The sequence below is a fragment of the Dermacentor silvarum genome, chromosome 5 (genome assembly GCF_013339745.2).
Source record: "Dermacentor silvarum isolate Dsil-2018 chromosome 5, BIME_Dsil_1.4, whole genome shotgun sequence".
Classification (NCBI taxonomy): domain Eukaryota; kingdom Metazoa; phylum Arthropoda; class Arachnida; order Ixodida; family Ixodidae; genus Dermacentor; species Dermacentor silvarum.
The window spans coordinates 106,727,788-106,799,876 of record NC_051158.1 but is presented as its reverse complement, the minus strand read 5'-3'; the positions used below and the strand labels follow the sequence as shown (position 1 = coordinate 106,799,876).

At 46.9% G+C, this 72,089-nt stretch overlaps 1 long non-coding RNA gene across 1 annotated transcript; it reads right to left on the bottom strand.

The window, feature by feature from the left end:
• Nucleotides 1-31,589: 31,589 nt before the first annotated feature.
• LOC119452542 (uncharacterized) lies at nt 31,590-52,347 on the bottom strand. Its single transcript, XR_005192005.2, has 3 exons — nt 52,266-52,347; nt 46,417-46,506; nt 31,590-31,755 (listed from the first exon to the last, which is right to left on the bottom strand). It is a non-coding gene; the product is annotated as an uncharacterized LOC119452542 (long non-coding RNA).
• Between the last annotated feature and the right edge of the window lie 19,742 nt (nt 52,348-72,089).

Below are 72,089 nucleotides of genomic sequence, written 5' to 3'. Positions count from 1 at the left end.
AGACGAGCAGACCCTGGAATGACCGAGCACAAGAAGTTGCGTCACCTGATGCGAGGGGGGAAGGAGCAGCTCTTCGCTGGTCTGGTGCGCAATCCTCCGAAGACTGTCGGCGAATTTATATCCGAGGCGGTCAGTATGGAGAAGATGCTTCAGCAGCGCTCTAACTTTTACGAGCGGCAAGTGAACGCGACTACGGACATGTCCACGGCCATCGGAAGCCACAATGACAACCTTCGAGACCTCATCCGCACCGTTGTGCGCGAAGAGATACTGAAGGTTTACGGCACCCCACAAGACACGGTGAGCTCCATGGCGAGTGTAATAAGAGATGAAGTGAACCAACCGCTCCGGTCCACCGTTCCTTTTCCTAACACCGCGCCTGCACCTTCTGTACACCACCGTGCGACCTACGCAGAAGTCTTGCGACAGCCTGCTTCGTTCCCGCCGCTGTTTGTTCAGGCCGCTCATCCGGTTGCACTCCCACCAGCCCAACCGGTGCCATACATCGAGGAACGACGCACGCCTCCACCGTTTCCCCATGCCGCTTCTCCGGTTGTGCTTCCGCAAGAGCGACCAGTGCATTACGCCGATGATCGACGCATGTCCCCTCGGAAGTCAGACGTTTGGCGCACTCCGGATCGCCGTCCTCTGTGTTTCCCCTGTGGTGAGGCAGATCATTTGTACCGCCAGTGCCCATACCGACGCCTCGGGTTGCGGGGATTTTCCGCCTATTCGCCGCCACCCCGACTGGGCCAACGACCTCGGGACATTGAGGATTATCTGGCTCAGCAACGCATGCCACCGCCTACCGGGCGGCAGTCACGCTCGACGTCGCCAAGGCGATTTTCACCATCGCCCCAGCGGTATTCGAGCGGACGGTCGCCAAGTTCCCGCCGGGAAAACTAACTACAGCGACCTTTGGGGGCGAGGCCGCTGGCAGTCGACGCGCTGAAGACCTCCGATCGACGCGAGTAAACAAGGGTACCGGTCCGCCATCAACTGCAGCTGAACGGAATGACCGGCTTTAGCTCGATATACCGGTGGTGATCGACGGTTACGCGGTTAGCGCTTTAGTGGATACCGGAGCGGACTATTCTATATTAAGCGGGAAGATGGCGACGTTTCTGAAGAAAGTAGTTACCCCTTGGCATGGCTCGCAGATTCGTACGGCTGGCGGTCACGTCATTACTCCGCTAGGATCCTGCACGGCAAGAGTTCGAATTCGAGGATCGACATTCGTGGCGAGTTGCCTTGTCTTACGCGAATGCTCCCGCGACGTCATTCTCGGAGTTGACTTCCTGCAGGAATACGGCGCTGTTATTGACTTACGGGGCGGTGTAATCACCTTCTCAGCCGACCAAGCAATCGACACAAACGACGACAAACGACGCGATGACGCGCTACGTGTTTCCGCCGAAAGTGTTACGCTTCCTCCACGAGCCAGTGTTCTAGTCGAAGTGATGTGCGGTGGAATGCGCGAAGGTGGAGTGGTCGCAGAAAGTAACATAGCGCATCTACTGACACAAGGTGTTTGTGCGGCCAGGAGTGTGCTACAGCTTCGTGATGGCCGATCTAAGTTGCTAGTCACCAACTTTAGTAACGAGCATCGACAACTCTTCCGCGGTACTTCGATAGCGTTTGCCGAAGAAGTGGAACACGTTGCTGAATGTTTTGCCTCTGAACCAGTGAGGCTGGCTGACAAGTCCCTGGGCACCGTCGACATTAATCCCGAGTTATCTAACGACAAACAGGCAGCACTGCACGAGCTCTTGCTTTTATTCAGGGCATGCTTTGCAAGCTCGTCTAAGGTACGCCAGACTTCGGTTACAAGGCACAGGATCATCACATGCGACGACGCACGCCCGATACACCAGCAGCCATACCGCGTGTCGGCAAAGGAACGCGCAGCCATTCGTACGCAAGTACAAGAGATGCTTGAAGACGGCGTGACCGAACCTTCCAACAGCTCATGGTCGTCTCCGGTCGTTCTTGTCAAAAAGAAAGACGGAACGCTACGCTTTTGCGTCGACTACCGGAAGCTCAACAACGTAACTAAAAAAGACGTGTACCCACTGCCACGTATGGACGACTCGTTAGATAGACTGCGGCGTGCCCAGTACTTTTCGTCACTCGATTTGAAAAGTGGTTACTGGCAGATCGAGGTAGACGAACGAGACCGCGAGAAAACTGCCTTTGTGACTCCCGACGGCCTTTACGAATTTCGAGTGCTCCCTTTCAGTTTGTGTTCAGCCCCAGCAACTTTCCAGCGAATGATGGATACTGTCCTCGCTGGATTGAAGTGGCAGACTTGCCTTTTGTATCTTGACTACGTAGTTGTCTTTTCTGAAACATTTGAGCAACATCTTCATCACCTGCGGTATGTGCTAGAAGCGCTCCGATCGGCCGACCTCACGCTTAAACCAGAGAAGTGCCACTTCGGTTATGAAGAGCTCAAGTTTCTCGGACACGTCGTCAGCGCCAAAGGAGTTCGACCCGATCCCGACAAGCTTGCCGCTGTAGCAGCTTTTCCTCTTCCTGCCGACAAGAAGGCCGTCCGACGCTTCCTGGGCTTGTGTGCGTATTATCGCCGCTTCATCGACAACTTCTCGAAGATTGCGGAACCCCTGACTCGCCTTACCAGGGATGACACGCCATTTGCCTGGACGAATGAGCAACAAGCGGCCTTCGCTGAACTACGCCAACGCATGCAGTCAGCACCCGTCCTGGCACATTTCGACGAAGAGGCTGGCACCGAGGTGCATACTCACGCCAGCAACATCGGCCTTGGCGCAGTACTCGTCCAACGTCAAGACGGCATTGAACGAGTAATAGCCTATGCTAGCCGCTCGCTGTCCCGTGCCGAGGCGAACTACACTACTACAGAAAAAGAGTGTCTCGCGGTCGTCTGGGCGATCACGAAGTTTCGCCCTTATCTCTACAGGCCGTCCCTTCAAAGTGGTGACAGACCACCATGCTCTATGTTGGTTGGCGAACATACGCGATCCTTCAGGACGGCTGGCACGGTGGAGCTTGCGGCTACAGGAATTCGACGTCACCATAGTTTATAAGTCTGGCCACAAGCACGAAGACGCCGACACGTCGCGTGCTCCCGCTGAATCTTTCAGTCGACAGTAAGAGGACGACGACGGCTTCCTGGGCGCCCTTACTACGTCGGACTTGGTCAAATCGCAGCGTGACGACGCTGAAATTCGACGTCTCATCGACCACTTAGAGGGCCGTGAAACAACCATACCACGCCATCTACGTCGCGTCTTGACGTCCTTCTGTCTACGAGACAATGTGCTGTACAAGAAGAACGCCCGCCCGAATGATCGAGCCTACCTCCTAGTAGTTCCCAAAGACTTGCGGGACGATATTCTTTTCGCTTGCCACGACGAGCCTACATCTGGCCACCTCGGCTCCTCACGAACGCTTGCTAGAGTGCGCGAGATGTATTACTGGCCCGGACTTTCAGCAAGCGTCAAGCAGTATGTGAAAGGCTGCCGTGAATGTCAGCGACGAAAGTCACCACCCCTGAAGCCCGCCGGGTTATTGCAACCCATTGAACCACCTCATAAGTCATTCGACCAAGTCGGCTTGGACATTCTTGGGCCTTTTCCTCTGTCAACCGACGGCAACAAGTGGGTGATTGTCGCCACTGACTATTTAACCCGCTATGCCGAGACAGAGGCGCTCCCACGAGCCACGGCTTCTGAGGTAGCGCAGTTCTTCATGTGTCACATTGTATTGCGCCATGGTGCCCCAGCCACTGTTATCACAGATAGAGGAACGGCGTTCATGGCACAGCTCACGGACGAATTTTTTCAACTAAGCAACACCAGGCATCGAAAGACGACCGCTTACCATCCGCAGTCCAACGGCCTTACGGAGCGATTGAACAAGACCATCACAGACATGATCTCTATGTATATCGACGTCCAGCACAAAACATGGGATCGTATCCTGCCTTATGTGACCTTCGCGTATAATACCGCCGTACAAGAAACAACGCGCTTCACACCATTTCGCCTTGTCTACGGCCGCGAAGTACAGACGATGCTGGACGCTATGCTTCCGTGCCACGACACCGAGAACCTAACTACTGACGCCGAAGAATTTGCTCAGCGCGCTGAGGAGGCTCGCCAGCTCGCGCAGCGGCACATCGGTGAGCAGCATCTCGCAGATGCACGGCGCTATAACATCCGTCACCGGCAAGTGCGCTACAGTCCCGGCGACAAAGTGTTGGTGTGGACCCCTGTTCGCCGCCGTGGCCTTTGTGAAAAGTTGCTCAGCCGGTATTTTGGCCCGTACAAAGTGCTGCGCCGCATTAGTGACGTGAACTATGAAGTCGTTCCAGTCAGTGCGGCGCCAACACGGCGCCGACAACCACCTAGTTCTGACGTAGTTCACGTCGTACGCATGAAGCCCTACGTTGCGCGTTAGTGATTTTTACGCGCCCATTTGCACCTAATGCACTTACCTCTTCGTTTCTAGAGAGGTAGAGAATTGTTTCTAGCTACGCTGCTGTAGCTCTCGCTGTGTTCTGTGCGCGAGCATCTTCCTTGAGCGTGTGTTGTTTTTTTGCTGTTGTTTTTTTCCCTCTCCCACACCACTTCTTGAGCATCGAGCCGATGCTCTTTCCGAGGAAGGGGGGAAATGTCACCTGTAGTGGTGGGCATAGGGCAAGCGCAGAGGCGCAAGAAGAAAGAAGTGCGCGTGCTAACCGCCCCGCTCGATAGTTGCCTCTCGCCGCCGTTTTCGCCAGAGCCCAGCCGCTCTCAATAAACGTCGTGAGCCCTTTTTGAAGACGCGTGGCAATATATTACAGTCGCGGCTAACAACGTGCACTACAACGCAAGCACGCGGGCGTTTTTGGATATCATTTCGATGGAGGCTAAATGCAAAAACGCCCGTGTGCTTCCGTTGTACTGTACGTTAAAGAACCCCAGGTGATCAAAATTAATCCGGAGCCCTCCACTACGGCGTGCCTCATAATCAGAACTGGTTTTGGCGCGTAAAACCCCAGAAAGAAAAAGAGAGAAAAAATTACTCCATCTCCCGCTAAAGCGTACCATGTGTGGATGCGAAGCAGCGGGGAGATGGTTAGCTTGAGCGGGAGATGGTTTCGCGGCAGCGGCCCGAGCACTCATCGCGGCGCTGCACAGGAGAGAGAATGAGGCGCGCGTGCTCCGTCATTTTCATACCGCGGAACTACCGTGGCGTCCCCAGCGGAGTATGCAGCTGTCGCACCAGCTGTCGTGCGCGCCGCTCCGGATTCCTAGAGGAGAGAGAGGAGGAGGGGACGCGCATGCGCTGTGGGGGTGTGGCGAGCGGGCGCCGCTCCGTACAGGATTCCTAGAGGAGGGAAAGGGGGGAGCGTAGAATAGGAGAGAGAGGGGAGGGGACGCGCATGCACTGTGGGGGTGTAACACGCCGCGGGAGGGATGGACAGAGCCGCCGGCAAGATATGCTTCGCATTTAAAAGACGTCTCTTTCCGATGTTGGAAACAAAACAATGAGGGTACCATTGTAGTCGCGGGTTTATTAAGCACAGTATTTCGCTTAAGGCTTGATACGTAAAAATTCACCGACGATTACGATCCTCCGCTAATGGGAATTTGAGCGCAACTCTATACAAGTTTTCATTTCGCGATATCTTGGCGGGTGCGGACAATCTATTTCGTGCGGCACGTTTCAAACTGGAGCAAAGTTTGGCGCGACTGCCTCCCTAATCTGGAGACTGCAAAAGCCAGCGAGTGGGTGACGCGTGGGCACGATTCACAGCAGCCGCCGCCGACTGACCTCCCCGACGACGCGTGATACCCTGGCGACATCTCGTAGCCATCGTAGCTGCACTACGCTTTTCTTCTCACGCTTTCGCCTTACTCTCCTCCGCTTTCCACCTCTATGTTTCGCTGCACCCTAATATCCGCTTCCCTCCTCGCGTCCCCACTGCGCTCCGCGTTTGCTCAGTTACGCCGAGGCACAACGCCGATGCGCACCGCAGGAACGGGCGAATAAAAGCTGCGCTGTAAAAAGCGCTAGCGACAGAACTAAGATGTCCAAAGTGACATCTTGCGGGCCTCTCTTTGCTGAAACGCAAGCACTAGCGTCATATATAACCTTCCGGACATGTTTTTGTCGTTCAGCGACATGTCATTATGGTCCTTCCAACGAAGTGTCGAAATATTTCGGGGAGTAGGTTTCTCGTGGTTCCTGAGGGGATTTAAATGCACAAAATAAGTTCTTCGCAAGGTGAAAAATAGAACAGCTCGTGACTGTAAGTAACCACAAGGGCAACCAAAGCCATAGTGCAACATAGTGCCACAAATTACCTCTCCAAGCATACAAAGCGCTTTCTTGGATAGCAACCGGGATTGGTTCTTCATAAATAATTTACCGCAATCTCGCGGCCGAGTTCGTGGTATTCCCAGTGGAGCCGGGTCCTTCAAGGAGCTTCATAGCTGTCGTTATACACATTCCGCCTAGCTCTGCAGGTGTTGCATCGAAAATTTCATTTATATATTTGTAAGATTTCGCGCAACCTTAATGTGTAGGAAACTGTCATCAATCATTTAGCAGGTGGCGTGTGCCTTTTATTTGATTATAGTGAATGCTGTCAATGTAAGCGTTTGGTTGTGTCTAAGGGTTGTAAGTTATAAGTTGGAAAATTTTGTGTTACGCGTCGTTTTATTTATAAGTATAATTTCTTCGTTTCTTACATCGTTTTTTTTTCTTTCTCCTCCTCCCCCATAGCGGGGGGGGGGTGGGGGAGGCGCGGAGAGCATGCTAGACGTACCTAATCGTATTGCTAAGGGAAGGAGTTGCTGGGCTGACGAAGCCGATTACCCTTGTGAAAACATTGACTTGGGCGACATGCTTTGATTGTACAACTGGTAATCCCAAGAAGCAGGCCAGAGCGACGAAAGACTTAAATCAGAAGCAGCGTCTCCTCTATTTTATTGCGATAGCAATTATATGGACACTCCAAAGCAGATTTCTGCCGTCGCCGTCGCCGTTGCCGTCGCCGTCGCCGTCGCCGTGAGGTTCCGTATGACGTCAATGGAGATGAAATCGTCGCCGCGCGCCGCCGAACGCTGTATGTGCGAGTGAAAGGGCGCGAGGGACGCGCGCTTTCACGGGGAGTGAACGCACGGCGGAGAACAAACGCGCGTTCTGTGCCGTGCTCCCTTAAGGGCTGAAGAAGTAGGCGTCTCTTTCCTCCTTTACAATCACCATATATGTACAGCAAACGCGCCTTCTTCTGACGCACGAAAGGCCACGGGGGGGGGGGGGGGTGCAGGGAAGGGAGGCGACGTTTAGCTGCGGCACCAAGTGCCTATTTATATCAGAGGCTCCGGCAACAGTCACCAACGCCGCACGCATTTTGTGCGAACGCGGGCAAAAAAACGCCGACGGCGTCGACAACAGTGCTGTGTGTTGCCGGTGCTGCTGCATGTCCAAGTTTGTACAGCGGATAAAACTACTATCCTTACTCCGTATAGCTCTCTACTAAGTTGCTATCGCAATTGATGCTTCGCCTTTCGGGTGAAACTGCGCCAACTTTTTTCAATGCCAGTGCAATCGCTCGCTCCGCAATCGAAGCCGTTAGGACGCCTTAGTTCATTTATTTGCCGAGATGTGACGCTACCAAGATGGTGCGACTAAAGCCCCTTGATAATTTCAAAGTATTGACACTCTCTTCCCCACGGCGCTTTCTTCCTCGATTCTCCTCGCGCACCGGCTGGGTGAGCTGCGCACGGCACGTTTTTAAAGACGATAGTCTTTCTTGGGGAACTTAAACGCTGAAAATTTGGTCTGTCTGTCTGTCTGTCTGTCTGTTTGTCTGTCTGTCACCCGATTCAGCCACCCGGCCAAAATTGGACCACTTGCTTACCGCCCACACTACTTAAACTGGTACGGCTGTTCATACTTGTGAACGTAATCGATCACAAAGTAAATATTACGCATATCTGAGGCGCAACATCACTAGTTAAGTATTAGGAGGTGTGTTCCTTTAATAGAAAATACATAGATACGTAACTCTAAAGACCCTAGTTTCTTAAGCTGCGCTGAAAATGCCATGCTGTGCGCGTTTTATTTGCAGCCCGTCGCTGCAGCCTCACGTGCAAGCTCGCGCGAGCAAACGCCGCTGGCGCGCAGCGAAGCATAGACCGCTGCATAGACGGAACGCGTGGAGTAATACATTTTAATGGCCGTACTTCTTGCGCAGCTTTTACAGCGTTGCACCTGGCTGATGTATGAAACGGAGTATAGGATGGCTAATTTAGCAGTACAGAGTTTTGAGGCACATAACCGTAATCCGTAGCGTTCATTTAATTAGGAATACATATTGTACTGGTTTTTGCGTTAGTAAATGAAAAATCAATGCGTTAGAAATGGCGTCGAATGCGTTAGAAATGGCTGTAGGAAACGCTACGCGTTAAAAGAAGCCGACTGAAGCCGCGGCTCTACAGCCGGTTTTAAGTCAACGGTAATAAAAGGTCCCAACAGATGGCGCGAGAGCAGGGCGAACGCGGTAAATTTTAATTGAATTCAGCAAAATCTCCATTGCATCCATCATGGGAGGAGTGAGAGGGGAGGGGGAGAGCGTGAGGGGAGGGAGGGTGGACAAGAGAGGGTGTTACTTATCAGGGGTGGCAGAAGACTATCGTCTTTCGATGTCATTTGCAGCGAAGCAAGCAGATATGCGGCCAACTTTTTCTCCTTGGCTCCCATGGACGGGCCGCTGCATTAGATGGAGGCGCATGATTTTGGGCCAGTTGCGCGTCCCACTGGTGTAGAAAATTTTGAAAAATTGTGGTAACAGCATTGAGAATGTTGCAAACAACGTTTACGAGGACATTGGTTTCTTTTTAAAGCCGCATGAATGTGGCATAGCGATGTAAAAGGAGCTTTGAGGGGAGTTCAATACTCGATACATTTTTCTGCCACATGATAAGATGCCTTAGTTTGTATGTGTGATCTAGTATTGCTTGTGGCACATCCCTCTCTATTTGGGTTTATTTTCTTACCTATGCGCGCATCGGTCCCGCGACTATTATATTCAGCGTGCCTTTTTATAATGAATTTGTCGCGAGTGTATCGCCCATCCATCTGTTGTCCTCAACGTGAAAGTAGCTTTTGCGCTGTGGTCTCTAAATTGAATAAGACGGTTGCGCAATTTCAGGGCGATCAAGCGGTGCCGCAACCACTCATCGGCCACAATAATACAAGCTGAGGAAAAGGATTTACAGAATACTCTTCATGTGTCGGTGTCAAGGAAGCTTTAAAAATACTAGGAATACCTATCAGAGAGGACATCATTCTACATTTTTAGGTAAGAGAAACACCTCTGGATAAAATATTTTGATAGTTCACACCGATATGCCGAATCGGCTCGTGTCACATCGATGGAAGAAGTTTCCCCACAGAACAAAACCACAGAAATGTGGTTTTAAAGCATTCGCTATTAAAGCGAAGTTTGCCATCCTCCGCAAAAGAGGCGATATCAACAGGAAGTGTGCGCGATCGTATGAATACCCCCTGCACAATGCCTGTATCCGTGAGAAAATCAAATAATAATCGTCGCCCACTCATGCGAGCGGGGCAGCTCAGTTGAAAGCAAATGCAAGAACTAAAGAAAGAAAGGAATGTGGACTAGCTAGCCCTCATCACCAGCAATACCACGGTAATATTTGGCAATAATATTTTCAGGACCTGCATTCATTGTATCTAAGAAACTGACGCCCACATCGAAGTGAGCTGGAAAGAATATCGCCTCTACAGGCCGCTATTTCGAGTTTCAGTAAAATAGGCAACGGCTCCTAATAGTCATGAAAAGTGCGATCGAGAGGCTGTATCTTCACACATCATTATTCACAACCGAAAGCAGGACCTATAGCTCTGCCTTTCAGTCGGTTGATGACATGCGAGGTGATGGAGTCCGAGCAGAATGTTCAGCATGCTGAGGACAATCAGATTTTTATGCAACGTGTCAATTGTCGCAGCAAAAACGCCGATGAGCAGGCCGGAAGGCTTTACAAAATACAGTATTAGGCGATGCTTTGATACGAGCAATAAAGAAGCGCCTTCCCGCAAGCAACACCACTCCTTGTCGGAACAAAGTTCTTTCGACCAATGTTCTGCAGCCACTGCTTCTTGCACAAGCCGTCAGGCTTTCCTTGTGGTATCATAAAAAAACTACATAACGATCTTCAGACTTCTTACTCCAGTTACATGCGGCACAGCGCTAGCACAAAACCGCAGGAAACGCAGCGTGCAACGTTCGCTGCGCGAGCCAGCCGAGCTAAGGATAAACATGGCGCAAAAAAACACACAAGCAAAAGCAAGATCCGCGCGTTTCCAAGGGCAACAGCAGGGAGCCCAATCGTCGTGCAGAAAAAAATTTGGGGCAGCTTCACACTATTCGTGCGAAGACTGGGCGAACAGCGAAGCTGGCGACCCCAACTAGCTTTATGTCGGTTCGACCAAGTTTCTGCGAGGTTATGCTTCGAGACTCGGCCACGTTTTTCGCAAGATCACCCCGGAATCATTGACAGCCCAAGGCGCTACGAACACTCGGTCATTAAAGTATCTCGACGCTTGTGGACGCTCAAACGCTTTTGCTTGGTTTCGCGGGCTCGTAACTCCGGGTCTTCTGCGAATCGCTGACGTTTCGCCGCCGCTTCGGCGGCGAGATACTCGGGATCTGACCGAAGTCGTCTCACTCGCTCTCGAGTAGCGGTGCGGCGGCTTTCGCGCCGCGCTTCCCCATCTGTGGGAGTGATGCTCTTCTTCGGCCGCCCCATCTTCGCGGCGATGTGCTCGACGCGGAGACGGCGGGGCTTTTGTGTCGTCACGGCTTAGCTCCGCCTCTGCGCAGGTGCGGCCATGGTGGTAGAATAGACCTTTTCACAAACCGACGTTTGAGCAGCGCCATTTGCCGACGCGGGCGACGTCTAGCGTCGGAACATGTTATGCCGCCATTTTGGACTGTGCGCCTTGCGAGAGCAGGCCGGCCGCACTTCGGTTGTGTGATCTTTGCCGCGCATTATTTCGATTGTTTTCTTCCGTTTCGCTTGTCTTGTGCGGCTTGACTTGTTACATGTTTCACGGGCTCGCGTGAGCGCTCAGTGTGGTGTGCCATGGCAACAGCAAGCCCAGCCAGTGGATGTGGTGTTTCGTCGTCGGCAGCGGCGGCAGCCGCGTCTGCTTCGTCGAGACCTAGAGTGCTAATCAGTGGTATATTTCATTGTTATTTCGGGACACATGTGACGGTATTGTTCATTGAATCTGATCACCATTAGGTTTCGCGGTTGAGGGTTGCCTCATTTAGCGAAAGCAGGCGCGTACGTAGCTGTCGGGCAATGCTTAGAACTAGGCGTCGGCGGCCCGACGACGCGTGTCAGGGGTTGGTAGATATGCGGTGGTTACTCCATACGCTTCCGACGCAACTGAACAGCTCAATCATGCAAAATTTATTGGATCTGGTGCGGTGCAGTGTGCTTATAACCAAATATCAAAGCATAAGCGTGGCGATCGAGCAGCGCGGTACCTGCAGCGAACCGACGCGCGACAGTGATCACAGATATGCCAGCGCAACTGATGCAGCCCAGGAGCTAGATTTTTATTTTTAGTATTTAGTAGTTACTTATTTATACATACTGTCAATCCCAATAGGGATTATAAGATGACTTGTTATAAAGATATATTTGTTTACCTGGAATGGCTTTTCTTTCGAATGTCTGAATTTGCAACAAGCTTCACTCACGGTGAACCTTAAAGTAGATCGTGCGCGAAGTTTGTATTGAAGATATCGCGTAGGGAAAGAATTGTTCATGTGCGCTATCTCTGAAGCGAAATAAGATAATAATATTGCAGCGTTAGGGCCATCTCTGCTCTTTCTCTAGTTTCTGTGCAATGTTCATAATAAAGTAATGTCGAGTCTTGACAATTGTCGAATAAATACATATGCGTATGACTGTAAACCACTACTGACCGTGAGTGAAAAGCGCTTAGTGGTCAGCGAAGCGGCCACTGCACGCACGTAAGTATTTCACTTGATCGACTGTGCGAATAATTAATTTTTTTCATTCCTGTTATTCTTGAAAGTATGATGCTATTGTCCGCGCGTACCCATGCGAATACCATTTTTTACGTTCTAACTTGCGCGGGCTCATTTAGCGCGTTTCTACGCCATGCAAAGTTAGCGCATTACGGTTCTGGCGCTAGGCCGCGCTGATGAGGTTGACACGTTCGTTTTTTCATTCGCTTGCTGCCCAAGCACATAGACAACGCTCAAAGATGGGTGAGCTCGATGCAGCACCACACTGTTGAAGTTATTAACTTGATGGGCAGGGCCGCGCAGGGTGCGTGTGAACGCAGATACAATGTTTTCGTGGACACAGGGTCTGCGTACATCTTCCATAGGACACGATTTTTCCAGATCAATGCGAAGTGTATTTACCGTCTAGTTCTCTCGCAGAGTGCTTCAATTTGTGTTATACCGGTGTCACATGGCCATTTTGATAGCGATCGAGACCGATCTGGATCAGAATGTTCGACCGCGATTGGCTCCCTTCCGCAGATTGAGCAAAGAAGCCAATCGCGACCACGAAATTCGACCCAGATCGGCCTCGATCACGATCAAAAGTGCGCCGTGTGGCCCCCGTATTAGGCACTGGAATGAAGTCGTGTTTCAAAGAATAACAAATGTAGCATCTGCCACTACATACGAGAAAATATTGCATCGAAGAGCTGACAATTCTCGCAACCTATTGGCAAATGTGCCGAAAAAGGTTTACCAAAATGCGTTATTTTACTGATGTGTGCATTGGTTCACATTAGACTGAAATGCCAAGTCCTCAGGTGATGCAGGAAACCGGCGAAACGTGAACATATCACATCGGCAGTGGTCTCGCGGAGTGCTGTGTTGTGGACACACTTAGTCCCCAAAATCGTTATTTTCCGCTTGTTGTTTGTGCACCCATAAACTGCACAGTGCTGGCCTGTAGCGTTTTGATGAGTATATATGCCATTATTTACGAGCGTAAGTCATTCGTGACAAAAATAAACGGAAACATCGAAGGAAAGCTACCACTCCGCAATGCATGCGCAAGGCAAGCTCACAGTCCAGACCGAACAGGCAACACTGACGCATACTCTCCACGCCAGACCGTCGGAAGCGCCGTCATGAAAACGTCTATAGAAGAGGTGGCCAAACGAGGGCCGCAAGCGCATCGGCAAACCTCACGAGTTTCTACAGCAGTCGCCAGGAGGCGACAGGGGTTTTATGGGCTCAACCCGCGCATCGCAAGCTTTCGCTGTGCTGTAAAACGTCGGTTGTTAACTTGTTATCGTAATTTTTGTGGCTTTAAAACGTTGCTTATGTTTTTAACAGCTTGTAGAGGCTGTCTGCGAGCCTTGTCCACAGAAATTAGGGTATCAGGCTCTATGGAGCTTAAAGATTTGTAATCACCGCGGGTAACCTCGACAAGAGAGACACACAGCGCCGATTGCAAGGGACGCGCGTGTATTTTTCTGGAAGCGTGGAAAATCTTGCCGGCTAGTGTACAACGTAAAAAAATATATTTGGTTTTCACGTCATCGTGGGTAGCATTGGCCTTATGGGCGGAGTTGATTTATGATCGCCTGGCTGTAACTAAGGTTCACTGTTGTGCGGTCGCCAATTATTTAATTATTGTTCAGCTTCCTTCAGGCGCCGCTCAGGCGCCTTCGCCAGTAGAGTCAGATGGCGACTGCAAACGTGCACGCGCCTACAAAATGAGGCAGACTGCAGACGACGGGAGTAGACACCGTTCTATCTAGACAGAGCGGCGCCGCCTCGCCTTCGTGTTCGCAGCTGACCTTGCATGGCCGGCCACTAAGAGCAACAACGAACAGAAACGGCGTGAAACACGCAGTAGGCTTAGCCGCGGTGACCGTTGTAGATGCGGCGCAGTGGACGTCACTTCGGATGCACACTGCAGACTGATCGCGCACGTTGAAGCTTCTACAAGGAGCATCCCAGTGGCGCCGAAAGCGTCGATAAACATTGCTTTTTCAATCAGCCGGTCCTCCTCCCAGTGATTTCGTCTGTCAACGACGTTCTCGGAAACTGACGATTTCTCGACCCAACGTTTTTCAATAATATATATATATATATATATATATATATATATATATATATATATATATATATATATATATATATATATATATATATTGTACTGAAGAAGAAGGGATGCACTTGGCCTCGGGCGCTAGGACACTGGGCGCTAGGGGGCGAACGAGAAGAAGAGGAGGACGAAGCAGATAATAGAACAGCTGGCCCAGTGAACGCGCCTACAAAATGATGCTGACTGCAAACGACTGGAGTAGACACCGTTCTATCTATACACAGAGGCACCGCCTCGCCTTCATGTTCGCAGCCGACCTTGGCCGGCCACTCAGAGCAACAACGAACAGAAACGGCGTCTGCCTGCCTTGCCCACAGCACAGAACAGCGCTAGCACAAAACTGGAGGAAACGCAGCGTGCAACGTTCACTGCGCCGAGCCAGCCGAGCTAAGGATAAACATGGCGCAAAAAAAAAACACAAGCAAGAGCAAGATCCGCGCGTTTCCAAGGGCAACAGCAGGGAGCCCAATCGTCGTGGAGAAAAAAATTAGGGGCAGCTTCACACCAGTGGTGCGAAGACTGGGGAAACAGCGAAGCTGGCGACCCCAACTAGCTTTATCAGTACCTACGTCTATGCTGACGACATTGCCTTTTTTTGGCATGGCTAGTGACATATGCTCCCTTTACGAAATGTTGCAGTCGTATCTAAGGAAACTGGAACGCTGGCTGGATAGCTTACACTTAAACCTGAATGCTAATAAGTCTGCTATCCTTGTTTTCCCCGTTAAAGACCCAGTATACATATCGCTTAACTAACATCTCGAAGATATCCCACAAGTACACTCTAAAAAAAAAAAAGGAGTGACCCTTGCTCCTTTAAAGGAGGAACGGCGATGCCCCCTATGTTCGTCTTTAAATGGAGTCCATTTAAATGGACTCCATTTCAAGTCCATTTCAAGTCCAAATGCTCAAGTCCATTTAAAGGCACTCGTCAAAGTGCACTATCTTCCCGGGGCCCCCGAGTCGAGGTCGCGCCAGCAGCTCGTCCACCGGCCATGACCTCACGCTTGCTACTAGTACAGCTTACTTTTTAAGACAAGGTATGTTGACATAACTTATACGCAACGAAACATGACGGGAAAGTTGCTTATGAAAGAAAAAAGAAATGAATTGCTATGTAAAGAAATATTTGTGTGTGATGTGCTGCTCCTGCGTGTGTTGAAAATTTTACTGAGATGAGGGGCCCCATTATCATGTGCACTGTTGCCACCCTGCACTAGTGCAAACATTGTTTTCGTGACTATTTTTAGGTGCTCCTCGCATGTGTTCACCATGTGACAGCTTTAATGGGCTACTGCTATAAGTTAACACATAAATTATTTTGTAGTGGCGAGGCTGTGACCACATAACGTAGGGAACTCCTTGGCTATGGCTGCCGTGGTACGTGTAATCTGGATGGTCGAGTCAGGTATGTATGAAGTGTACGTGTTCCAAATAGTAAAATCTCGGTATCATTCGTCGATAAGTTAGTCGACGTATTACTCAACACAGCTTACTAAATTGACTAAATATTTATGCAAATTGCCGCTTATTTGTGTTCATAGCTGTTTTGCGCACATTATCATGTTCTATAAGAAAACTAGACCGAACATGTTGTGATGAGTATTTTTTCTTTCAACAATCACTTGGCTGTGATTAACATTTCATTTTTGCTAAGTACAAGGTGTATTCATTACTTTTTATTTTGGTTTCATTGTTCTAAAACTGTTTTTCATGCTGTAGCTTTTATTTCCGATCTTCATCTGTTTATGCTACACGCTCGTGCAGTATCTGCGTATGTAAGAATTCAAAGTGTAGTGGGCCAAATTTCACAGGTCTAAGCGCACGGCGTGCTTAGCATTGTTTAACATATTTATAATTATTTGTCTTGTTCCCAGAATAATAACACTGGCAAATGCACATTTGACTAGCTTGGAACTTCTTGAATTGATACATGAAGGCCAGTATTCACTGTGCTGCAGCTACTACACCAGTGACGTGTTTTCTAGTAAGCTTGTTATTTTATTTTATATTCATGGCAAGCTATTCCAATGCATGGAAGTAGGCATTGTAGCAGTTGCGAGTCTGTGCAGTTACATTGTTTTTCACTTTAAGTCAATACAGCATAGACCACAGAGTTAACTGGTAGATAGTTCAGTGTATTGATACTGTCTCATTAAAGAAGCACACTACTTCGCACATAGTGCGTAAATGTCTGCTTGCTCTTATGGCATTTGCTGGTTATTGCAATGTTGCTCATCAAATGCATTTGATTTCTGCATGACCACAGAGAACATTCTGATTGACACTAGTGTAATTTTAATAGTGATAATCAACCAACCAAGGCTTAATTGTACAGCTCTCAAGAATTATTTCTAATACTTTGGGTTCCTTTCTATGTGTTCTGTTTCATCCTGTGTTTCATCAGCACAGTGGGCAGTCCTTTAAAATCATTCATTCTACTTGGCGCTGTTCAGGTAGAAAATGTTAACCAGCAAGTCCAAATTATGATGCTATCGGTAAAACTTCTATTACTGGGTGGATGAATACAAAGTGCTATATCTAGTTGTAAAATATTTTCGACAAAAATACCGGTGTCTAGAACAAGCATCATACGCACTGCAACTCTTATAGTGTTAAGTTGGGTAGGCAAGTATCTATGCTAAGTACTTGCGCATATACTTTCTACATCTTAACTAGTATTTTAGCTACATGAAAGAGCGTATGTTATGACTGCTGAAGCCAAATTTATGATTGATGTGCCTGCCTGTTTTTGTTGTGCACTTACACTGACTGCTGTGGTGTCTTAAGCATTGTAGCCATGTGACAACTGAAGTATTGCAGCAATGTGTAAGCTGCTTGCACCTACTATTGCTACAGTATGCCAACAGATACCTATCACCATATATGTGCATTTTCTGAGAACCAGCTGTGTTGGCTAGGTGCAATTTGTAGTATCCTTATGAGTTTGCCGGTCAGTTCACGTAACTTTTGATGACATAATTTACATAGAGGGAAGGGAAACTGTACAACATGAATGCTGTACAAGATGAATGCTGAAGGATTCAAAATAACAATAAAACTGTATGTGTGCTTATATCTTGCGCAAGTCCTATCAGAGGGAAAGTGGAAGTTGTAATACAAAGGAATAAAATCACGATAAACAGTATTTTCATTAAGAAAGGTGGATAAGCACAGACTGATTTCGTTCCCTTGTCATCAAGAAAGGGTCCTTTTTCATGCATTGATAACAGGGCTGGCTCACACGTCTCGTTTGTGTGGTATGCCTCACTGATTTCTCTTGGCACTCTTCCCCCGTTTGTGAAAACAGATGAACAATCTTAATCCGACCTGAAGCCCTATCATGACAATGTATGGCCATATCGAGCGAGCATACTGGCCTTTTGAGTGAAATGTGATGATTAACGTGTTCTTCTGGATGCATGTTGAGGCACCAGCCGGCCAGTCTGCCCCATGTACACTTGACCAAATATACAGATGAGAAGAGTCTGTAAAGGAGTATTTTTATCTAGGTCAATTACTCACAGGGGACCCTGATCACGAGAAAGAAATTTACAGAAGAATAGAATTGGGTTGGAGTGCATACGGCAGGCATTGCCAAATCCTAACTGGGAGCTTACCACTGTCGTTGAAAAGAAAAGTGTACAATCATTGCATTCTACCGGTGCTAACATATGGGGCAGAAACTTGGAGGTTAACAAAAAAGCTCGAGAACAAGTTAAGGACCGCACAAGAGCGATGGAACGAATAATCTTAGGACTAACGATAAGAGACAGGAAGAGATCGGTATGGATCACAAAACAAACGGGGATAGCCGAGATTCTAATTGACATTAAGCGGAAGAAATGGAGCTAGCTGGAAAGGCCATGTAATGCTTAGTATGGATACCCGGTGGACCATTAGGGTCACAGAATGGATACCAAGAGAAGGGAAGTGCAGTCGAGGTCGGCAGAAAACCAGATGGGTTCATGAAGTTAGGAAATTTGCAGCCGCAAGTTGGAATACGCTAGCGCAAGACAGGGGTAATTGGAGATCGTAGGGAGAGGCCTTTGTCCTGCAGTGGACATAAAATAGGCTGATGATGATGATGACAGATGATCAAAGGAATAGACCACACTAGCCCTGACGGACACAAGACAAATTTGGTGGTATCTCTAACTCAGCAAGCCTCCCTTGCCTGGGTGCCTTTCTCACTTCGCCTGTGGGTGGCTATGCACTACAGTCCACAAGTGAGTTGAGAAAGGCGAGCAGGCAAGCGAGGTTTGCTTGGTTAAGGATACCACCAAATTTGTCTGGGGTGCGTGACAGTGTGTTGTATTCCTTTCACAGGTGGTCGAATGTATACAGGACAGACTGGCTGTTATCTAAATACGTGCCAAATAAATCATCACATTTCACTCGAAAGGCCAGTATGCTCGCTCAACATGGCCGTGCATTGTCATGATAGGGCTTCAGGTCGGATTAAGATTGTTCATCTGTTTTCACAAACGGAAATCCAAGAGAAATCAGTGAGGCCAAAAGAAATCAGTGAGGCATGCCACATAAATGAGACGTGTGAGCCAGTCCCGTTATCAATGCATGAAAAAGCACCATTTCTTGATGACAAGGGAACAAAATTAGTCTGTGCTTATCCACCTTTTTAATGCAAATACTGTTTATCGTGATTTTATGATTTTGTATTACAACTTCTGCCTTCCCTCTGAGAGGCAAGATATAAGCACACATCCAGTTTTATTGTTATTTTGAATCCTTCCATCAAAATAAAAAGTCCCTTTTTAACAGCATTCATGTTGCGCGGTTTCCCTTCCCTCTGTGTAAGTTCTGTCATCAAAAGTTACGTGAACTGACCGGCAAACTCATAAGGAGTTTGCACCCAGCCAAAACAGCTGGTTCTCAGAAAATGCACATATTTGGTGATAGGTATCTGTTGGCATACTGTAGCAACAGTAGGTGCAAGCAGCTTACACATTGTTGCAATACTTCAGTTCTCACGCGGCTACAATGCTTAAGACATCACAGCAGTCAGTGTAAGTGCACAACAAAAACAGGCAGGCACCTCAATCATAAATTTGACTTCAGCAGTCACATCATACACTCTTTCATGTAGCTAAAATACTAGCTAATTTTGTAGAAAGTATATGCGCAAGTATACTTAGCATAGATACTTGCCTACCCAAGTTAACACTATAAGAGTTGTAGTGCATATGGTGCTTGTTCTAGACACCGGTATTTTTGTAAAAAACACTTTTACAATTACATATAGCACTTTGTATTCATCCACCCTGTAATAGAAATCTTACCGATAGCATTATAATTTGGACTTGCTGGTTAACATTTTCTACCTGAACAGCGCCAAGTAGAATGAGTAATTTTAAAGGACTGCCCACTGTGCTGATGAAACACAGGATGAAACAGAACACATGGAAAGGGACCCAAAGTATTAGAAATAATTCTTTAGAGCTGTAGAATTAAGCCTTGGTTGGTTGATTATCACTATTAAAATTACACTAGTGTCAATCAGAATGTTGTGCGTGGTCATGTAGAAATCAAATGTATTTGATGAGCTACATTGCAATAACCAGCAAATGCCATAAGAGCAAGCAGACATTTAAGTACTATGTGCGAAGTAGTGTGCTTCTTTTATTAGACAGTATCAATACACTGAGCTATCTACCAGCTAACTCTGTGGTCTATGCTGTATTGACTTAAAGTGAAAAACAATGTAACTGGACAGACTCGCAACTGCTACAATGCCTACTTGCATGCATGGGAATAGCTTGCCATGAATATAAAATAACATAGCAAGCTTACTAGAAAACACCTCACTGGTGTAGCAGCTGCAGCACAGTGAATACTGGCCTTCATGTATCATTTCAAGAAGTTCCAAGCTCGTCAAATGTGCATTTGCCAGTGGTATTTATTCTGGGAATAAGACAAATAATTGTAAATATGTTAATCAATGCTAAGCACGCCGTGCGCTTAGACCTGTGACAAATTTGGCCCAATACACTTTGAATTCTTACATACGCAGATACTGCACGAGCGTGTAGCATAAACAGATGAAAATCGGAAATAAAAGCTACACCACGAAAAACAGTTTCAGAACAATGAAACCAAAATAAAAAGTAATGAACACACTGTGTACTTAGCAAAAATGAAATGTTAATCGCAGCCAAGCGATTGTTGAAAAAGAAAATACTCATCACAACATGTTCGGGTCTAGTTTTCTTATAGAACGTGATAATGTGTGCAAAACAGCTATGAACACAAATAAGCGGCAAGTTGCATAAATATTTAGTCAATTTAGTAAGCTGTGTTGAGTAATACGTAGACTAACTTATCGACGAATGATACTGAGATCCTACTATTTGGAACACGTACACTTCATACATACCTGACTCGACCATCCAGATTACACGTTGCACCACGGCGGACATAGCCAAGGAGTCCCCTCCGTTATGTAGGTCACAGCCTACGCCACTACAAAATAATTTATGTGTTAACGTATAGCAGTAGCCCATTAAAGCTGTCACATGGTGAACACATGCGAGGAGCACCTAAAAGTAGTCACTAAAACAATGTTTGCACTAGTGCAGGGTGGCAACAGTGCACATGATAATAGGACCCCTTCATCTCAGTAAAATTTTCAACACACGCAGGAACAGCACATCACAAACAAATGTTTCTTTACATAACAATTCATTTCTTTTTTTCTTTCATAAGCAACTTTCCCGTCATGTTTAGTTACGTATAAGTTATGTCAACACGCCTTGTCTTAAAAAGTAAGCTGTACTAGTAGCAAGCTGTGATTTTTTTGTCATAAACTGCTCGTAAACCGAAAACCTCATAAGCAGAGATTATTTACGACGTCGAAGCATTTATAAGCGAGGAAACGGGATTGCAGTAAGAATCGGTGAAGAAGCACATGGGTCACTATTATGCAACTTCAGCAGAAAAGGGAGAGCTCACGCACGGGCGCACATGATCACGATTATTTCCGAACGTAATATTTCTCATCGGAAGAAGACGCTTATCAAAATTTTAAATTTTGCATTGAGGCAACAAACTTGCATAACTAAATTCTGCGAACCGGCACTCAGCAAGCATCAGCACAGGTATTACTGTTTGCGTGGGAGTACCATTTCCTACGTTCACGCACTCTGTGCACACACGAGGAGCACGCATAGTGCGAGTGTAGTTAGCAAGCACGATTACTTCCCTTTGAATGGTACGACCCGGTTGAAAAGCGCTCTCCTAGTTGTTGGTGCTGCGTCGACGATGTCACTCCCAGCCAGCGCCTCCTCTATTTTTCTAAAAATAAAGGAGGCGCTGTCGCAGGATACATGCTGCTGCGTAGTTGACGAGCTTAGGCACGCTAATAATTCGCATGCTTTCTTTGCGACGTGCGCCCAATTTTCAGCAACCAGACACAAAGGCAACGCACTACCCGGCACATGCTTATAGATGCTGCGAGACAAAAAGAACCATTGAACAATCAATATCGTACATTATAGTTTAGCATAGAAAGAAATTCAATAATGTATTTTCGAGGTTCTTAAACGTGCATCCAATGCACTATACGAGCGTTTTTACTTTCCGCCTAAATGCGGCCGTCACGTCCTCAGTGCGCGCCTGAAGGCGAGAAGCGAAATATCACTGAAGTTGAACGTTTCAGAAGACGTTCCCAGTTGTTAGCCGTATTTCCACGTATTGTGTGGAATATAGAATTGCGCGGCATCATTTCGCCGTTACTTCGCCTACAAGAAGCACGTGTGTCGCTTCACGCAAAGGCCGCTGGCATTAGCGCCGATGAGCGTACACCTGACTTCGGCTGTGGGGAAGCAAGTGGAGAAAATGCATCGGTAACTGATGCCTCAACTTCATCAGATACAAACAGTGATGACACTGCTTCGAACTTGGACTTCATTGCGACAATCAGGGAAGCAGATAGCGATGTTCTACGTCAGAATAATGGAAAAGTTGAAACTACCGTTGAGTACCACAGATGACATTTTCACCGTTGTGAAAACCCTCATTTATGATGTCATGGAAGGGATGTTCAAAAAAAACTGCAAAGCTCCGAGAGGAAAAAATGTGGCACCATGCACAATAGAAAACCTGGCATGCCAAAAGAATACTGCGGATATTGTTGTCAAGATATTTTCCGACTTGACAAGTACTCACGTGAGAAAAAAAAAACATCTCGGAGCACTTTATTTAGACTGAAGCTACTCAGATGCCACTGCAGACCGGCAGTTACAAAGACTTTACATGTTATATTTCTATCTCTAAACTGTTGACAAATTTCCTGAAATGCGAGGACTTGCTAGAATGCATTTCACAGTACGTGTCAAAATTGCAAGATGTGCTCTATGACTTTGCTGATGGCAGTGCATTCAGTCAGTACCGTCAGCTTGCACAGGATGCCAGTCATGGCACTATATTTGTGCTTTTGTACACTGATGAGCTGGAGCTTGTAAACCCTCTTGGTGGTGCTGCTGGACGGCACAAAATTTTACCAGTTAACTTTTCTATTTTGAATCTATATCCTCGGCATCGGTCAAAACTCAGTGTCATTCACTTGCTTCTAGTTGTGGAGTACCATGTCATGCTGCGACATGGCCTGGCCTAAGTGCTACTGCCACTCGTGCAGGACATAAATTTAATACAAAAGAATGGAGGGGGCACTGGCAGTCTGCACTTTAATGTTGTGACTGTGGCATTCTCGGGAGATAACCTCTCAATGCACCGCTTGGCAGGTCTCCAGTGCTGCTTTAGCAGCGGTACAGTCTGCCATTACTCCTTAGCTCAGCACAGACAATTGCGGATGCTGCATAATTTGGATGACTGTATCGAGAGGACAAGTGTAGCACACAAGAGCCACCTTAAAGCATTCACACTGGACCCAGCTATAAATGGGCCCTTGTACGGCATTACAAATGTATCGCTATTGCAAGGCCTTGAAGATATTGATGTCAATGAACAATTACCTCCTGATGCCATGCATCACATACTTGAAGGGGGTATTGACTGCGTTCTTCGCCATGTTTTGGAAGGTTTAGTTGCTGATGGAGTGATCCACAAGCAGGACCTTGGAAAAACATTGTCCTTCAAGTATGGCTTTCATGACAAAAAGGCCATACCTCCTGCCATTAGGGACGCATTTCGTAGTGGCAAAGCCAGCCTTAGGTGATCAGCAAGCCAAAAATGGTGCCTCTTTCGGCTGCTTCCCCAAATATATGCAGAGTACATTCCTGAAGGCAACCCTCATTGGATGGTGTACTTGGCATTCGGGCATCCCAAAGCCACTGAGAAACCAGCACTCTTCGAAGTTCACTTTCATGTAGGCACAAAAAGGCACTTAAAAGCGGATCCTATAACGGCATATACTTCTGTTGGCATTATATGTCACAGGCACCTTCCCTTCAGGATGCTCAATGGCTGGCTTTCGCATCGTTTCTGCACATTGAAAAAATGGCTATTTCGCCCCTGTTTTGATTATTTGTCAAGATATAACTTCTGAACAATGCTTTGATGCACACATGCCGAAACCCATCTTTTCTTATGGCTGCTGGTGACATTGAACCCGGGTTGACGCGGTGGAACGCATAGAAATGCATCTGGTGCGCTGTTGAAGGGTGTGGTTTGTCATGGCCCCTTTATGTGCCTCATGCTTTCTGTTTATGTGCCATATTGCCTGCATCTTCGAGTGTTACAGATGGATAATGGTCACCACGGCCGATTTTATTTGTAAGGCAAATTACAATAAAGAATTACTATGTATCGATTAGCAGACATCAACTGTGCCACTGTACATATTACTAGTTGGCTGTGCATACAATGTTGTAGAAGTGTACTTTTTTGTTTGTTTTTTTCTTGCTTCTGGAAGAACCATAATGTATTTGATCAGACTATTGTGATGCCTTATTGAAACTGTGGCAGACACCTGCTTATTTCTTCCACAGAGTCTTAAAACAGTTTCTTGCTCAGGTAGTGTGCTTTTGTTCATCATAGTATATTTGTTTTTACTTTTGTTATATGTTAATTAGATTACTTTCGCTTTTAATCATTGTAGTGCGATTCTTTAAAAATCATTGGATGGCAGTACTTTTGAATTGTGCAGATTTATTATGTTATTAGCTAGTAAAAGGTGACAGGCTCTTAAATGGCAATTTGGGCTCGTTGATAATTTATTACAAGCAGTAGAAGTATAGCACAACTATGTATAGGCTTTTAAGGACTGGCATGGCAAAGTAAGGCTGATAATTATGTGGACTGGTGGGAAAGAGGGATTTCATGAAGGAGTAGCTAAAAACTAATTTTTGGCGTGGAGTAGAGGTAGAACACCCGACTTCAAATCTGAAGGTCGTAAGTTCGAATCCTGCTCGATCCCACCACATTTTCAGGCATGGAGTGGTGCCTGACACCGGCAAAAAAAAATACATATTGCCGAGAGCTAGTGGGGCTATACTAGTGCAGGTACAACCAAACTAGGCAGGCCCACTAAGCTTCATCAAAGCCACTGCCTCACCAGAACAGGAATTGGCCTCCCTGGTGCAGTATTCGGCCACTACCTCCCTAATGACTCCGACAATTAACCCATGGCCCTCAGTTCCCAGTGGCTGCGGAGCACCTGACCAAGGCGGCGGTCAGACCTGCTACGCGGCAGAGGGTGCTAAGAATCTCTGGGTCAAGACAGGCCGCCAATGGAAACTGAACCTGGCAACGTTCAACACGCGCACCCTCTCGAGTGAGGCTAGCTTAGCAGGACTATTTGAAGAATTATCAGGCATTTCCTGGGATATTATTGGCCTTAGTGAGGTTAGAAGAACTGGTGAGGCTTACACAGTGCTGACTAACGGCCACGTCCTCTGCTACAGAGGTCTTCCAGATAAGAAAGAATCCGGGGTAGGATTTTTAGTGCATAACAACATAGCGGGCAACATTGATGAATTCTACAGCATAAATGAGAGGGTAGCAGTTGTAGTAATAAAGCTGAATAGGAGGTACAAAATGAAGGTAGTACAAGCCTATGCCCCAACCTCTAGTCACGATGATGAAGAAATAGAACAGTTTTATGAAGATGTTGAACTAGCAATGAGAAAGGTGCAAACTCAGTATACTTTAGTCATGGGCGACTTCAATGCAAAAGTGGGGAAAAAGCAGGTTGGTGAGCAAGCAATTGGCAACTACTGCATCGATTCTAGGAATGCAAGAGGAGAGATGTTAGTAGAATTCGCGGAAAGGAATAGGCTCCGAATAATGAATACCTTCTTCAGGAAGCGCAGCAACAGGAAGTGGACCTGGAAAAGCCCTAATGGAGAAACAAGGAATGAAATAGATTTCATACTCTCTGCCGATCCAAGCATAGTGCAGGATGTAGTAGTGTTAGGTAAGGTTAAGTGCAGTGACCATAGGTTAGTGAGGTCTCGGATTTCTCTCAATTTGAAGAGAGAGAGAGTGAAATTAGTCAAGAGGAAACAGGCCAACCTAGAGGCAGTAAGGGTAAAAGCAGACCAATTTAGGCTGGTGCTTGCAAACAAATATGCAGCTTTAGAAAAGGAAGATAAAGACAACATAGAAGTAATGAATGAAACCGTAACTAGGTTGATCTCAGAAGCAGCAATTGAAGTGGGAGGTAGGGCACCAAGGCAACCAGTAGGTAAGCTCTCCCAAGAAACAAAGGACCTAATAAAGAAACGACAGAAGATGAAAATATCCAACTCAAGAGATCAGATAGAATTCTCTGAACTGTCAAAACTAATCAACAAGAAAAAAGTAAGGGATATTCGAAATTATAACGTGGGAAAGATTGAGGAAGCCGTAAAATATGGACGCAGCATTAAATCAGTAAGAAGAAAGCTTGGCATAGGACAAGGCAAGATGTATTCACTGAAAGATAAGCATGGTAATATCATCAGCAATTTCGATGACATAGTAAAAGCAGCGGAAGAATTCTATACTGACCTGTACAGTGCCCAAAACAGCCAAGCTACTTTCATTCAAAATAGTGATGAACCGGATACAGAGGCTCCTTCTATAACTAGCGCTGAAGTTAGAAGGGCCTTGAAAGACATGACCAGGGGAAAAGCTGCTGGAGAAGATGGAATAACAGTAGATTTAATCAAAGATGGAGGAGATATCATGCTTGAAAAGCTTGCAGCCCTTTATACGCAATGCCTCACAACTTCATGTGTACCAGAGAGCTGGAAGAACGCCAACATTATACTAATCCATAAGAAGGGAGACGTTAAAGAACTGAAGAATTATAGACCCATTAGCTTGCTTTCAGTATTGTATAAAATATTCACCAAGATAATTTCCAATAGAATCAGGGCAACACTTGACTTCAGCCAACCAAGAGAACAGGCTGGCTTCAGGAAGGGATATTCTACGATGGATCATATCCATGTCATAAATCAGGTAATCGAGAAATCTGCGGAGTACAATCAACCTCTCTACATGGCTTTCATAGATTATGAAAAGGCATTTGATTCAGTAGAGATACCAGCAGTCATAGAGGCATTGCGTAATCAAGGAGTACAGGAGGCATACGTGAATATCTTAGCAAACATCTACAAGAATTCCACAGCTACCTTGGTTCTCCACAAGAAAAGTAGAAAGATACCTATCAAGAAAGGGGTCAGGCAAGGAGACACAATCTCTCCAATGCTATTCACTGCATGCTTAGAAGAAGTATTCAAGCTGTTAGACTGGGAAGGCTTAGGAGTGAGGATCAACGGCGAATATCTCAGCAACCTTCGGTTTGCAGATGACATTGTCCTATTCAGCAACAACGGAGACGAATTACAACAAATGATTGAGGACCTTAATCGAGAAAGTGTAAGAATTGGGTTAAAGATGAATATGCAGAAGACAAAGATAATGTTCAATAGCCTGGCAAGAGAAAAAGAATTCAGGATAGCCAGTCAGCCTCTAGAATCTGTAAAGGAGTACGTTTATCTAGGTCAATTACTCACAGGGGACCCTGATCACGAGAAAGAAATTTACAGAAGAATAAAATTGGGTTGGAGTGCATACGGCAGGCATTACCAAATCCTGACTGGGAGCTTACCACTGTCGTTGAAAAGAAAAGTGTACAATCATTGCATTCTACCGGTGCTAACATATGGGGCAGAAACTTGGAGGTTAACAAAGAAGCTCGAGAACAAGTTAAGGACCGCACAAAGAGCGATGGAACGAAAAATCTTAGGACTAACGTTAAGAGACAGGAAGAGAGCGGTGTGGATCAGAGAACAAACGGGGATAGCCGATATTCTAGTTGACATTAAGCGGAAGAAATGGAGCTGGGCAGGCCATGTAATGCGTAGGATGGATAACCGGTGGACCATTAGGGTTACAGAATGGATACCAAGAGAAGGGAAGCGCAGTCGAGGTCGGCAGAAAACCAGATGGGATGATGAAGTTAGGAAATTTGCAGGCGCAAGTTGGAATACGCTAGCGCAAGACAGGGGTAATGGGAGATCGCAGGGAGAGGCCTTCGTCCTGCAGTGGACATAAAATATAGGCTGATGATGATGATGATGAATTCAGGACAACAATGATTCGAAAGCATTTTTGATGCATAACACCTAATGCTCGTGGCATCTGAACATGCGACATCTCATCTGTAAAGGTTGCCAGTTTGGCTGACAACACTTTAAGTTTGCTTTCGTTTGAAAGCAGTTTTAAATTAAGGTAGTGAAGGAACAAGCGTAAATAAATGCACTCTTTATTACAGCATCGCAAGATTGCTTTATTGTCACACACCTTTGCCAGCAATCTCGGTAATTTTTAAGCAATCAAGATTGATGGCATTCAACAACATTGATGGAAATTCATGAAACAAGTAATTATTGCAAGACATGACAACAAAGCAGCAAACACAACAAAATCGGCAATTGTGTCGTTTATGGTTGGCTCTGGCGTCTGTATTTCTTTTCATAAGCCGTGCAGGTTATAGAAGCAATTAAGTCGCGTCTTTTGATGTGCTGAACTTCCACTTCGATGATGTACATATAAAGGTCCAGTGCTTGTTCCAGTTAGCCATGTATTCTAAAAGGAATAAAAAATTCAATTGTGAAAATGTCATTCTCAAATGCAGTAACGCATTACACTGAAAAAAGTGGACGAAGTTTTTTTTTAAACCGAATATGATGTAGCATGGTGCATGAAAAACAAATCAGATCACTTGGCCTTGTTTGTTTTGAACCACGTAAACAACATAGTTAAAATAGCTGTAGAATAATATGTTACGATTTGCATAAAAACTTGACAAGAGACTACAGTTGCTTTCAAATTCCGCCCCCACCGCAATCGGCCACAGGAACCGGAGTCGAAGCCGCGACCATAAGGAAATAAAGCATCATAGCCACTGCGGCCATAAATTTCAGTGGCGATCGATTTCGGGATACTATCGGTCACTTTCTGCACCGCTTTGATTACACGTACGCGTTTCCACATATTTGTTTTTTGTTAACGCAACTTAATAGGCACTTTCGCCCTAATAATAATCGCACGAGAGCCGCATGTACCGCGAGAATAAAGAAAAGAAATATCCTTAAGCATTATCCCCTACATGAGCAAGAAGATCTATAGATTACCAATACATTTTAAGGTTTTGTTTGCATCTCGGTGCAGTAAATACTGTCTAAAAGGTCTGCGTCTAAAACGTATAGCCTATTGCTGAGAGCAATTCGTATGCGCATACCAATGATCGAGAATAAAATAACTTGCCTGTTTTGCGATCAACCTTTCTCCACCGACGTTCATGATATCGCCTGCGCATCGTTGCGCGATGAAGTATCCATGCAGCACATTGAAGGCACTCAAACACAGTCAGTGGGTGAAGTGATCGCCTATGGTGCTCGTAGAGATGGAACCGATCGGTCGCAACCGATGAAATCGCAATGCGCTACACGGTGCAACTCATTTTCAGGTCCCGGGGTGCTCGCGCTAAGGGAGGAAAGTTCCTCCATTTACGTTTGCCGCAAGAGGGCGCAGCGCGTGAACCTTGCTCGAAGGAGGAACTCGCTGGCCTGAAGTAGGAACAGAGCCCGTTGCTCCATTCTCACTCCCTTTTTTTAGAGTGTAAGCTTTCACTCGCACATACAGCGTGCGGCGCGCGGCGACGTCGTTAATTTGTTTCGACTTTATACAGGTCCTCACGGCGCCGACCACGGCGACGGCACAAATGCGCTTGGTGTGTCCATATACAGTGAACTCTCGCTTTAGTGAACTTCAAGGGAGCCAAGGGAATTGGCTACTAAGCTGAAAGTTCACTAAGCTGGATATTCACTGGAATATGGAACAGCACAGGGCACAGTAGAAATCGAGTCAAAAGTGTGAAATGCAATTTATGGAGTTATGGCTTATCGAGCGTAAAAGTTACGTTGCTGCCTATGTCATGTTGAAAAAAAAATATGCAATTTTCATTTGCACCGGTGCTCGTAATGCGCAAGAAGTATCAAAGCAGTCCAGAGTGTCTGTGTTAATGTACACTTCCTCTGGCACAGCTTGTTGCTGAGACACGAAGTCTCAACTTTCCAAGGCATCCTACAGCCTCTGCTAGAATTGCAGGATTTGAATCTGCCTCTGCCATTGCATTTTACTCGTCACACTCTTCTTCTTCGGAACAAACACAGGAAGCAATTTCCGGATCAGATAGTTCAGCACAGGTAATGAGCTCACGGTAAGACTGCACAGTCTTCAAACGAAGTGTTGCTGTCAACATCAAGCTGGTGACAGACCTCTGTCACCAGCTGGATGTTGTTCATTCAAATGAAATATTTGCTGATCGCAAATTTGTTTAACTGAAACTTTTTTTGCATACAATGCATAGAAAAACCACCGAGGATAATCTAAAAGCTCGTTAATCTGGAATATTTCTTTAACCAACGTTCGTATTACTGAGAGTTTACTGTAATTGCTATCGCAATAATACACAACTGAATCTATGCGCTCCAGCTATGGTAAGCTTCGCAGTACAATAAATAAATAAATGGAACAATAAATAAACGCAGAAATAAATGCCGATATTGCAAAAAAGATGTTTATTTCACTGCTTTTTCGTTTAAATAACTTGAACACATTACTAAATGGCGACGCAAGAGAAAACCCAAGCTTAAAAAAACTGTACACACATGTACTGTATAACTACCAACATGACTTCTCTAACAAAATGTAATTGCCAGAATAATAATATTTGAAAACTGAACTTCGTGTAAAATACCCGAAGAAGCTTGATGAAAGTGGTCACATTCTATTTTTCTTGCCTATTGTTTTTTGGAAAACTAGTGAGAGAGACACTTTCATAGCTGACTGAAACATTTATTTCGGAATCATGAAAGTGCCAAATGCTGTTGCAAAGCTGCCTATACAAAAGAATTTGGAAACTAGTTAAGCTCTGGTTGCCAACATTTTCTTTACAGTTGCTCAACATTGTTGAGTCCTTATAGAGTGTAGGTAAAGTGAATATCGCAAATAAGGGCCCGAACAGAAACGCCATACCGCACGGAAGGTTTAGCGACGCTCTCATACATCATTACTTCAATTTTACGTAGAGTTGTGCACCTCCATTTTCTCGAAATAAATTTCTGATGCGACGGCTTCTAGCTGGATTTGTGGACTCTATTTTGTCTTGATACACGTGCGCTAACGAACGCAACCTTCGTTGTTACCCACTGCTGAATACACTTCATTAAACTCCCGCCTAAAGATGTGTATGATAGTGACCGCCGGGCTATTGCTTCACCACGCTTACTCAGGTTGCATAAGCGAGGTTTTTGGATGCCTCGAGCGGCCAATTAAACCCATCTTTATAAAAGTATTTTACGGCCCTCGAACTCTGTGCAAGACCGGTAGTTATATGTCTGCAGATGACTACAAATACAGGATATCCCTTTGTAAGAAGCACGTTTTAAACGGTATCTTGTATCTTTATCAAGTAGTTCCCATAAGTAATTGGCTTCTTCCTAATAAAAGGAAAATGGAGAAAGGAGTAGCAAGAGCGACAACGTCCAACGCCGCTTTTAAGCACAATAACTTCTCTACGTAGTCGCTCAAAAATTTCTTCTAACTCAACACCACAAATTAAGAAAAAGCGATCTTGATGAAATACAAAATACAGGTACACTCAAAGAATGTCAGGTAAGAGATTCGTCTAACCATGTGATGAGCCACGGTCTTCCTTAGGTATACCCTAATTTTTGCATTAGAAAGGTTTTGCCCTTTTGAAATAGTATGCACAATCAACTATTTTTACTACAAACACTAATCTTTGTCCTGACTTCAAAGAGTACGCTGGGCTACCACGTAATAAGCTTTACGATTCCTGGTTCCTCTTGTCAGCATAAGGCACTTCACGTAAAATAAGAATAAAAAATTGCATGTTGGCTTTCTCCTTAGTGCCGAAATCTTTATTGTCATCCTGATTCATAAATATTGCAATATGGTCTTTCATACGTATACGCGTTATAAACAGGGATGTGGCACAAAGCCAGCAATATAAAATTGCATTGCTTCAGAGAATTGCCAAGCGCGGATTCTCGCACCCATAACATGCAGCCGGTTCGACCTGAAAACAGGATAATATAGATGTAATCAGCATTAAAGCAGCAACTAGTGGTTACCTTCAGAGCAACACGTGGCATTAACCTCTCCAAGGTGAAATCAAAACAATTAGACACAGTTTGCGCAAATAATAAATTTATTGCTTGTGTTCAAGTGTGTGGCAATTAGGCAAAAAAAATGAAATAAAGTCGGCGGAACCCACGTATATGTGAGAAGCTCTGCTCTGCTTGAAGATAACCAAAATTCCTTAACTTCATCACTTTTTTTCTAGCCAAATGCTCCTCGCTTACTGTGTGCTGTGCTCTCGTCCCATTTTACTCAACCATATTTCCGAAATTGCCAACATCTTCACTGCTCTCTAACCTTTATGTTCCAGGCTCAGTGCGCGTTTTGTTAGCATTTTGTTCTCTTCACGCCTTTCTCCAAAGTTCTCTAACTTAAGTCATATAGTGTGTCACTGCATCGCTTGAATGCTAACCGCATTACCGAGGAATGTCATCGCGAGAGGGGTTCTGCCGTTATTTTTGCCTGGATGGCTGAAGTCACAATCATTTAAAAGCTGCAACGGTATTCTGAGACTTCCGTTGCTTCGTCTATATGCGACGAACACTGTCTCCGGTATCGGACCAAGCCGCTATGGCACTGACTTCCCAAGATAACACAAGAGCATAACGGTATGGCTATGACTGTATGACGAGTACGCAGTGACGATAATAGAATAACGAAGGATTCTCATCGATTAAACGAGAAAGGAAATATGACTTCGACGCATGACCACAATGAGATCGAGTTTCTAAAAGGATAATGGTAAAACGACAACAGCGTAGCCTTGACCGAGTAAGCACAAATGCATGCAGGCGAGTGGGCGAAGGCGATGACGTGACGTCGATTGCATGATGGTGAGATTATGACAAAGGATGCCTAACAGCGACTGTCTGACGGCAATACAATGAAGATAATGGCATACCAGTGGTGTTATAATCACAGTTCAATGACGACAGTATGATTACGATAACAAGAGGCAGAAGAAATAACGTCCGAAGAGGTGAGGTTTCTGAAGTGATGACGACGGTAAAAAAGCAGCGTGCCGGCGACAATAGTATGGCGACGAACGGATGACGAACTTCGAATGACGACGATGGAAGGACAACGATGGCATCACGACGATGGTATGAGGACGAATGCATGACGACAGTGTGACAGCAAAACCATGACCACTGTATGACCAGGCCGGTGTGATGACGACCGTTTGATGAGTCAGAATACAAGGCTTGAGCGACGACGATACAACCACGATGGCATCACGACCACAAGAAATCCGGAACCACCAGAAGAAGAAAGGTGAGAGGGACCCAGGGATACCATTTTGGAATGCCTCGGACATATTTTGGCACCGGTATAGTTTCAAGAAGACAGTTTGGTTGCCAATAGGGAACACGATTTTAGAATAATGATAAATACCATACAGTTTCGACCGACCGACCGACCGACCGACCGACCGACCGACCGACCGACCGACCGACCGACCGACCGACCGACCGACCGACCGACCGACCGACCGACCGACCGACCGACCGACCGACCGACCGACCGACAGACAGACAGACAGACAGACAGACAGACAGACAGACAGACAGACAGACAGACAGACGCAAAATGGCTGAAGAAGGCAAGCAATGCTTTTCGCAATAAAAAGCAGTCCCCTGTTTCTTATTCCATGGTTTTTTCACGTTAACTTGTCATTGTAAATTCAAAATTTGCTGCTGCCATCGATTTTGCAATGAAATGCTTTCTGACCCGCTCCTCGAACGTCAGCTTTTCTCGTTACGGAAGAATTGTAAATGTACTTGTTGCGGCGACATTAACGAGGAATGCGAATGTAGATATTCACTGTGTGTATTTTGTGGGCCCTCATTCTTCGATAACATCCAATACAAATCGCATTCTTTCAGAGTCCATCTTCTGGGAGATCATGCTCCAACAGCTCTCGGAAAGAAAATTATTTCCGTGCCGTGTTCATTCTACTTCTGCAATTCAACGACATTTCACTTGCTCAAGTAAGGAATTACTATGCTTCGCCTGAGCATTATACATTGTACATGTGTACGTCATTTCTAACATCACTGTCTCTTATTCATTTGTATATTGAAAACTGCACGCAATAGCTGTAAGATTTACGCCTACAGTTAGTACGGCTTACACGTGCATAAGTACTAGCCGCTAAACAAATGCCGCTGCGTTACGTAACAGCGGTGCAGTTTCCCAACAAATTATGACTGTGCAACTTAGTGCTTGGTTAACTTTTGTTTGTCTTTAGGTGATATTGACATCGTGTTTTAATACGTGGCATTTGCTGCTGCTGCCGCCCATTGAACAGGTTTAAAGTCATGGTCAAATATGCGTAGCTTTATTACCTATATTGTTGTCTAATTGATGGGCTTGGTCGTTACCTCTTTAACAAATCTTGCTTCACAAACGCACCTTGGGCGGAATTCCCTCCCTGTAGGTAAATAACCGTCGCAAATGTTTCAAAAGTGGGAATTCTCTTGAATGTTTCAAAATTAAGCGTGCAGCAAGAAAGTAGGTTTCTGACTCGAAACTCTTTGAATTGTGTTCATGAGAATAAATTGTGAACTGATAAAGTTTGGTGATCAATGGTGAACACGATTTTAGAATATATAATAACAAATACCATACAGTTTGGGACTCGTTATACAGACAGGTGTTTGTAGTTGCGTTCCTTGGTGTAGAATATGCTAGTATTTCGTGAAAGTCCTCTTTATTAGAGATTAAGCCCGTAGTCTGAAGCTCTGGCTCTTATGAAAAAATGACAGCAGATCCACGAGGTGAATGATGATGAGTGGGCGAAGCTCCGGAGGGAATCATCGGATCTCCCGCTTAAGGGGACGCTAGCACAAACGCGTTAGAAACGTGCAGTACTCTCTAGTAAGGGGGAGCGGCCACAGCGTCTTACGCAGCCATTTACACATGCCGGAACGTGCACCGCGTTTGCCGACGCCATCACATGACTGCTGAGAGAGTATACCCCCCGTATTCATAAACGCTCCTCGACTTGAACTTGACTTGCCACCGCTTTGGGCAGCGCATTCGAAACGCGTTGAAGGTGGAGAGGCCACAGCGTCTTACACCAGCTTCTTACACGGGCCGTAACGCGCTAGCACAAACGCGTTAGAAACGCGGCCGTTCGTTAATTTTGGGTATTTATAGCCATCGTGGTGCGTTTGTCCATGTCCGCTTCGTGGCGTAGTGGGCTAACGCCGCGCGCTCGGAAGCGAGGGGTCCCTGGTTCGATTCCGCGCTACGGACACACACTTCGGAATTTTTTAACACGAAAGTGTTTTATGCCGGGGTCCACCAAGACTTCACTGACGTATTTCCGTCACGGAAATACGTCACACGAACATACACGAACATAATACAAAGAAAGAAACCAGAAGAAAAAGTTCCACAAACATGCAAAATTTGGAAATCGAACCCACGACCTCTCGGTCCGCGACGATAGATCGCCGAGCGTTTAACCCATTGCGCCACAAACGCATTTGCAGAGAGCTACACAGACGCGCCTTATATATCTAACACTCCTCCGTGTACCCGCGCTCTTGCTCGGGGCGGTGCCGCCGCCTACGAGCAGAAAAGAGAAGTACTGCATTATGACACTAACGCGCACCGACAGTGAACGCTTCGGTGGTCTCAGCACTACGACGCCTCGATGCCAGCATTCGAAGGGACGCTGGCATCAAGAAGCACTACCAACGCCAGCTAGGTGGCGTTCACCATACTCAGCACAGCGGAGCGTGGCCTCCGCAATTAGCTCTGAAAATGTTTCTGAAGTTGATCGCGGAGGCTGCAATTACGACGCGCTGTACGCGCTGATTTGACTCGGTGACGATTCAGTTACGGGCTTTGTCTTGCGCGTTGTATTAGTGTGTCAGTTACGTGCTTCGTCTTTCGCGTTGTGCTAGCGTGTGCAGCGTAGTGCAGCTTCCATATGCACGACGGTTGCTCATGGTCATCGACGTTGGTAGTCGTGATGGAGGAGACGTGCCACCAGGCGTCAGCGTGGGTGCATCAACGCCTAAGGGCGCTTTAGCCACAAAACACCAATAGACATTATATATCAATGTGCAATAAACATTACACTACTTCTGTGAAGACACGTTTCACTTTCGTGTTCTATACCGATTCCTATATAAGAGGGATCAACCACATTTTTTCTCATTTTTCTCAGACTGGTTACACACTACTACTACTACTACGACGGGGACGGAACGGGTGCCGCTAAAAGGAGCTTCGCCCCTAAAAAATATTTTTAGCGGTCTGTAGTCTTGCAGAGTTGTGAAATATTGCAACATTTTCTAACAACTTCTTTCGCCATCTGAATTGTGTTTCCTAAATAGGTGACTGCTTACGAAAACGAGTACATATTTGTGCCTGTATATTTGTCACAGTGAAAGGTCAGTGGCAGTTCGTTTCGGGTGAATTACCACCACATCAGCATTGTTAAAGCAGTATGCAAATATGATGTGTGCCCTCCGTGCAACGCATTTTAACATAGTGTGCCAAGGAGGTCTAACATTTGCGATCCCCACAATTTCCCGAAACTTCACAAATGTTGCCAATTTTGACGAAGTGGCTTGTCAACGGCAAACAGTAATCATACACCCTATTCATAATCGCAGCATTGCCCATCATGGTTTCTATACAGGGCATGATGTATATCAAGGCGGACATGATGGAATTAATAATGGGTATAGACGTTTTCACGAGGGCGCTTCCGACGGTCTGGCGTGGAGAGAATGAGTCAGTGTTGCCTGTTTGGTCTGGACTGTGAGCTTGCCTTGCGCTTCCATTACGGAGAGGTAGCTTTCCTTCGTTGTTGCCGTTTATTTTTGTCACGAATGACTTACGCTCGTAAATAATGGCATATATACTCATCAAAAGGCTACAGGCCAGCACTGTGCAGTTTATCGGTGCACAAACAACCAGCGGAAAATAACGATTTTGGGGACTAAGTGTGTCCACAACATAGCACTCCACGAGACCACTGCGATGTGGTATGTTCACGCTTTACCGGTTTCCTGCATCACCTGGTGACTTGGCATTTCAGTCTAATGTGAACCAATGCACACATCAGTAAAATAATGCATTTTGTTAAACCCTTTTCGGCGCATTTCCAAATAGGTTGCGAGAATTGTCAGCTCTTCGATGCAATATTTTCTCTCATGTAGTGGCAGAAGCTACATTTCTTATTCTTTCTAACACGACTTCATTCCAGTGCCTAATACGGGGGTCATACGTGGTACTTTTGATCGTGATCAAGCCCGATATGGATCGAATTTCTCGGGCGCGATTGGCTTTTTTGCTCAATCTGCGAAAGGGAGCCGATTGTGGTCGAAAATTTCGATCCAGATTGGGCTCGATCGCGATCAAAAGTGGCCGGGTGACACCGGTATGAGACAAATTGAAGCATTCTGCAAGAGAAAAAAGTCGGTAAATATACTTCACAAAGGTCTGGAAAAATCTTGCCCTATGGAATATGTATGCAGCCCCTGTGTCCGCGAAAACATTGTCTCTGCGTTCACACGCACCCTGCGCGGCCCTGCACATAATGGTAATTTCGAAATGTAGCACCTGGGCTGTATCAGTTCGCCGCAGGTACCGCGCAGCTTGAGCGCTACGCTTCTGCTTTGACAATTGGTTATAAGCACCCTGCGCTGCACCACATTCAATAAGTTTTCCATGACTGAGCTGGTGAGTTGCGTCGGAAGCGTATGGAGTGACCACCGCATATCCACCAACCACTGAGACGCGTCGGCTGGCCGCCGGCGCCTGGTTGTAAGCATTGACGGACAGCTACGTACGCGCCTGCCTTCGCTAAATGAGGTAACCTTCAACCGCGAAACGTACTGGTGATCAGATTCAATCCACGACTAGTCACATGTGCCCACAAATAACAATGAAAAAATATATATTGCATTCGAGAGCAGCAAAGAGCGGGGTAAGAAATGCAGTTCCACTAACGTGAAATGTGGGAAAATTAAATTGAAATTAAATTATTGGGTTTTACGTGCCAAAACCAGTTCTGATTATGTGTTGGGCTGCTGAGCACGAGGTCGCGGGATCGAATCCTGGCCACGGCGGCCGCATTTCGATGGGGGCGAAATGCGAAAACACCCGTGTACTTAGATTTAGGTGCACGTTAAAGAACCCCAGGTGGTCCAAATTTCCGGAGTCCCCCACTACGGCGTGCCTCATAATCAGAACTGGTTTTGGCAAGTAAAACCCCATAATTTCTTTTCAGTTCTGATTATGAGGCACGCCGTAGTTGGGGACTCCGGAAATTTGGACCACCTGGGGTTCTTTAACGTGCACCTAAATCTAAGTACACGGGTGTTTTCGCATTTCGCCCCCATCGAAATGCGGCCTCCGTGGCCGGGTTTCGATCCCGCGACCTCGTGCTCAGCAGCCCAACACCATAGCCACTGAGCAACCACGGCGGGTAAACCTGGGAAAGTGCGAAGCAGTGATGCGCCGGTGCTGGGGTAGCGCTACAGCCAGGACGTGATCACGCGCGACGGATGCCCACAGCCCGGGCCCCTAAAGTGCTTCACACTTAAAATACCGCTGATTAGCACACCAGGTCTCGACGAAGCAGACGCGGCGGCGACCGCTACTAACGACGAAACGCCAGCATACGTAGTAGACTGACTGGGCTTTCTATTGCCATTGCACTTCACACTGAGTGCTCACGCAAGCACGTGAAACATGTAACAAGGCAAGCGGCACAAGACAAGCGAAGCGGATGAAAACAATCGAAATAATGCGCGGCAAAGATCATACAACCCAAGTGCGGCCAGCTTGCTCTCGCAAGACCCACAGTCCAAAATGGCGGCATAGTATGTTCTGACGCTAGACGTCGCCTGTGTCGGGCAATGGCGCTACTCAAATGTCGGTTTGTGAAAAGGTCTACACAGGGCGGATGGTTGCTGCTGTGGTAAATGGTGGGATGCATTGCTGGGATGCCTACTGGGCGACTTGTCTCAATGGTGGGCAGGCCGAGTAAATGTTGGGTAAGCTGGGTGGATGGTCGGATACATACTAAGTGACCTGTGTAAATGGTGGGTGAATGATGGATGTGATGAGTGAACGGTGGGTGTGCTGGGTGGATGATGGGATACTGGGTGACTTGTGTAAATGGTGGGTGACTGGCGTGCGTGCTGGGTGAATGGTGGGTGTACTGGGTGACAGTAAGAACATTTTAGGTGGCGTATCGCAAGAAGTGTCACAGTGATTATATTCTAGTAGCTAGATTTATGTCGAGTATTATTCGTTTTATTCTTGTATTGATTTGAGTATTTCATGTTGGTCATTGTTCACAATAAGATGTCGCTGCTTTGACACCCTTTCTTCTGAACCCAATCTGGTCTGCGCTTAAGTGCTGCTTTTGCTACCACCATTTTTCGTGTACGGTACATTAAAAGAAATATTCAGTTGCATTCAACTTGGAAACACTGATGGTGATGGTACAGCATGCTAGACATGTCTCTGCTACTACATTGCACTGGCTGTGATAGACTGCACGCCCGTCAGCATGTGGGAAGTGCCAGAGGCTTTCTCTCAGTGGGTGTTGGGAGACCAATAACAAGAAGGAAATCCTGATGGCAAACTGAAAATTTTTCTAATATAATTTGTTATGTGTAATGTGTACAAATCACAATCATACATGTGGCACATAAAGAGAATGGAACGATATTGAAAACGTTTCCAGTGTGATAATACAAAACGCCCGACGAAAATTCTAAACTACTGAAGGACAATATCCTTTGAGGCAGACACTAATGTGCACTCTTGCAAAATCGTTCTGCAGGCTGTAGATGATCAGCAAAAATTGAATAAATAAAGTTATTTACAATGCTTTCTTTCAATGCACTGTTTGGGCCTCTACATCTGTCTCCGTAGTTTCAAGATGCCAAGTTGAAAAAGACACCAGACTGGTTTGGTGTATCCCGATGTTTTCTAGTATAAACACCAACACAGTCGTAGGGACACCTGGTGTGCACATCACTCTGTGCGGTGGTCGTCTAGGGTCGATTCCACTGTATTGTAAACTTAGCTTTTGCACACCAGACTAGTGACTTGGTTTATAGAGGATCTTTCTGGCTTGTGTATGATCGCTTTTAATGCCAGATGAGCTGCTTTCAAATCAGCACAGCCATCAGATTAAAATTTCTTTATTTTATTTATTTCAACGTACTGTAGCCCGAAGGGCTGTTGCAAGAATGGGGAGTACAGAAAGAAAGAGAAAAAAAAGAGAGACAGAGAAAAAGAAGGAGAAAGAAAGAACACAAAAACAATACAAATTTTCTTGGCGAGTTGGGATTTGAACCCGGGTACTCACGGTGCGAAGGCTAGCATCATACCAACTGGTCTATAAACGCACTTTTTTTTTCTTTATTGCCTGGCTTTGACACACAACATTTCACAAAAGGAACAGTACAATATACAATTACAATATACAGTAGGGGAAGGCGTATTCAACCACCATCGTGCTGGCTGCGTCTATTTAATATTCGCGCAGATCCACAAGCGGCTCTACTCTTGAGAGCCACTTGGGGCGTTCCGCTAATGCCTTATTGATTTCAACAAACCAGTGCATGCTCTCACGAAAATAAATTCGTGCAGGCCGTGCCTCCTTATCAACGTAGTATCCTGCCATTCTGTACCGCCAAATACAGTGGAGGCCCATAAGCATAATTAAATCAAAAGGCGCCCCATCCTCGTTATCTACGCTTAAGTACCGAATGCCATACGGGTCAAGTGGAAATTCTTTCCGTACTGTTCTCTGTAAGACATCGCAAAAATAAACGCCTTCCCAACAGTGTAAAAAAACATGATCGATTGTCTCTGGCTGCTTTCAAATTAAACAGTGTGTTCCCCAAGGTAAAAACAATTCCTTTCCCTCCAAAAACTTTTTAACTGGTAACGTTCCGGTGTGTAATTTAAAAAAGAAAGCGTTCATTCCTGGCGGCACCTGCATTTTTTTAACTCTCTTTAAAACATCACTGCAATGGGCCTCCGCTGTGCACGGACCTGTACAAGGGCACTGGGAAAACAATGTCACACAAAGCACAATAAAGTTTTTTTTTTCGTTTCACACTGAATAGGTAATCATTCGAAAACCGCGCTGTTAGAAATCTTACACTCGATACGATTTCTTTGTAGAAACCACGAATCCCTCCCGACAGCTCTTCGGTTGAAACAACGTACTCGGGCAGCCGTCGGCTTAGCTTCATTTGGCATACAGTACGCAGAAACGGGTCTGTGGCGTCCCGAAAAAACCGTGCGTTTATAGACCAGAAGCGGTAGACCAGAGGCAGTTGGTAAACCGCTTCTGGTCTATAAACGCACGGTTGCAGAGCTCCGCTCTTTCATCAGATTTCACAAGCGTGGAAGCGGCTTAATTTTTGTTTCGCAACATCTATAGCTAGTTGGCCGTAACAGGGTACAAAACGAGTGTAGCGGCGAATTTTTATATTTTATGTATCACTGAGGCGACAACAGCCTCACAAGGTAACGTTGGCCCAATGTGATGAAAGGCACTATGTGCGATGAGTTGGTGGCGCCACCCACGTCCCATTTTCAAAGGGGTCGCTCATAGCATCCATCCATCCATCCTGATGTTGCTCCGTTTTCAATGTGCTGGTCGGTTATGCGAGCTGCTGCGACGTGTTTGTCTATTCGCGTGTTCTAGTGTTTGCTGTAATGAAATGTGGCTTAGTTCGCGTGCACAAAGGTACGAGATGAGAGCTTATGTCTCGCTGCAAAGACGCCGTATGCGTGGCGCTCCAGGAAAATGTGGACTAGGGAGCCTACATGCAAGCGCTTGCATGTAGGCTCCCTAATGTGGACCAACGATCTTCATGCCGTGGAGAGGGGGATGGTGGGGGGACTAAAACTGTGTTTTCGATGTGTGCCGAGCAGCTGCAGTATGGTGAGAACGCTTGAAGTTTGATAATTATTTGAGCGTGGCACTTAGCTAAAAAAAACCTTGACGCTAGTATAATATACGCGCTCGCCGAACAAGTGAGCACAGGTGTTGCGTGCCCGGAGCACATTGTTGCCAGTGAGGGAGGCGTTATCTGACAGCCATGCTGTGTTATTGATTGTTCGCGTACAATATCTGAAGTGTTTTGTATTTATTTTTTATATTTTTAAGGGAAGCTCTATAGGCTCACAAGTGTCGGTGGTGGTGATGGTGGCGGCGGCGGTGTCACACTGAAAAGTGGGCCGATCCTGGCGATAGTGCAGAAAAGGTCCGAGCTCAAACATACCAGGGACAAAAAAGAGAGAGAGAAAAAGGAGGGAAGAGAGGAAGGAAGAGAGAAAGATATATAAGGACAGAGGGACAGAAAGATAGAGAGAAAGGGAGAAAAAGAAAGCCACCACGTAGGTCAGCGAAAGAAAGAGAGAAAGAAAGAGAGAGAGAAAGAAAGAAATATATAGAGAGAAGGAAAGATAGACAGAGAGACCGAAAGAGAAAGAAAGAGATAAATAAAGAGAGCATGGGAAAGAAGGAGAGAGGGGGTGAAAGAAAAAAAGAGAGAGAAATAAAAAATAAGGGGAGAGAAATAAAGATATATATATATATATATATATATATATATAGAGAGAGAGAGAGAGAGAGAGAGAGAAGAGAGAAAATCACCACGAAGGTCAGATACACACACCACAAGCTTCCCTTACCCCCAGTTATTTAGAATTGCGCCAGCACGTGCGATCGCTACCGTTTCTTCGCTTTACGTACCGCTGTATGCATCTCGGAGCCTGCAGTCATAACATTTTTGACGTGTCGTTCACGTCACTCGAATGACATCGTGAGAACTCGAGCGTTCCACGCAAACACACGAGCTGTTATACGACCTTGCACTTCTTTTTGCTCTAGTGAAATTGTGGCTTGTGCTTCATTGATGTGGTCATATTTTTTGCATTCACAGAGATGATGTTCACGAATGGAGTTTTTTTGACTTAACATGTATGATCACGTTGCTGGATATAATGGCAAAGATATTGAATTTGGGTGCACTTGAAGGGTGCTTGTAATTTTTTTTTCTTCTAGTCCGAAATCCAAGCTTAACTGCACCAGTAGGAAGTAAAATTAAATCAAAAGGCGCCCCATCCTCGTTATCTACGCTTAAGTACCGAATGCCATACGGGTCAAGTGGAAATTCTTTCCGTACTGTTCTCTGTAAGACATCCCAAAAATAAACGCCTTCCCAACAGTGTAAAAAAACATGATCGATTGTCTCTGGCTGCTTGCAAATTAAACAGTGTGTTCCCCAAGGTAAACACCCGCCGTGGTTGCTCAGTGGCTATGGTGTTGGGCTGCTGAGCACGAGGTCGCGGGATCGAATCCCGGCCACGGCGGCCGCATTTCGATGGGGGCGAAATGCGAAAACACCCGTGTACTTAGATTTAGGTGCACGTGAAAGAACCCCAGGTGGTCCAAATTTCCGGAGTCTCCCACTACAGCGTGCCTCATAATCAGATCGTGGTTTTGGCACGTAAAACCCCATAACTTAGCTTAACTTAACCCCAAGGTAAAAACAATTCCTTTCCTTCCAAAAACTTTTTAACTGGTAAGGTTCCGGTGTATAATTTAAAAAAGAAAGTTTTCATTCCTGGCGGCACCTGCATTTTTTAACTCTCTTTAAAACATCACTGCCTGGGCCTCCGCTGTACACGGACCTGTACAAGGGCACTGGGAAAACAATGTCACACAAAGCACAATACAGTTTTTTCGTTTCACACTGAATAGGTAATCATTCGAAAACCGCGCTGTTAGAAATCTTACACTCGATACGATTTCTTTGTAGAAACCACGAATCCCTCCCGACAGCTCTTCGGTTGAAACAACGTCCTCGGGCAGCCGTCGGCTTAGCTTCATTTGGCATACAGTACGCAGAAACAGGTCTGTGGCGTCCCGAAAATCCGTGCGTTTATAACTACTGGTGCAGTTAAGCTTGGATTTCGGACTAGAAGAAAAAAATTACAAGCACCCTTCAAGTGCGCCCAAATTCAATATCTTTGCCATTATATCCAGAAACGTGATCATACATGTTAAGACAAAAAAACTCCATTCGTGAACATCATCTCTGTGATTTTGTTAACTTTAGGCATAGGATAATAAAAGCCGATTGGAAGATTTCGGTAGGATATTTTTTTCTACCTCAATCATCTTTCTTTGAGAGCCTAAATTAAAGTGAACTGTGGCGTAGTAACAGCGTACTGTGCAAAAATTTGCACCCCCAGAACTCTGTCCTTGTGTTCTGCCCCACAGCTCGCACATCGTGCCATTCTCCAGCATGGACGTTGCTGGATATAATGGCAAAGATATTGAATTTGGGCGCACTTGAAGGGTGCTTGTAATTTTTTTCTTCTAGTCCGAAATCCAAGCTTAACTGAACCAGTAGGAAGTAAAATAGGTCCCACACTGTAGCTTAACAAAGAGTTCAGCGTGACAATGTTTATAAACAAAGAGGCCCTTGCATTCATCACATCATCAGCTGTTTGTCTTTTGTCAACAAAGTGTTGTACCGTTCATGCGCACTGTTTTCTATTATCAGGCTCCTCATGCAAGGACTATGCAGGAGTACTGCAGCCTGTTTCATATAATTAAGAATTTTGATTTCAAGTTTCTCAATAATTTCGTTTACCTCTTTCCAGAATACGCCTTAGGATCAATGCAAGTCATAGCACTATATCAACGGCAACACCACCAGGACTCAAAAAGGTGCTAAACTTTAGGCATAGGGTAATAAAAGCCGATTGGAAGATTTCGGTAGGATATTTTTTTCAACCTCAATCATCTTTCTTTGAGAGCCAAAATTAAAGTGAACTGTGGCGTAGTAACAGCGTACTGCGCAAAAATTTGCACCCCCAGAACTCTGTCCTTGTGTTCTGCCCCACAGCTCGCACATCATGCCATTCTCCAGCATGGACTTCACCGAACATTGAAATCTAGCCTCAAATGCCTTTGTTTCTCAAACACTGCTGGCAAACTTGCTTTTGTAATAAACCAGTTAAGTTATACCTTCGCGCTCATTTAACATCTTAGTTTATGTTAGCAGCATTTCTGTTGATGCAAACGTCACTCGTCAGCTATTTTATAAGGTGCCTTTTCATGCCTTTATTTCAGTTATTATGTAGGGCCTACATACAAAAAAAACTTGCTGTGCACTTTCATACCTGTGCATATCGTAGGACTCCGATTATGTAAAATTTCTGCCAAGAAAATATGCAAGTCAAGGCACTTTCGTACTAAATGTTCCAGTTTACTGCTAGACACACTACGTGCTTAATGCATAGGCGGGCATGATTTGCCAATAAAAGATAACTGGATATACTGATGCACTGTAACCGTAAACCAAACAATTACACTTATGCATATTATTTTCTGCCAATTTGCCTGATTTATTTGTTTTAGACTCTTTCCGTTTTATGTCTTGACGTACGGGGACTTTAATTTACTTCAACTAAGGTCTAAGATACTTCCATATTGGAATTACTTGTTGCTTTATTTTTTTGCCAGATGCCTTTTTCAAAGTTAATTGTTTCTTCCATTTTTCTTGATTGACATGTAATGTTTAACTGGTAAAGTGTAGAGTAACTCGTACTTGGTAAAGCAGGAAGAAACTGCAGCAGGGATAATAGAGGACAAATTTCCAGTAAAAACATACCATATGATGATGAATAATAAATAGGCCAGGATCGTTCTTATCGAAAAGCACAGTTCGAGAATTTACAGAAAAAAAACTGCTTAAATTGTTGTAAATATGACGGCATGTCATTGCGGGGCCGTGCAACGAAATTACAGAAGCAGTATTTCAGCGGGTAATTGCTCTAAACTTGCGGGCCTGTGCTTGCGGTGCGGTGGAATGAAATTACAGACTCCTGTTTTATTTACGGTAAATTCCTGTAAATGTGACGCGTGTTTTTTCTGGTGATAAAATTGCAGATGTTCGTGTTTCTTTCGGCAAATTCCTGTACATGTCACTAGGTGTTTTTTTTTTTCTGCCGTGTAATGAAATTACGAACGCCTGCACATGTTACGAGAAATAGTTGGCAGCCGATGCTGGCTGGAGAAGTCCAATAAAAACAATGGCGCATTTAAAGTGTACCTTGCAAATTTACCTACTCTAAAAGAGCTTTCACGTCAACATTTCCTGAACAATGTTGGAGCATAGCGCGACATGTTATCATAAAAAAGAAAGACATAAAAATTGTGCACAATACTTCCAAGAAGCTAGAAGTGGGTACTCTAGAACTTGGTCGAAGAAAGGGACCCGCTCGTAATAAGGTAGCACTCATACTGTGTCTGCGACCTTCTAGCTTCTATGTGCATGCTGTTTTCCTTTGTTATTACACATGAAGCGCTTCTATATAGAAAGCGCAAGGAACTTTGAGCTGCCATGAAGACCTTGCGTATTGGAGAATTTGTGAATCCTAAACAGCCTAAAAATAATCACCATTTACTTATTGCCGGAAAGGGTTCGAAGGTGTGTTGGAACGCATTGGTTATTTTGAACAAAGCTCAATATTGCAGCGCCTACAAAAACGTGCGCGAATAGTAGCGATGGCATATTACCTGGTGCTTCAGTATCGTTATACTGTCCTAATAAAACACACTTATTGTCCGCAAACAAAACCGGATAATCATCTGATTGATTCAAAATGCCTGTGAATATACAAGAGAGATGAAAATAATTCAATCCTAAATAAACCTGCAGAATAAAATTCGGTTTTTCTTTCACTGTCAGTAAAGGCATAGTTATCCAGTACTAACATATGAGATTGAGAAATTCCTGTAAGCATTGATAGAACACCAGCTATAGAGCAACGTTAAACGCTACTGACAGTGAACACTTCCCACACTCGGAAAAACTGCGTTTCTTTTTCGTTTTTTGTTGTTTGGTGGACGTGTCGCGTGCAGCAAATAATTATGAAACCGTTAGAGCATGGAAACGCATTCGGGCTTCGTGCTCTAAGGGAAGAAAACGTTGAAAATCAGTGCTACATGTGTTCTTATCCCTTCTTTAGCTTTCATTTGCCGTACAATTTCACCTAACCAATACAACTGACCCAGATATATATATATATAAAATTTATTAGAAAGGCAGAGAAGTCGGCCCGAGCTAGCATGATCTGGCTTGTTACACTACACAGGGAAAAAGGAAAGGGGATAAGAAAGAGTAATGAAACATCATGAGGACAGGAAGAAGGGATGCATATATACACTAACACACTGGTTTTCTTAAAGTATTGCGCCTAGGGGGAGTCCGGCGATCTAGTCGCCCAAATCACAGTAGTCACCCAAATCGCTACACATGTACACTACTAGCACCCCACTAGTGCGTCAATATAAATACTTGAAACAAGTCGTTGAGGACCTTAGCCGAGAAGTGTCAGCATACATTTTGAAGAATATAATGCCAGCAAACAGACGCTGTGAGACGAACGAAATGTTAATTGTTAGCCAACCTCGGGAATCTCGCAAAGGTACAGTTTTCTATGCCAATTTCTCGCAAAAAAAGCAGGTCATGAGAATGAAACCTCCAAAAAAGAAAAGCATGTAGCAAAAGGTATTAGCCGTACTTCGGCGGTCTTCATCTGTATCGCTTCCGCAGGCATTGTTATATTTGGCGTACTAGCCGAAGAGCTGAGGCCGGCGTCGTTGTGGTGTGCACGTCAAACGAGATTCCACTGAGTGAACATGGGACTTGAGATGCTGACAAATTCGTAATTCCAGCAAAAGGGCTCGCCTCTATTCTTGCCAAGCGACTTGCTCAGGAAGTGAATGCGAAGCCATCCTCAGAGACACCTGTTATTCAAGTACTGGGGTAATTGTCGAAAAACGGGTGATTGCGAATTCAGTCAGCCGCCTCAAGGCAACCGCTTCCAAGGAGCTTACCAACGCCAATTCTTGCGCTTCAAGCTACCTATCAATTGGTCAAGATGTGGTCAGGAATTTCTGAAGCGGCTTTACTCCTGGCGGGTTTCTAGGGGCGAAGCACCTTAGGGCCGAGCCTTGTTCCTCCCTCGTCGTCCATAGCTCTGGTTTGCATGGAGTCTGCTAGGGGCGCTGCGGTGCACAAGGGCGTTCGTTCCCGCCGGGCGCTCTTTTTCTCACTTCAGCCATGGATGATAACGGTCGGTGCATAAGGGCGTTCGTTCCCGACGCGCGCTCTATTTCTCTCTTCAGCCTTGGATGATAACGGTCGCTTCTGATAACGGCGCGCCCACTATGGATGAAAAAGCGAGAGTGGCGGCTCAACGGCAAGCGGAGTCGAGGGCTCGGAAAGCTGCTGCAGCACAGCGACGCAGACAACCAGCGGACCCTGAGTCTAGGGCGCGGGAAGCTGCAGCAATACGGCAACGCCGGCAAGCGGGCCCGGAGCTGAGGGCTCGCGAAGCTGCAGCAGCACGGCAACGCCGGCGCGCGACCCGGAGCTGAGGGCTCGCAAAGCTGCAGCAGTACGGCAACGCCGGCAAGCGGACCCGGAGCTGAGGGCTCGCGAAGCTCGCGCTTGAACCGAGCATCGGCGCCACCAACCTCAGGTAGAGAACGCTTCCGGCGTTTTGCCGCCGCTTCCCGCGCTCTCGCCGCCTCTGGGTCCACTTGCCGGCGTCGTGCTTGAACCGAGCATCGGCGCGACCAACCTCAGGTAGAGAACGCTTCCAGCGTTTTGCCGCCGCCTCCCGCGCTCTCACCACCTATGGGTCCGCTTGCCAGCGTCGGGGGATCCACGGTTACCCGAATGATCCCGCGGTGCTTCGCCCACTCATCATCATTCACATCGTGGATATGCGGTGTTTTTAGGGGCGAAGCTCCTTAGGGTGTGGGTCTGTCCCTCCTCTGTAGTAGTAGTCGTCGTAGTAGTAGGTAGCCACGTCTACTTTTATGAGAAAAAAAATTCCGGAAGTTGTGTCCGTAGCGCGGAATCGAACCAGGGACCCCTCGCTTCCGAATGCGCGGCGCTAACCACTACGCCACGAAGCGCACGTGGACACACGCACCACGATGACAATAAATACCCAACATTAACGAAAGACTGCGCGTTTCTAACGTGTTTTTGCTAGCGCGTTACGGCCCGTGTAAGAAGCTGGTGTAAGACGCTGTGGCCTCTCCGCCTTACCCCCGTATTCATAAACGCTCCTCGACTTGAACTTGACTTGCCACCGCCTCGGGCAGCGCGTTCGAAACGTGTTGAAGGCGGTGGCAAGTCAAGTTCAAGTCGAGGAGCGTTTATGAATACGGGGGTTATACTCTCTCAGAAGTCATGTGATGGCGTCGGCAAACGCGGTGCACGTTCCGGCATGTGTAAACGGCTGCGTAAGACGCTGTGGCCTCTCCCCCTTACTAGAGAGTACTGCACGTTTCTAACGCGTTTGTGCTAGCGTCCCCTTAAGCGGGAGATGGTGCAATTATAATGAAGGGCGCTGTTATAAAATAGGACTGACGTCACATATGGCGCGTGTCATTGGTGGAAGTCAATCGTTCGATTTAGTGCGGCGAGACTGGGCGAATTACACGGAAGATTCACGGTTTACCGATGATTCCCTCCGGAGCTTCACCCACTCATCATCATTCACCCCGTGGATATGCGGTGTTTTTTTAGATGCGAAGCAGCTCGGGGCTATGTCACTCTCTCCCTCCCTCCCTCCATCCATCCGCCGTGCTGCGTCCACACCCGCACTGCGCATGCGCATTCTCCTCTCCTTGTCTAATCTCCTTTCCTCTCGGCATTCCTTCTCTCCTTTCTGACGCTCCTCTCGTCTCCGGATTGAGCAACGAATGACAACACCTGCGGCTCCGCGCGCGGTAATGCGAAGCAGCTTAGGTTAGAGGCGCGACGGTAGGCACCTGCATACTCCGCTGGGGGGCGCCACTGTAGCTCGCGGTATAACGACGCGCGCGCGCGCTCCGCTCCTCTCATTCTCCCCCGGCAACGCCGCGATGGGTGCCACGGACAGCGCCAGCGTCAACACCAGTGTCGGCGCCGCGGACAGCGCCGCGGAGAAGAGGGCTCGAACCCCTGCCACGAAACGGCAGCGGCGACAGGCCGATCTGAAAACTAATGGGAACTTGAGTCGACCCCATGGCTGCTTCGCATACTACTCAGGGTTCCCCTACGGGAAGATGGTGTAATTTTTTTTGTTCACCTCACCCTGTCACCACTGGAACAATGAGTATAGTGTACTCACTTTCTCCTTTCCACAATCACCTCAGAGGTGGCGCGTGTGCTTGGTGTGGACCTTATCCTTCTTGGAGGCGGAGTTTTGTGACGTAAATCTTACCACGGGTTTGGCCGATTAGGACATGCGCGTTTCCCTAGCAAATGACCTAGGCAAGATGGAGGTTATATAAGGAGCCATCTTGAATGCTGACACGTGTGCTTCTCCAGAATGCAGTCTGCTCCCACAACGATAAAGCTGCGTGCTATCAGTTAACATGTACTGCGATCTCTACTTTTGCCCCTATGAGTATGGCTTTATCTTTAAACAAACTAGCCTTCCCATGTAAATAAACATCGGCCTCGTACATATCAACAAGGAAGCAACTTTCGCCAAGACAGATCGGACTACAGCGTGGTTCGCTTAGCCTCCGTGGAACTCCCCCGTGGTGTGGGCCAGCTACCCGTTTTGAAACGCACCGGTAGGCTAAAGAGAGCGAAACTCAGTGCGAGGCTCAACTCGCAAACCACGACAACCCTACTCGAACAGCGTCCAGAAAGGAACTATTTTCATAGGGCTATCACCACCACACGCACATGCTTGAAATAATCCTTGCAATATTCCACGATGATGCTTACCTAAGATCTCGTTGGTGAGAAGCTCGATGAGCATGGACACGTAGCAAAGGTCAGGAGGTCCGAACGCTTTCAGGCCTCTTACGTTGAAGTGGAGATTGTCCAAGAGCTTCCGTAAGGACGCAACATTGGTGGGAGACAAGACTGCCCTGTACATTCGGAGGTTCACCTAGTAGCACTGCTTGATTTTCCTCGTGTTTTTAAAGCAATTCTTCACGATAATGATGGTATCCTCATAGGAATTATTCGTAGCCTAAATTGTGTCAATGGTGTTTAGCCGCCTGTCCACTCAGAACTTTCTTCAAATAGCGATTCGCCGCCCAGGATATTGAAGCGTTGCCAGCCATCTTTTTCACCTTATGAAGGATGTGCTCTTAGACCCGAACTTCGCACTGAATAATACCACGCACCTTCTGCTCGTGCCAAGCAAACTGGGACAATGTATTTTAGAGGCATTCCACGACATACCGACAGTGGGGTATTGGAGATTCGCTCTCACGTTGCGAAGAATTCAATAGGTACATTTTGGCCGAGTCTAAACACTGATGTCGCACAAAACATAGGATTCTGTTGGGATTGTCAAGGTCGGAACACACCACCCACCTGGCCGGATCGGCTTCTGCAACCCATTGAACCACCATCGAGACCCTTCCTGCAAAAAGTGATGGATCTGCTTGGTCCGTTTTCGATGTCGACTCGCGGGAAGAAATGGTTTATTGTCCGGATCAGCTACTTGAAGCACTTCGCCGAGACTAAGCCACTGCCATCAGAAGGGCGATAGGGGTTCACAAGTTCTTTGTTGAGAGCATTGTTTTACGGCATGGTACGGCGGGGGTCGTCATTACTGACAGCGTAAAGCATTCACCACAAAGCTGACGCAAGAGATCCTGCGTTATAAATAATGAACTGGCGAGTACGGTGTAATTACACTGACGGACACTGACTGCGCGGGGTCTCAGTGCCGCCTCCTAAATATTTTGTTTCTTTCGAGCACAAGTTCGCCCAATAAAATGTTTCGGTTTAGTGTTTGATTTTGCCTCGCTGTGTTCTTGCCTGGGCACCTTCTCCACTAGGCGACCCGCCTGTGGTTGCTTAGTGGCTATGGTCTTGGGCTGCTAAGCACGAGGTCGCAGGATCGAATTCACAACACGGCGACCGCATTTCGATTGGGGCGAAATGCGAAAACACCGGTGTTTTTAGATTTATTTGCACGTTAAAGAACCCCAGGTGGTCGTGGTGGTCGTGGAATCAGGTCGTGGTTTAGGCTAGAGCACTGCACGGGCCGATCTTTTCAGCCCGGCCCGGGCTCTATTTTACGTCGGGCTACCCGCCGGAGCCCGACCAAAAGTTTTATCGCAAGACCCGGGCCCGGCAATAATCTACGTTACACGCCCGGCACAGCCCGCCACCCCTTTACCGTAGGCCCGAGCCCGGCCCGAACCCGGCCCGAACCCGGCCCGAACCCGGCCCGAAACCGGCCTGAACCCGGCCCGAGACCGAAAAAGACCACCGAGTGGCATTCGGTGCCACTCGAGTGGCATAGTATTTCAGATGCGCAAAAATACGCACTGATTGCAACACAAACACAAATGTAATTTTAGCTATCAATCAAAGAGAAAGCTCTCACCTGATTCATCGGTGCGCTGTACAGAAATATACGGCTGCTTATGTTTCGGCGTCATTAACGTCACATTCAGGGTTTGAACCCTGAAAATTTAAAGGTTAATAAATGCTAGTGAACCTCGACAAAATTTTCAGAAAATGAAATAGAATTTAACAGCTTTTTTGTGAAAGTCAATTCCAACAGATCCAACGAATTGGAATCTATATAGAGCAAAGGTTTGTGCGAGTGCATAAAGAGTGGAAATACTAGTTCGGGAACACGCAGAGGCAAGCGCGGGCGCACGCAAATTATACCTAGCTTATTGTTAAGCGTAATGTCTGCCCACTAGCGAGAACGACGAACGCCTTGAACGCATCATGGTTTCATAGGCGGCATGCGCATACGTACTTAGCGCAATATGAATCCATTATTGCTTGCTGGCTTCCCATATAACGGCCCATACCCACTACGGGGGGAGTTACCAAGAAACGTTGGTTAAACTGATGGGGTGGGGGGAGAGAACTTAAGGGAAAAGTATTATGAGGGAGCGGTCGAAATTAAACAATGAAGCAAACGCATGTTAGAGACATTTTTTAGTGGCACGCGCTAGAGAACTGCACGGGCTCGGGCTTACCCGAAAGCCCGGGCCCAGCCCGGCCCGTGGACCGGGTCGGGCCGGGTAGGGCAGTTTTTTCACGGGCTCGGGCCGTGCTCGGGCATGACATGTGCTTTTTGACGCGGGCCCGGGCCGGGCTCGGGGTATTTTGACGCGGGCCCGGGTCGGGCTCGGACTTTCTGGTGGTGTGCATGTAACGTGCAGCGAGTTATCCTCGCGCTTCTCGACTCTGAAGAAGTTGTTGCCCACGCGCAGCTGGAAGCTAGCAGTGCTACTCCTGTGTACTTCCCTTTTCTTCTTCAGTCGTATTTTGCGCTGTTTTAACAGAACGTAAAAGTCCAGAAAGATCGAAGTTGCCTCAAACCAAAGGATGCCATTGTATTCCTTACCTAAATCAATGTAATTAGTGATTTCAGCGCGGTATAAGCGCGTTCGCGACTTGCTGATTCTTCAAAGGCGAATTGGTAAAACGATTACTGGTAAGATCAGATAATTCGTCACGCGGCTGAAATATGGCACTGCGTCCATCTATACACGCATGTTCTGAACCGGCCGCCTTGCAGCAGCGCATTACGCTGCACCATGGAGTAACGAGAAGCTTTCTTTCTCCATTTACTCCATCCATGCGCTGCGCTCACGACCGGTCGTGGCGTGGAGATCAGTGGTCGTGGCTGCGCTTCTGCTAGAGTACTAGAATACGGTTGAGTGTGGACGAGCGGCTGGGGCGGCGCATGCTTTGCAGTGAGGCGCCCGACGTGGAGACAGAGAGAGAGAGAAATAACATTTATTAGCCCCGAAGGAACTAAAGCCCAAGTCCGGGCCTCCTGGTAGGCTCATGCCTCCTGGCCCAGAACGTTTTGACGTGCTGCACCAGAAGTGGCGACCATAGTTTTTCAAACCTTCGTGGTCCACTTCTCCCAGCTGCCAGGACGCTGGCTGTGTGGTAATTTGGAAATTATTGTCTTTTTGAAGATGGCGTTTGCAGGGCACTCCCACAAGATGTGTTTATTTGATGGATAGGCCCCGCACTGTTTACAAGTGGGGGAGCCTGGGTCCCTGTTAATATAATGCGTATAGTGTGTGGTGTGAGTAATGTGCGTGTTTGTGCTTTTCGTATGATTGGGCCAGTCAAAGCGCTTGCAGAGACATTCAAAATGATGACCTTCCTTATCACATACGCACAAAGCTCCACATGTACATGCATGCTCACCCCCTTCTACGCATACGCATACAATGGGTTCCAGGCCATCAAGGATTGCGAGGAAATGTAAGAGCACCCCAGCTCACCCGCGCAGAAAACATCTGGGATCTCCTATCCTTTGGCCTGTTGAAGATACTTACAACCCCAGAGAAGAGCAGAAGATGCAGCGGAAAGAAAGGATACACATTTTGAACTCTCTCAGGGAAGCATCAACAATTCTCAATACACCATCCTACACGCATTCGAGAGAGGACGCCCGACGTGGAAAAATACTGTGGCGGCGTGGCGATATAAGTGGATTGGGCCGCATCAAAGTCGCGCCGTTGGAAAGTGCTGGCGATACTGCTCGGCAGGGTCATTCGTACTACTTTCCGCGCTGGTATTTGCGTTCAGGCCACTCAAATGATGTTAATAATTGCATATGACATGTATTTATGCTCTAATAATAAGGTATTTTATTCTCTTCGGTATTTTATTCATTTTTAATGCCACTCGGTGGTCTTTTTCAATCTCGGGCCGGGTTCGGGCCGGTTTCGAGCCGGGCCAGGTCGGGCTCGGGCCTAAAGTAAGGGGTGGCGGGCCTGGCGGGTAACGTAGATAATTTCCGACCCCGGGTTTCGCCATAAAACTTTTGGTCGGGCTCGGGCGGGCAGCCCAACGTAAAAACGAGCCCGGGCTGAAAAAATCGGCCCGTGCAGTGCTCTAGCACGCGCATCGAGTGACACTCTTGTTCCTCGTGCAGCACTTCTGGTTCACCTCTTGAGACGACTGGGGACGAAATTCAAAATTAATCAGAAAGAAAATAGGAAAACAAATACCGCAGTACAAAGTTGACGGGTTTCATTATTGATATGATATAAGAGCATAAGTTTAGTAACAAGTTGCTTTACTACAATGTCTGAAATAATTAGATTTTAATAAGAAATCACTGAGACCACCAGGAACGAAATTCAGCATAAGTCAGAAAAAAAATAGTACAGTACGAAATTCATGGGTTTCATTATAGCTATGATATCAGAGCACCATTTTAGCTACAAGTTGAGTTACTGAAGTATCTGTAAAAAATTAGAATTAATTAGAAATCACTGATTACCGGAGACCAAAGCACAGAACCGTAGACATTAGAGACCCGCCATGTGAGCACGACTTTGGCGAAATTCCTGGAAACCTAAAAAACACAAACGCCGAGGTACGAGTGCCACTAAGAGACACCTATGCCAAAGATTAGTGTCACCTGCCGTTTTTCTTACAGGAAAACGTGTGCTTTTGAAAAAAGGGCAAGCTAGAAGGTTATAAATTTTATTTAGTTCAATTGTAATTTTTTGAATTATTAAATAATAAATCAGTAAATTATTGCAAAACGAAATTTTGTAGAACAATAAATAATAAATCAGTAAATAACCAGGTATTCTCCTTGTGTCGCCAAGGAACTCACATACTGGCCTGCATACGTTCATGTGGCTAAAACCCAATGTAGATGCCCCAAAGTAGAGAATGTTTTCAGTGTTTATACCAATGCCTAATTTTCGCAATAGAATTTCCAAGTATTTCTTTCTCTGTATTGCCAATCGGCGGCAGGTGAATAAACATGATGAATGGTTTCAGGTTCTTCGCAGAAATGACATAGAGGGGACATCGCCAGACCACACCTGTGTAGATAAAAATTTAGGGGTGGAATAGGGCATCGTAAAATTGTGAGGGATATTTCTAATTTACCTGTGGGACAAAATTGAATGTCCCAAGGGTAAAGCAAATGGCTTAAGCCGGTCATTGGGAATGTCTGTTTTGCAGAGTATTTTAAGAGAGACTAGTTTTCTAAACCTAGCGGCGGTGATATACGTAAGCAAAAGTGGCCGAACATGCATGACTGGTCCATGCAAATGTGTCGGCCTTATTATTTAAAAACCAACCACGGTGACCTGGCACCCATACCAAGCGCACCAAATGTAAGCTCGAAGGGGTTAATGTTTCTCGTTCAGTCGAAACTGTACTGTCTTAGGATAAGGTGAGTGCTGTGCGGACTGCCAACGAATTGGACCCTATTACAGCCGTCGAACAATTTACAGGATGTTTTTCAAGACCTAAAGTAATTCATTCTATTCGCAAGAAGCTTTTACTTCCTCGTAACCGTGCCGCCGCGAAAGCGCGAAGGTGAAGTTTCTGGTTTTCTTTTTTCCTTTCCCCGCATGGCCAGTGCTGCCGCCGCCGCTGCTGCGATGCATGGATAGATGGATGCTAGAAGCGTCCCCTTGGGAGCGGAGTGGTGGGTTGCGCCACCAACCTCTTGGTATTATGTTGCCTAATGTCCTACCTATACTGAGAAAATTAAACGAAACAATAAAAAATAAAAAAACACGAATAATTATCCTCACCAAACTGCCTGAACCTGTATTGGGAACTTTGTTTTTGTACGGCTCCGTTGTTTGCCGTTTCACCCCTTCATCTTCCAATTACCTTTTACTAATCACTATTGCAGATATTTTTACTATCCCCCTGCCCTCGCTGAACCCAAGGGCTTCAAGGAGGCCAGAGGTTCCTGAATCGACCACTTTCACATTCCAATAAAACATGCTCCATCGTTTCCCTAGCATTATTGCAGCAAGCAGATTCTTCTGCTTCCCTGTTGTATCTTGGTTTATGAGTGCGTGTTATAAGGCATCCTGATCTTGCTTCGAAAAGTAAAGAGCTTCCCTTTGAGGTAAAAATGACGTACAGCGCGAGGGACAGGGACTGGGCGAGACGGCACACACTCGCTGTCTGTGAATTACCAACTATGAATTACCAACTAGCCCAAGCAACCACCCTTGTCCCCTTTGAGTTATCATAAACCCTTTCTTTCGTGGTTTCGTTTTTTCCTCTTAAGTAGTTACTATAGCAGGTTTCTTTCCGACTGTCGTCACTCATGCGAATATTTCAGCCTCTCTGACTTTACTCTTGACGTTCTTTGATGCCATGTTGCTCACCATACCGGTCGCATACTTGCTAGTAAGCTTCCTTATAGTTATTTTCCTCCACTCTGAATCAATGTTGTCTCTGTACAAATATTTGAACACTCTCCCAACCCACTTACTTTATTCCATAAGTCGTTCTTCATAAGCAATTTTGCTCTGAGCTTCCCTCACTTTAAAAATTGTCCAGCGCATATCACCCTCCACACCTTCATTTGCAGTCGGCCCGTGAGTGCGCAATCCGAGGCGTTCCACTGACCTTTGAATAACATCGAGTCCTGATTGTACCCCTGACTTAAAGCAAACAACCGCATTTTCAAATGTGTGTCCTGGAACCATAGGCGCCGACGACGGAAAGAAGGGGGGGGGGGGGGAGGGGTCCGGGGCTCGAGCCCACTCCGGACTTTCCCCCCACTACCACCACCCCGCTCCTAAAATGTCATTACCAGTGTCGAGTTATCCATATCATTTATTGTTTCTTTTGAGTTGCGTCTACATTTTTCCTTAAAATGCTAATGTGGCTAAAAGCTAATGGCATCATTGTTGACGCGGACGAGCATGGCTTTTATTCATACTTTCGCTTTATTTCTGAAATTACTGACAATAAGAGAATAAGCGCATTAGAAGCACCAACGACGGCTCCCTCATCCATATTTTTTTTCACTTCAACATGTTATTTTAATTTCCAGTGTGAACACCATGCACGGACACATTATATTTCAATGTGTACGCAGGACAAAGTTTATTATATTTTTAAAGAGAAAGAGGTAGCCAACTAACAATTATTCGTAAGGATATGGATATCCTTTGTCTACAGAATCAATATGTTGCTGTATGTTCAACTCGCGGCAAATTGCTTTGCACACATTTTTGACAGCAATAAATACTTGCAGACTTTAGTGGCACCTTCGGCAGAGTCTTTTATCAACGGAGTGTGAAATACATGTGAATTATATGTGCCTCAGCATTGCTTCTCTTTCAGGTAGGTAATGCTAGCGTCTCATAAAAGAAGAGTTATAATAATTTACAACATTTATTGGAGATGGAAACATCGCAACGGGCATACAGAGGCCACAAATATATACAATTAACTTACTAACCGAATTCAGGCCAAGCCGGATTCACTCGAAATCAGAATTAATAGCAGTCATGCCCAGCAGAGCTCCTACTAGGACTCAAAACAGAAAAGAGGCTGCAGTTTTGCCGGAAAGGCGAAGCTGTATTAATGATAGCGACTCATAAGACAATTACACGAAAAAGATTATTCCCGTATAAATCCGTGCAAGAGCTGCCCCCCCCCCCCAACTTGAAGGCAAATATATGCTCACACGCACTTTGCTCACGTCACAGATCGCTGTCAAGATATGGCGCCCGCGCAGCCGCGCCGGAGCAGCAACCACTGAGTTCGCCGCCGCCGCCGCCATCCGTAGCAGCTATCGCCGGCATCGAGAAAAAAAAACCCTGTTCACGCCGGGACCAATCCAGGGCCCACTGCGCACGAGTCAGCCACAATAGCACTGAGCCACGTGAACGGTTGCTAGCTTGCAGCGGAATGCCCTATAAAGGCGTCCTAGCGAGGGAGGAGACACACGATAAACCGCCGTAGTTGCTTAGTGGTTATGGTGTTGGGCTTCTAAGCACAAGGTCGTGGGATCAAATCACGGTCAGGGGGGGCGCATTTCGATGGGGGCGAAATGCGAAAACAACCGCGTACTTCGATTTAGGTGCACGTTAAAGAACCCCAGGTGACCCAAATAATTCCGCTGTCTCCTTACTATGGCGTGCCTCCTAGTCAGATCGTTGTTTTGGGATGTAAAATCGCATAATTTAATTTTATTTAGTTTAGACACGCGAATGGAATGCGTGCCACGTAGCGTCGATGCGTGCACACTTTGCATTGCAGTCGCATATTATTACACCAGGTAGAACGTCATGTAGCGGTACAAGGTAGTTAGAGGAGGTTTCAGGAACAAAAAGAAGTTTAAGGAAATGTATACAAGAATGCTGGAAATTGGGTACCTGATTAAATCAAGCTGGCTGGGTGACTATATCACTTACGCGTTTCAAAGGGGATGCCAATAAATCATTAGCATCGCATCGTGCCACTTGTCTTGCAATGTTATATGCACGCCACGTAGCGTCTATACTTGCAGTGGCATATTGGCGCGCCACTGGCCGCTCAAGGAACTCTGCTGTATTTACGGGCTTTTTTCGCGCTCGGAAAAACACTTTTATGTAGCACGTATCGAGCATAGAGCACTGCACGGGCCGATCTTTTCAGCCCGGGCCCGTTTTTACGTTGGGCTGCCCGCCCGAGCGCGACCAAAAGTTTTATAGCTAGACCCGGGCCCGGCGCGGAAATAATCTACGTTACCCGCCCGGCCCGGCCCGCCACCCCTTTACCTTAGGCCCGAGCCCGGCCCGAGCCCGGCTCGAAACTGGCAGGAACCCGGCCCGAGACATTCACCATCTATTCTCGCCTAATTTGACGAGAACGCAGACATTGAAATCCGTGCGGATGCAAGTGGGGTAGGTGTAGGCACAGTGCCGGTTCGTAAGAAGAAAGGCCTTGAGCGAGTTAGGGCCTATGCCAGCAGGCCCTTGTCAAACGCAGAGTTCAACTAGTCGAAGACTGAAAAGGTCCGACGTACCTTTACCTTCCGGGATTCGCGTACGTCCGACGTACCTTTAGGCACAGTGATCACCAAATGGGGCTTCAGTGCCCATTGCTTCACCTGGTTCACCGCGCCGACAGCCAGCGTCGGAGCTTAAATAAACACGCGCATGGGCATAGCGAGCGAGTGACCTCACTCTGCAACGCCGCCACTCCTATAGGGATAAACGCATAGAAAGCGAGCCAAGAATTTTTTTCTCCGTAGTACCTAGGCGAAATAAGATATTGCAGGAACAAAAGCCCCCGATTTTCTCTCTCGCACCCTTTCTTACTGGCACGTGCGCACAAGCGTTGGGCGATTCCTGAAATACCACGCCCCGCTGTGCTGCCTGGCAATTGTAAAGTCGCTTCCCGTCGTGACCGAACGAACGAGCACAGCGAAAGTTGAGAGCGAACGCGGCGCACAGCGGGCAATGAAAAAAGCGGGGAGAGCGAAGAGGCGCGAGGAGAAAGCAGAGAGGAAGGTGCAACGGAACCATGAAGCGCAAAGCAAAGGAAGGTATGGCGAAAGGGTGAGGAGGAAAGCGGAGGGCCGGCGGCGACCAGGCATACGGTCAGCGCGGAAGCAAAGCGTTGGCGTGGGCTTGGGATCCAGTGTGCATGCACCACTTTGCCTTCGGTTCCGCCGCCGCTAGAGAATACGCTGCGCGCGAGCCACGTGTTCCCGTGTTCACGCTTTCTTTCTCAACCATGATCGACACAACCGGTGGGAATGCTTCGTCTGCCGCTGCTGCTAAGCGGGCTGCCCGAGCAGAGGCTCAACGCCGCCGCCGAGAGCACGCTGTCGTTCAGAATCAAATCACTTGCATTTAAAAAGGAACGGTGCAACCATGTCTTGATGCTAGAAAAGACAAGGTCGTTGACATGGTGGTTCAAATTCAGTGTGTAAATGTTGATTATATGGCTCTATTATGTCCCTTTTTGTCTCTCCTCCATATACCCTATTCAACCATTTCATGTTCTTATCGTGTTATTAAGCAGTTACGACTCACCTGGCTTTTTCATCATCGACACTTGATTCAGCCTTCCTGTTTTGAGCTTTTGACAGTCTGCAATTTGCCTCTCGCCTCGGTATTCTTGTTGCTCTTCCAGGCTACCGGGAGGAATAGGGCCTAATATTCCTATATTTTTTATAACCTCTTTGCAACACACGCCTAAGGCTCGGACAACGCACTCGCTTTGCCGGCGGCTCCGTTCTCTCTGCTTATCTGACCTTGCTCTCCTCCATCCCGAACACGAACACATCTCGCAGTCTGGCGGAGGGTGCGGCAGCTAGGTGAATCGGTACTTGGTGGCAGCCCGGCCGACATCGACACCAAACCTGGCAGCCACATGCTACCCAGTTTACGGCTAAGTACACTCGTATGCCTGTATTTGCACAAAAAATATATGTGTGAATTGTTGGAAGCCGGCCATCTGGTAACTATATATATATATATATACAGGGTGTTTCAGCGAACACTTTCACTATTTAGGTAGCCGGTGGCAGATAGCCCAATTCTAGGTAATGAGCTGGTCTACTCGACGAGGCGGCCACTACTTGCACAAACAATTGAAACGCATAATCTAATAATTAACAAACATTTATTAAGTTTTTAACTAATTACCTGATGGCCCATGTTGCAATTTACAAATTGTAGCCGTGGAGTTCGCAAGACGGATCCACTTAGAATTAATTCTCAGGAGCACACCAGTTTCGAGATATTAATTCCCGAACTTTGCGGAGAAATGCATTGGCGTTCCAGTTAATTTTGAGCTTCATTGCAAAAAGCGACGTTTTGTGAAGAACCTAACTGGAACGCCAATGCATTTCTCCGCAAATTTCGGGAATTAATATCTCGAAACTGGTCTCATCCCGAGAATTCGTTCCGAGTGTATCCGCCTTGCGAACTCCACGGCTACAATTTGTAAATTGTAATATGGGCCATCAGGTAATTAGTTAAAAACTTAATTAGTGAATTTCTGTTAATTATACGATTATGCATTTCAATTTCTTGTACAAGTAATGCCCGCCTCTTCGAGTAGACCAGCTCATGAACTAGAATTGTGCTATACACCACAAGAAACCTTTAAGAATTTTTGAAGTGTTCGCTGAAACACCCTGTATATATACCACATGATATGCCACGCGCATTGGTAGTGGAAGAAATGAATGGGCGCACTTACGCAAATGGCATGTTGAATGGCTTCACGTTTCGGCCGTCGCACGGCCTTCGTCAGAATATGCACTGGTGTATATATATATATATATATATATATATATATATATATATATATATATATGCATATAGTGGGGATGCGCGACTCTCACGCGTCTCCTGTGGTCCGGCTTCACCGCGCGGGGGGGTGCCGGAGGCGGTCGTAGTGGTCGCGGCGCGTTGCGAGAGATGGCGCGAGTGTCGCGATGCTAACGCCACCGAACGGCGGGTTGACTTGGGAGAAAAAGGTCGAAGGTGGAAGGCTCTTTGGGTTGGGATCGGTGAGCGACGCGGACGTCCCGCGCTTGCGCCGATCCACGCTTCGCGAGACGTCTCGCGTGGCTCGGAAGGGGCACCGGTATGGACGAACACGGATCGTTCGAACGCGCCACCGTTCGGGTGACCATACACGTGAACGACTAGGGGATGGTGTCATTGCATGGGGCGAACGTATTCGCTCGCTATCGGGTCGCTGGTGAGTCGGAATTACTTGATTTGTCGCGCGTCCATGTGAATGTTCTATTGGTCATAATTCGGCTAGTGTGCATTAGTGTATGAAAGGTGCAATAAATGCCCTTTTGATTGTTTGCACTACTGTGTTGTCGTTCCTTTGTCCCAAGAGCATGTGTGAGACCCCACATCTGGCGCCCAACGTGGGGCTCTTGGGACATCGGACGATAATTTTAAGTTTTGCTCGGTTCGAGATGTTTCAACCGAAGCGTAGTCCTAGCGGGGATTTTGATCGCTAGTGTCGGGGGTGTGCTTTCTTGAGCGAGGTGACGGTTGCTGTAGCGTGTTTGAACTTTTCAACATGTTAAGCCTTTTCGCGAGTGTTTTGAAGTACACTCGTCGGTACGAGAGCCACGTGGTCTGCATCCTGGGAGAGCGAGGCCTAGCGCCCGCGGAGAATTGGCATGCCTGAAGCGAGTGAGTACGGAAGCCTCGTGGGTAGTCCGAATTTCTTATGTAAATAGCTTTTTCTATATCTTTGACTTCGGAAGTCGAGGCTCAGGGAGCCGGGTGGCCGCGGGCCACGGGTGCCGCTGCGGGCTGACTGGTATTGCGGCCTGGCACCGGGCGGTCCGACACTGTCTGGGACGATGGGGGCCGTCAACTCGGATGCTGTGTGCACCGAGCGGGGTAGGGCCACCTCACAGAGCTAACGTCTCCTCGCGGCTGGCTGTTTTGCCCATTTTGGGTGATGTTTTTTTTGTGGGGGGGGGGGGGGGATGCCGGTTGTTGTCAGGGTAGCGACGCATTAGGCCTAAGTCTTTACAAAGCCGCCTGTCGTACGTTGCGGGACACAACCTGGTCGACCGTGGTGTTGAGGGGTCGCACATTGCTTCCCTCATTAGTTCGCCTCGCAGGAATTGAAACTACTCGTTCGACTCAAGAAAGCAAGCTTTGTTCACGTGAACTTAGCATCTGAAATGCCACCCGAAATTTTTGCTAGCCGAATTAAACATCGTACCACGTGGGTGATTCGTCTGCCGAATTCCTCTCCCTTGCACTACTTTAGTGTTTGTCGAGCGCGTTGTGTGTACGCAGCGTGAGCGGAGTCACCCCTGGTTTGCTGTCACCTGCACGTCGTCTGCGCTGCTGCCCCGGCCTACGAACGAGCTACCCCAGGCGATGCAGATGCCTGTGGCCAGTTCGGCGCAGCGATTTCGGCGGCCGCCTGTGTCCGGCTCGTTACCCACGCCGGCTGGGAAAAGAGCCGGCAGTCACCAACGGCTACAGCGGCTCTCGCCGGCAGGGTGCGTCGGCGCGAGCGACGCTTGCTCGTGCCGACTTCTGCGTCGCCGTTTCCAGAGTCCTGTGCTGGAGTCGTGCCATCGAATCTGCAGAGCTGATGCTGTGACCAAGGGACACCAGCGGTGAACCCCAGAGACAATGTCGGCTCGCATGTTGTGGATAACGTGCGGACATTTCCTCAGCGGCGGAACTGTCGCATGTACTAACTTTTGTTCGCGACGCGCGCGTTGATAGACCTTGTGACATGTTTCGCCGGAGTATGTGTAGTGATTTAAGGTTGGGGGCATGTGGGGATGCGCGACTCTCACGCGTCTCCTGTGGTCCGGCTTCACCGCGCGGCTGGGTGCCGGAGGCGGTCGTAGTGGTCGCAGCGCGTTGCGAGAGATGCCGTGAGTGTCGCGATGCTAACGCCACCGAACGGCGGGGTGACTTGGGAGAAAAAGGTCGAAGGCGCTCTCTCTTTCGGTTGGGATCGGTGAGCGACGCGGACGTCCCGCGCGTGCGCCGATCCACGCTTCGCGAGACGTCTCGCGTGGCTCGGAGCGGGGCACCTGTATGGACGAACACGGATCGTTCGAACGCGCCACCGTTCGCGTGACCGTACACGTGAACGACTAGGGGATGGTGTCATTGCATGGGGCGAACGTATTCGCTCGCTATCGGGTCGCGGTGAGTTGGACTTACTTGATTTGTCGCGCGCCCATGTGAATGTTCTATTGGTTGTAATTCGGCTAGTGTGCATTAGTGTATGAAAGGTGCAATAAATGCCCTTTTGATTTTTTGCACTACTGTGTTGTCGTTCCTTTGTCCCAAGAGCATGTGTGAGACCTCCCAATATATATATATATATATATATATATATATATATATATATATATATATATATATATACATGCCACATGACTGGCTTCCAACAATGTGCACATACGAGTGTAATTAGCCATACATAATGAAACTGACTGTGGTTTGCTCTACACAACCGTCAATTGCACTTCGATTCGTAAAGGAGCAGGCCGTATGTCGAGTGAGCTCCTGAATAACATTTTGCAATATATTGAACGTGGTTTAAATCACGGATCCGGGACCTCAATAAGGTTCGACCGTAATACAGACGCATTCCTATCGCATTTACCACTTAATATCCACTGATCTTTTCCAGCTGTTACAACATAATGAGATCCCAGATACGCCAACCCCGTTTGAAGACAGCTTAGCAATTCTTGTTTTCTGGCATCATAACCATCTTTACGCGAGCGCCATTTGCATTTTTTTTCAGTATTTAAGTCTTTAGCTGATTCGACACTTCCTTAGTGTTCATGTCCATAGCACTAGCTTTCGTTAAACGTGATAATCGTCTACAACAAGTTCTCGCTCTCCTTTACTGTATTTTAAATTTTTTATTGGCATAAAATGAAACAAGTTATCTTTTTTTGTCAGGTGTGAGCTCTTGTGAGCCTGATCCACTCACAAGAGCTTCAAGGTACACGATCAGCCCTTGAAATCCTGTAATTTGTGCAGCGACAATTCTCGTTGGCTTTTGTTGTGCTTTTTTTGAGAAAGAGGATAATTTTTATCATAAATGTCTGCTCTTGAAACTGCCAAAACCACTAAAAAATTGCTGTATGAGTCAGTGATGGCATCATAAACGTCGTTTAAAGGAGTCGCTGTGTTTATTTGCTCATTTTTCCATGAATTATTCAAAACTTGAGGGTATTGGCTGTGTGTGACCAACAGATGTTTTGGTTTAGCAAGAGCAGCCCGAAGACAGTTCGGAAAACTGTCACTACAAACCCATCAACATTTTACGGCTACATGCGTTCAGGTACCGATTTGTGAAGTGCCTACCTACATGAACTAGCGTCAGGATGCAGGAATATCATTTTGACGAGCTCCATAAGGCCAGTCCGCTTTTTGGCAGTCATCCTGACATTATTTATTGTCTAACGAATAAAGATTTATAGCAGACGTACTTACTTTTTGACAAATCTTGGCCTTTCAGCGCTGGAGGAACTGGAGGGACTGGTGGGAGAGGTAAAGAGCATTTTGGTTTAGGAAATGTTGAGACCTAGGCCATCATGTGCAAGGAAAAGTATCAATTTTATGTCAAGTTTCAAACGAACAGCAATATTGGCGGCTTATGCGGGCACTCATGGGTTAAGAATTTAATTTAGCTACCGCAGTCCAACAAACATAAAGTTGTCAAATGGGCATTTTCTAATCTCTAACGAATTGATTAAAAGTATATTGCCAAGATCTTTGCCACTTAGCAATGAGCATACAACGCATATGCCAATGCAAAGTTGGTGCACAGTAATTGAGGGAATTTTAATAAGTCAGAAGTATCGTGGCTTTGTGTACACGTAAAAGAGCTTTGCTTTGCTAAACATACATACCTTTTAATGCGCCCGAAATACGTTATTTACATATACTGCAACAACATCATTGTGTGTGTGTCCAGCTGACAGGAAAGGACAGTTTGGTGTCGTCTTTTTTTGTTACCATTGTAGACCACATACTCCCAGTCTTTTTCGGCACTCGATTCCCCTAGCCTGTCTCTCAAAGAGCAGGAATATGACGATAACGCGGGATCATCGCGATCATACGAAGCTTAATGTGTACTGTAGTTCAAACACGCTCCCTGCCTGCGTCAACCAACTTTATTTTATGCCAGCCAATATCCATGTCACCACTCCTTGCTCTGGCACCTCATCCTAACTATTCTTCAGTTGACACTTAATCTCTGACTCTGATTCACCGCCATGGTTGTATTCTGTAGCGTTAAAACTAGTACATGGAAACACGTGGGTATGGTAGCTAGGCGCAACCGTTAGTCACTGCATATTTCTCTCTGAAACTAAGCTGGGCAAGATATATCGGCTGTGGTAGCAATGGTTTCGTCCACCAAGAACAAGCGACAAAATGTAGGTAGGTTCAATATGCCGTTATAGACAATACTGCATGAGCGACTTAAATAGCACTTCCTGTTATGTTAGTCGGTTATAGTCTACATTAGGCATTTTAGCGCAGCAAAGGAAACCAAAGGATGAAAACTCTTGTAAATGTGGACCAAGGTTTGACGATATTAAGATACTAGTCTGAAGTTAAGATACAATCAGAGGATAACTGTTGAAAGCTTATCACATAGAAAAGGCTAGGATTGAATTGTGACAAATCAGTTATTTCCTTCTGTGGTGCATTCCAGTTTTTTTTGCGTGAGTGTGTTGAGGACGTTACCGCTGCGCACATGCGCATGTGGTTGTCTTCTTGCCTCCTTTCGTTTTAGAAATAAATCAGTTGAAGTTAGTCCTCGCCTTGTTCACTGCCTTCTTTTACTTTTCAGTCATTTCGCTTTCTTGATAGTGAAAAAATGCTTGATATCTCTATTAAAAGATAACGGCAGTTATAATGTCACCATGACCGTCGACGGTAATGCGATTAGCGTTCGAACAATTTAACCACATACCACTTTCCTGAAGTGATGTTTATACAGCATGTGTAGTGGTCGTTCTTTATATGCGACATACTCCGATAGCTACTCACTTTGCTACGACATTGCTTGCCAAGGTCACCAGATACTGGCTGCATGACAACGACTGTATGACGCCAACTCAGTGATGACGATGAGAAGACATCAGTGGAAGAACAAAGGCGGTAAACGACGACGGCATGATGACAATGACACGTAGATTTATACATCATGACGATGGTATAAGAAACACAACGTGACGACGACATGACGAGAATGAGATGACGACGAGTGTATGACAACAATGGGGTGACGACGATGGTATGACGAGAACCGGATTACGAAGCTGGAATGACGACTGTGGCATGACGATGGTATGACAATAGACGCATGATATCGACTGTTTGACGACGACGCTGTAGGCATGACAACGGCCGCCTAGTCACGACAACATCATTACGATAAAATGATGAACAAAGAATGATGTCGGTGGACTAACAAAAAGCCGCAGTTTCGCTCGAAAGGCGGAGCATCGATTGGGATAGCAATTTCATACACAGCTATACAAAGTAAGGATAGATGTTTTATCGGCTGTGTAAACTTGGAACTATTCCCTGACTAACTAAATTAACAAACATGGGGTGCTATGTAGGATGCGCCGAGTTTCTCATTCGCACGAGTTTTACCCGAGTTTGCTCGATGGCAATCAGTGAACGGAGATAGCAAGGAAAGCGCAAAAACAACGGGCCAAACGAAATGTCGAGAAAAAGCCGCGTATGACAACATGAGCGCACCCTGCGCGGCGTTTGAAGCATAGAAGACTGCGCAACGAAACGCGCCAGCGCCGCGTATCGTTATCAACGTATTATCGCAATTTAGCAATATCGTGACTGTCCCGCTGTCTATCTGCACACTTGCCGTGAGCCGCTTGCCATGCCTTTCTCGAGCGTGTCAAGGGCGTGCCTCCTCTTTCGGGCATTATCTTTGTATCCTCCGTCGAATGCGAACAAGGCACATGTGGCGCATTCTTACACCTACAGTTTCCTTTAATCGAATACTTTAAAATACAGCAAATAAAGTAACGAACTATTTATTCCGTAAAGTATCGGTTTTTCGTTTTGAATGCTACAAATTTTTGATGACAAGCGGAGATCAAGCGAATTATTAGATTTTGCAGCACTTTTTTTGGCGTGAGTCGCGAAAGTGAGGCGACAGCTTACAAGCGGATACATTCTGGAGGATCGCACACTAGGGTGTCCATACGGTGAGCAGTCGCCAGGGGCGCTGCAGTGCTATTTTTGATTAAGTCAGTGATGACAATGATGCTGACCATTCCCTGTCTATTAGGGGAAGGACAACGCATCGCCGTGGCATGGCTGTTCACCGCAGGTGCTTCACTACTACTAAGTGGTTCATTTGGGAAAGGAAAGGTTGGCGCTATCTTCTGCAGCCCTTGAGGGAGCACGGCTCAGCGCCAACGGGGAGGGGAAAGTGGGAGAAAAAAGAGCTAGGAGAGAAAAGGTCTTCACTGAGCCTTCACTGAGCCTTACTGAGGCTATTAAACCCGCCGCTTTACCAGAGAAAAACAAGACTGTAGCCATATAGAGGGGAGCAACGACTGTCGCTGCAGAATGGTTGTACGGTACCAGTTTATTTCTGTGCGCGAAGCCTCCATGACCCATTGTGAAGAAGAGCGTGCTGCCCAGCGTCACAATTATTGCTTTTCATCGCTTGCCCAGTGAAGGTGCCTCTCTGCACATATACGCAGTATTTTGAGTGTGTTGTGCACTCCAAGGTGCTTGTGGATTGTTTCTGCTGGAGCTAACAGCGATCGCAGATGGATATCGTAACGACACCGTAACAATCGCATTTTGGCAGTTGAGGGCTCTAGTGTGCAGTTATGAAATGAGACTTCGAACGCAGGAAGGTGTTCCAGCTGTCTAGTGTGCAGTGCTTGTGATGAAGAAATGCCATCGTAATGGGTCTAGAAAAGCAAGCGATGCCCGACGCTGACTGTGTTAGCGACACTGCCGCTCCAAAACATAGCCGATGACAGAGCAGTCATCTCAAATGACAGCTGCGATACGTTGTCATTGCAAAACGCTACGCACTCCTCAGCATCGTCGTCCACCACGGTGAATCGACACTTTGCAAGTAGTTACAGTGACGTGTCGATAATTATTTGCTGTGTGCTACGTCACCACAATGCAGGCAAAGAAACCACTTTGTGGGGCTATCACAGCCCGCGAAGATATATGTATAAGCCAGCGATAGTCGGCGGTCAGTGCATAGCCGGTGACACTGCGTTGTGCGTGTTTTATCTCGGTGGTCAAGATTGTTGATACCTCTCTGCTCAGCACCGCGTCGCTGTTGCCGAACAATAAGTTGGGCGTGGTCCAACCGTGGTGGGCGCGCGCACAAGAGTTGCATGTTTCGCGCAGGGCGTGACCTATGGTTTTGTTTGACAGACGAACTCGTGCCAAACTCGTACATCGCGAAGCCCCCCTCGAGTTGAATTTGGGAATATTGCGGCGGCAGCAGCAGCCTGTGTCATCGCATCCAGCGGCAGCAAGCGTCAATATGTACGTCTGAACCCGTTCACCTAATGGCCAACGTAGAGTTTCAGCGTCATTTTTGCCTTTCCAAAACTTCAGTGCGCTGGCTTTGTAGCGTTAGGCGAAGGCTCTCGTCTGCGGAGACAGCGTAGCGGGCAAATTATGCTTTCCGATCACAGACTGGTGTGACTAGGCTGCGGAGGAAAAGTTCGTGCGGTCGCTTCGGCTCTCGCCGGCTTTAAGCGCTGTGCGTCCACCGTGTACCAACGCCAAGCCAGGTCCGGCGGTGACATCGGAGTACTGGGGCACCTGCAAGTACCTAGGGTTCCAACCAAACCAACCAACCTGTGGTTGGTTAGGGTTGGTTGGTTCCATTGTAGGTGATCACATTGCACAGGAAGACTCAGAATGGACGCCAGGCTGCCTTCCGGTGCAACAAGGTGCCGATAGCAGTTTTTGCAGTTACACGGTACCGCTGCACTGTACGGGCGAAGAGGCGAAAGAAGTTACTTCGCCAACACGGACCGCCTCGGGCGTCCGAATCGTCTACCTCTTTAGGCGGTAAGTGATTTGGCTCACGTACTGCGTGAGCAATAGCGTAGACGTGTGGCTGTTGAAGGTGATGACCAGTGACTTGTTTTCTTTATCGAAGCACGCCATCACTGACAGGAAGAACTACGCCTGTGAGGTCGTGATGGACGAGCTGCTGGCGCGACCTCCACTCGTGGGCGCCGGGAAGATATTGCAAATTGCCGGGTGCCTTCTTCGCGGCAAGCGAAAGTACAATCGAGGCCGCCTGATGAAGGGCGACAACGTTCCACCGAGCCGCCAAAATTACGGCGATGTTAAAAGATCGTGCGCCATGGGTCTTCGGCATGGTCTGCGCTATACAATAGGAGTGCTACCACTTTTCAAGGTCGACCGACGAGACGCAGCCATTATTGCAGCCAATGATCAACCGGGGGCTATTATTCGCAGTGACGTATGGGCCGCATAGAACTGTATTCCAAATTTAGTGGATACTAACGAGGCGACACTCAATCTGCACTGGGAGACAGTCAACCACAGCGTGAAGTTGGTAGGCCCCATCACAGGCGTTCAAACGCAAAAAAAAAGAAATTTATTGTCAAAAAGTTGATCGCCACCTCGGCAGCGGTGGTTACAAGGTAACTGGACCGCTGCTGGAGTCAATCCTGGCATAGAGGTGGTGGTAGTCAATTAACGGCCAGGTACGCTGCAAAGACCCTTGCGTTTGTTACAAGCCACTGATCCCTCGGGCTACCCAGTACAAAGGCTCTTTCCTGCGGTTGTTAGAAGCCATCGCATGGCGCTAGCCAGTATGAAGGTGCATCACAAAGTAAAAAAAAATAAAAAATAAAGCGTTGTTTTCTGACCTTTGTATGAGAGCTTTCCGGCATTCGTGAGTGCTTACACGGTAAGCGCGTGGCAAACCACTTCTACGCTAGCCTAGTGGCGAAAACCAAGCGCACACCGATCTGTGCTCGGAAATGATAGCGCAAGCACGTAGCGAGCCGCGCCAATCCAATCCATAGGAAGAAAGAGGAGGGCGAGCGTCCCCTCGTGGTATAACGTGAAACGTATTAAACGGCAAGTTAGTCTAATACACATTCAGTGTACATCTTGTAAACTTTAAAATGCTTATAACCCACGTTAATGTGACTAATATTATTGTAGTAAATGCATTTATTTTATAACATGCTTGTGCCTGTAATGCACTCGGTGGAACGACAAACAAGTGAAAGAGGGCACGATCATGCACCGAGCGTATGATCACGTGAGCCCCAGTTTGTCGACCGCCGATATGGCAACGCCCAAGAGATGATAGCCACCCAGAGTGAATCTATATAAACCAATGAAACTGGAGGCGTGTCAACGGACAAACTTTGTCTTGTTACCATTAGTTCTTTCATCTTGGGGCGTCGCTAGAGCTCGTGAAGATCCCAATTTCGCCAAACTCGGCGCGTCCTGCATAGCACCCATGGTGTCACTCGATGATCGCGGACACTCGCTGTCAAAACTCCGGCATCAGGAAGCGCGGCAACAGCAGTGAGCGAAGTGACCCTCGTGCTCTGTATCACTTCAACGCAATCTGAACGACGAGAACACCGCACGCACAAAGGTATGAGCCGCCCGCAGATCGCATTCAAGATAAGGCGCGCGCGATCGCGCGCGGCCGTGCAAAGTACGCAGTTGGTGCCCCAGTAAACGCCACCTTCGCACTTCCCTTCCAGCGCGCGCCAGATTTAGCTGCAATTGTCGGTTCCCCAAGCGCGTGGTCGCGAAATACGCAGTTGCTATCGGAGAACCAAAGTACCCCCCCCCCCCCTCCCTCTGTCCCAGCCTCCTATGGCCTTTCGCGCAAAGGAAGACAGCGCGTTTCTTTTCAGCATCTCTTTCTTGCGGGCGTCACATTG